Here is a 68,588-nt window from a genome sequence, read left to right as displayed (position 1 = left end):
TTTGTATTAATTTATTCTAAACTCTCTTTCATGATATATAAGAATCATTATAATTATTTATCAATTAATTTAGTAAAACTTCATAATACTCCTTAAATCGAGTAATAACCACTATACTATCGTTATTTTCTTGAAAAACGGAGACAACAAAGGCTGAAAACTTCTTTCAACATCATCATATGTTAGTGCAAGATGTAAATATGCAATAAAATCATATTTTTATATTTTTTGAAATTTTCTCAAAATCCATGTGTTAACTCCTACAAAAGTATTGAATTTTGGTAAATTCTCTATATACTGAAGCCTAAGATTTTTAGTGTTGTTTTAAAATTTCTGACCACATTCTACGTTTGTATTAATGTATGCTAAACTCTCTTTCATGGTATATGGGAACCATTATAATTTTTTATCAATTAATTTAGTAAAACTTCATAATACTCCTTAAATCGAGGAATAACCACTATAAAATCGTTATTTTATTGAAAAACAGAGACAATAAAGGCTGACAACCTCTTTCAACATCATCATATGTTAGTGCAGGATGCAACTATGCATTAAAACAATATTGTCATATTTTTAAAATTTTTCTCAAAATCTATGTGTTAACCCCTTCAAAAATATTGAATTTTGGTAAATGCTTTATATATTGAAGCCTATTATCTTTAGTGTTGTTTTAAAATTTCTAACCATATTCTACGTTTGTATTAATATATGCTAAACTCTCTTTCATGGTATATAAGAATCATTATATATTTTTATCAATTAATTTAGTAAAACTTCATAATACTCCCTAAATCGGTGGAATAACTACTATTAAATCGCTATTTTCTTGAAACATGAAGGCAACAATGGCTCCAAACTCTTTCAACATCATCATATGTTAGTGCAGGATGCAAATATGCATTAAAACAATACTTTCATATTTTTTGAAATTTTCTCAAAATCTATGTGTTAACCCCTACAAAAATATTTAATTTTGGTAAATTCTTTATATACTGAAACCTAAGATCTTTAGTGTTGTTTTAAAATTTCTGACCACATTCTACGTTTGTATTAATGTATGCTAAACTTTTTTTCATGGTATATGAGAACCATTATAATTTTTATCAATTAATTTAGTAAAACTTCATAATACTCCTTAAATCGAGGAATAACCACTATAAAATCGCTATTTTCTCGAAAAACGGAGACAACAAAGGCTGAAAACCTCTTTCAACATCATCATATGTTAGTGAAGGATGCAACTATGCATTAAATTTCTCAAAATCTATGTGTTAACCCCTAAAAAAATATTTAATTTTGGTATATGCTTTATATATTGAAGCCTATAATCTTTAGTGCTGTTTTAAAATTTCTAACCACATTCTACATTTGTATTAATGTATTCTAAACTCTCTTTCATGGTATGTGGGAATCATTATAATTTTTTATCAATTAATTTAGTAAAACTTCTTAATACTCCCTAAATCGATGGAATAAACACTATTAAATCGCTATTTTCTTGAAAAACGGAGGTAATAAAGGCTCAAAACCTCTTTCAACATCATCAAATGTTAGTGCAGGATGCAACTATGCATTAAAACAATATTGTCATATTTTTTGAAATTTTCTCAAAATCTATGTGTTAACCCCTTCAAAAATATAGAATTTTGGTAAATGATTTATATATTGAAGCCTATTATCTTTAGTGTTGTTTTAAAATTTCTAACCACATTCTATATTTGTATTAATGTATGCTAAACTCTCTTTCATGATATATAAGAATCATTATAATTTTTTATCAATTAATTTAGTAAAATTACATAATACTCCCTAAATCGGTGGAATAACTAATATTAAATCGCTATTTTCTCGAAAAACGGAGGCATCAATGGCTCCAAACCTCTTTCAACATCATCATATGTTAGTGCAGGATGCAACTATGCATTAAAACAATATTTTCATATTTTTTAAAATTTTCTCAAAATCTATGTGATAACCCCTACAAAAGTATTGAATTTTGGTAAATTCTTTATATACTGAAACCTAAGATCTTTAGTGTTGTTTAAAAATTTCTGACCACATTCTACGTTTGTATTAATGTATGCTAAACTCTCTTTCATGGTATATGAGAACCATTATAATTTTTTATCAATTAATTTAGTAAAACTTCATAATACTCCCAAAATCGGTGGAATAACTACTATTAAATCGTTATTTTCTTGAAAAAAAGAGGCAACAATGTCTCCAAACTCTTTCAACATCATCATATGTTAGTGCAGGATGCAACTATGCATTAAAACAATACTTTCATATTTTTGAAATTTTCTCAAAATCTATGTGTTAACCCCTACAAATGTATTGAATTTTGGTAAATTCTTAATATATTGAAGCCTAAGATCTTTAGTGTTGTTTTAAAATTTCTGACCACATTATACGTTTGTATTAATGTATGCTAAACTCTCTTTCATGGTATATGGGAACCTTTATAATTTTTTATCAATTAATTTAGTAAAACTTCGTAATATTCCTTAAATCGAGGAATAGCCACTATAAAATCGCCATTTTCTTGAAAAATGGAGACAACAAAGGCTGAAAACCTCTTTCAACATCATCATATGTTAGTGCATGATGCAACTATGCATTAAAACAATATTGTGATATTTTTTGAAAATTTCTCAAAATCTATGTGTTAACCCCTACAAAAATATTGAATTTTGGTAAATGCTTTATATATTGAAACCTATAACCTTTAGTATTGTTTTAAAATTTCTAACTACATTCTACATTTGTATTAATATATTCTAAACTCTCTTTCATGGTATGTGGAAATCATTATATTTTTTTATCAATTAATTTAGTAAAATTTCATAATACTCCCAAAATCGGTGGAATAAACACTATTAAATCGCTATTTTCTTGAAAAACGGAGGTAATAAAGGCTCAAAACCTCTTTCAACATCATCAGATGTTAGTGCATGATGCAACTATGCATTAAAATAATATTGTCATATTTTTTGAAATTTTCTCAAAATCTATGTGTCCCTACAAAAATATTGAATTTTGGTAAATGCTTTATATATTAAAGCCTATAATCTTTAGTGTTGTTTTAAAATTTCTAACCACATTCTACGTTTATATTAATGTATTCTAAACTCTCTTTCATGGTTGATAGGAATCATTATAATTATTTATCAATTAATTTAGTAAAACTTCAAAGTACTCCTTAAATCGAGTAATAACCACTATAAAATCGTTATTTTCTTGAAAAATGGAGACAACAAAGGCTGCAAACCTCTTTCAACATATGTTAGTGCAGGATGCAACTATGCATTAAAACAGTATTGTCATATTTTTTTGATATTTCTCAAAATCTATTTGTTAACCCTTCAAAAATATTGAATTTTGGTAAATGCTTTATATATTGAAGCCTATTATCTTTAGTGTTGTTTTATAATTTCTAACTACATTCTACATTTGTATTAATATATGCTAAACTCTCTTTCATGCTATATAAGAATCATTATAATTTTTTATCAATTAATTTAGTAAAACTTCATAATACTCCCTAAATCGGTGGAATAACTACTATTAAATCGCTATTTTCTTGAAAAACGGAGGCAGCAATGGCTCCAAACCTCGTTCAACATCATCATATGTTAGTGCAGGATGCAACTATGCATTAAAACAATATTTTTATATTTTTTGAAATTTTCTCAAAATCTATGTGTTAACCCCTACAAAAGTATTGAATTTTGGTAAATTCTTTATATACTGAAGCCTAAGATCTTTAGTGTTGTTTTAAAATTTCTGACCACATCCTACGTTTGTATTAATGTATGCTAAACTATCTTTCATGGTATATGGGAACCATTATAATTTTTTATCAATTAATTTAGTAAAACTTCATCATAATCCTTAAATCGAGGAATAACCACTAAAAAATCGCTATTTTCTTGAAAAATGGAGACAACAAAGGCTGACAACCTCTTTCAACATCATCATATGTTAGTGCAGGATGCAACTATGCATTAAAACAATATTTTCTTATTTTTTGAAATTTTCTCAAAATCTATGTGTTAACCCCTTCAAAAATATTGAATTTTGGTAAATGCTTTATATATTGAAGCCTATTATCTTTAGTGTTGTTTTAAAATTTCTAACCATATTCTACATTTGTATTAATGTATGCTAAACTCTCTTTCATGGTATATAAGAATCATTATAATTTTTTATCAATTAATTTATTAAAACTTCATAATACTCCCTAAATCGGTGGAATAACTACTATTAAATCGCAATTTTCTTGAAAAACGGAGGCAGCAATGGCTCCAAACCTCTTTCAACATCATCATATGTTAGTGCAGGATGCAACTATGCATTAAAACATTATTTTCATATTTTTGAAATTTTCTCAAAATCTATGTGTTAACCCCTACAAAAGTATTGAATTTTGGTAACTTCTTTATATACTGAAGCCTAAGATCTTTAGTGTTGTTTTAAAATTTCTGACCACATTCTACGTTTGTATTAATGTATGCTAAAATCTCTTTCATGGTATATGGGAACCATTATAATTTTTTATCAATTAATTTAGTAAAACTTCATAATGCTCCTTAAATCGAGGAATAACCACTATAAAATCACTATTTTCTTGAAAAACGGAGATAACAAAGGCTGAAAACCTCTTTCAACATCATCATATGTTAATTCAGGATGCAACTATGCATTAAAACAATATTTTCATATTTTTGAATTTTTCTCAAAATCTATATGTTAACGCCTATAAAAGTATTGAATTTTGGTAAATTCTTTATATATTGAAGCCTAAGATCTTTAGTGTTGTTTTAAATTTTCTGACCATATTTTACGTTTGTATTAATATATACTAAACTCTCTTTCATATTATATGAGAACCATTATAATTTTTTATCAATTAATTTAGTAAAACTTAATAATACTCCTTAAATCGAGGAATAACCACTATAAACCCGCTATTTCTTGAAAAAAGGAGACAACAAAGGCTGAAAACCTCTTTCAACATCATATTATGTTAGTGCAGGATGCAACTATGCATTAAAACAATATTTTCATATTTTTTGGAATTTTCTCAAAATCTATGTGTTAACGCCTACAAAAGTATTGAATTTTGGTAAATTCTTTATATATTGAAGCCTAAGATCTTTAGTGTTGTTTTAAAATTCCTGACCACATTTTACGTTTATATTAATGTATGCTACACTCTCTTTCATGGTATATGAGAACCATTATAATTTTTTATCAATTAATTTAGTAAAACTTCATAATACTCCTTAAATCGAGGAATAACAACTATAAAATCGCTATTTTCTTGAAAAACGGAGACAACAAAGGCCGAAAACCTCTTTCAACATCATCATATGTTAGTGCAGGATGCAACTATGCATTAAAACAGTATTGTCATATTTTTTTGAAATTTCTCAAAATCTATTTGTTAACCCTTCAAAAATATTGAATTTTGGTAAATGCTTTATATATTGAAGCCTATTATCTTTAGTGTTGTTTTATAATTTCTAACTACATTCTACATTTGTATTAATGTATACTAAACTCTCTTTCATGCTATATAAGAATCATTATAATTTTTTATCAATTAATTTAGTAAAACTTCATAATACTCCTTAAATCGGTGGCATAACTACTATTAAATCGCTATTTTCTTGAAAAACGGAGGCAGCAATGGCTCCAAACCTCATTCAACATCATCATATGTTAGTGCAGGATGCAACTATGCATTAAAACAATATTTTCATATTTTTTGAAATTTTCTCAAAATCTATGTGCTATAACCCCTACAAAAGTATTGCATTTTGGTAAATTCTTTATATACTGAAGCCTAAGATCTTTAGTGTTGTTTTAAAATTTCTGACCACATTCTACGTTTATATTAATGTATGCTAAACTATCTTTCATGGTATATGGGAACCATTATAATTTTTTATCAATTAATTTAGTAAAACGTCATCATACTCCTTAATTCGAGGAATAATCACTATAAAATCGCTATTTTCTTGAAAAACGGAGACAACAAAGGCTGACAACCTCTTTCAACATCATCATATGTTAGTGCAGGATGCAACTATGCATTAAAACAATATTGTCATATTTTTTGAAATTTTCTCAAAATCTATGTGTTAACCCTTTCAAAAATATTGCATTTTGGTAAATGCTTTATATATTGAAGCCTATTATCTTTAGTGTTGTTTTATAATTTCTAACCACATTCTACATTTGTATCAATGTATTCTAAACTCTCTTTCATGGTATATAAGAATCATTATAATTTTTTATCAATTAATTTATTAAAACTTCATAATACTCCCTATATCGGTGGAATAACTACTATTAAATCGCTATTTTCTTGAAAAACGGAGGCAGCAATGGCTCCAAACCTCTTTCAACATCATCATATGTTAGTGCATGATGCAACTATGTATTAAAACAATACTTTCATATTTTTTGAAATTTTCTCAAAATCTATGTGTTAACCCCTACAAAAGTATTGAATTTTGGTAACTTCTTTATATACTGAAGCCTAAGATCTTTAGTGTTGTTTTAAAATTTCTGACCACATTCTATGTTTGTATTAATGTATGCTAAACTTTCTTTCATGGTATATGGGAACCATTATAATTTTTTATCAATTAATTTAGTAAAACTTCATAATGCTCCTTAAATCGAGAAATAACCACTATAAAATCGCTATTTTCTTGAAAAACGGAGACAACAAAGGCTGAAAACCCCTTTCAACATCATCATATGTTAGCACAGGATGCAACTATGCATTAAAACAATAGTGCCATATTTTTTGAAATTTTCTCAAAATCTATGTGTTAACCCCTACAAAAATATTGAATTTTGGTAAATGCTTTATATATTGAAGCCTATAATTTTAGTGTTGTTTTAAAATTTCTAACCACATTCTACATTTGTATTAATGTATTCTAAACTCTCTTTCATGGTATGTGAGAATCATTATAATTTGTAATCAATTAATTTAGTAAAACTTTTTAATACTCCCTAAATCGGTGGAATAAACACTATTAAATCGCTATTTTCTTGAAAACGGAGGTAATAAAGGCTCAAAACCTCTTTCAACATCATAAAATGTTAGTGCAGGATGCAACTATGCATTAAAACAATATTGTCATATTTTTTGAAATTTTCTCAAAATCTATGTGTCCCTACAAAAATATTGAATTTTGGTAAATGCTTTATATATTAAAGCCTATAATCTTTAGTGTTGTTTTAAAAAATTTGACCACATTCTACGTTTGTATTAATGTATGCTAAACTCTCTTTCATGGTATATGGAAACCATTATAATTTTTTATCAATTAATTTATTAAAACTTCGTAATACTCCTTAAATCGAGAAATAACCACTATAAAATCGTTATTTTCTTGAAAAACGGAGACAACAAAGGCTGCAAAACCTCTTTCAACATCATCATATGTTAGTGCATGATGAAACTATGCAATAAAATAATATTTTCATATTTTTAAAAATTTTCTCAAAATCTATGTGTGCCCTACAAAAGTATTGAATTTTGGTAAATTCTTTATATAATGAAGCCTAAGATCTTTAGTGTTGTTTTAAAATTTCTGACCATATTCTACGTTTGTATTAATGTATGCTAAACTCTCTTTCATGGTATATGAGAACCAATATAATTTTTTATCAATTAATTTAGTAAAACTTCATAATACTCCTTAAATCGAGGAATAACCACTATAAAATCACTATTTTCTTGAAAAACGGAGGCAACAATGTCTCCAAACCTCTTTCAACATCATCATACGTTAGTGCAGGATGCAACTATGCAATAAAACAATATTTTCATATTTTTTGAAATTTTCTCAAAATCTATGTGTGCCATACAAAAGTATTGAATTTTGGTAAATTCTTTATATACTGAAGCCAAAGATCTTTAGTGTTGTTTTAAAATTTTTGACCACATTCTACGTTTGTATTAATGTATGCTAAACTCTCTTTCATGGTATATGGGAACCATTATAATTTTTTATAAAATAATTTTGTAAAACTTCGTAATATTCCTTAAATCGAGAAATAACCACTATAAAATCTATTTTCTTGAAAAACAGAGACAACAAAGGCTGAAAACCTCTTTCAACATCATCATATGTTAGTGCAGGATGCAACTATGCATTAAAATAATATTTTCATATTTTTTGAAATTTTCTCAAAATCTATGTGTTAACGCCTACAAAAGTATTGAATTTTGGTAAATTCTTTATATACTGAAGCCTAAGATCTTTAGTGTTGTTTTAAAATTTCTGACCACATTCTAAGTTTGTATTAATGTATGCTAAACTTTCTTTCATGGTATATGGGAAACATTATAATTTTTTATCAATTAATTTAGTAAAACTTCATAATACTCCTTAAATCGAGGAATAACCACTATAAAATCGCTATTTTCTTGAAAAACGGATGCAGCAATGGCTCCAAACCTCTTTCAACATCATCATATGTTAGTGCAGGATGCAACTATGCAATAAAACAATATTTTCATATTTTTGAAATTTTCTCAAAATCTATGTGTTAACCCCTACAAAAGTATTGAATTTTGGTAAATTCTTTATATACTGAAGCCTAAGATCTTTAGTGTTGTTTTAAAATTTCTGACCACATTCTACGTTTGTATTAATGTATGATAAACTCTCTTTCATGGTATATGGGAACCATTATAATTTTTTATCAATTAATTTAGTAAAACTTCATAATACTCCTTAAATCGAGGAATAACCACTATAAAATCGCTATTTTCTTGAAAAACGGAGACAACAAAGGCTGAAAACCTCTTTCAATATCATCATATATTAGTACATGATGCAACTATGCATTAAAACAATATTGCCATATTTTTTGAAATTTTCTCAAAATGTATGTGTAAATATTGAATTTTGGTAAATTCTTTATATATTGAAGCCTATAATCATTAGTGTTTTTTTAAATTTCTAACCACTAACTACATTTGTATTAATGTATTCTAAATTCTCTTTCATGGTATGTGAGAATCATTATAATTTTTTATCAATTAATTTAGTAAAACTTCTTAATACTCCCTAAATCGGTGGAATAAACACTAAGAAACACGTGAAATAAAGAAAGCGAACGGAGAAGAATAAAAGAGGCTCATGAGAAGGCAGAGAACGCAAGGAAGCTGAAAGAAGCACGTGAAATAGAGGAGAATAAGAAGAAGCTAAAGGAAGCTATTGAACTAGAAGAGAAAGAGAAAAGACTGATAGATGCTTTTGAGAGGGCGGGGACTGAGAGAAGACTAAAAGAGGATCTTGAAAACAAGAAGAGATGAGGCTGCAAGAGGCCAAGAAAAGAGAAGATAGAGAAAGAACACACAGAGAAAATCAAGAGCGCCAGGAAAAGAATAGAGACGAGAGACCATGAGACACATGTGAAACCACCAATGAGGCTCATGGAGATCAATGGTTGAAAGAGAATCCTAGTGGATGAAGAAGAGGAACCAAGCCAGAGAGTCTTTGTGTCCGAAGAAGCCTGTCACTGGAAGGTATTTGAAAAAAACCTTAAAGATGCAAGCGAAAAAGAAGGAACCAGTGAGCTGGATACTGAATCTGAGAAGTTAAATGGAGTACAATCAGGTGAAGAGTCCGCTTCTGTGACTGACAACGTCCAAGGAGGAAAGCTCAACCAGAAGAGCAAAACAGTTGAAGAAAGATCAGAAGACGAGAAAGTAGTCAAAAACGGAATTGTTGGCGGTGCCAAACTAGAAAGACCACTGCCATCGCGAGTATTCATGCAACGGGAGAAAGAAGCAGAGAGGCTAAAGCGAGAGCTAGACTCCAAGATGGAGAATCTAAGAAAGATAGAGGAAAAGTAACAAAATCAGCATACATGATGAACCAATCGTCAACGATGTACCTGATCGCCAACTATATGAAAATCTGGAAACTCTTATCAATCTGAATCAAAAGAATTAGACTTGGAAGCAGAATCAAAAGAGAGGGAGGAGCACGGAGGAGCCAGTGTTGGGGTAGTTCTGTTTGTTGCCGCCGTGAATCTCCGGAAACTCCTTGACGATTCGGTGATTGACGAATTCGAACAGGATCAATCTCCGGTTGGCGAAGATGAATAGATTTCCGTCGGGAAGAAGATGAAGAAACAGATAAAGATTGCTCTCGAGTTCGTAGAGAGAGAGAGAGAGAGAGAGAGAGAGAGAGAGAGAGAGAGAGAGAGAGAGAGAGAGAGAGAGAGAGAGAGAGAGAGAGAGAGAGAGAGAGAGAGAGAGAGAGAGAGAGAGAGAGATCTAGAGAGAGAGAGAGAGAGAGAGAGAGAGAGAGAGAGAGAGAGAGAGGATCCGTTGCTTAGCTTATTTGCCTTTTTTTTCTTTTTCTCTAATTACTAAATACACTAAAAAAACCTTAAGAGACATGCGTTAAATATACTCTTAAGAAGCTTAAGCACGAGGACAAGAAGCCGTCGTGGAGGCTACAAACGAGTGATGATTCAACAACATATGAAACGAATCATCAACAACATGAAACAATTTTCCCATGTGAAATCTGACATGTCTCTCTAATAAAATAAGATTACTAAGGATAATAAGATATTATATAAAATTACTATTTAGACCCAAATCATAAAACTTTACTAAAGACAGAGCAAACCTTATTTTATATTTATACTATTATTTATGAAGTGATTTAGCTTATTTCTCATGATTTCCATGATTTTAGGTAATTTTCCTTATTTGTCATGTTTTAATTAAGTTTAATCTGAGTCATTAATTTATTAATAGTTTTTAATTGAGTCCATAATTTATGAATTTAAATAATATAACTATAAAATATGTAATTAGATATATAATTATTTTGATTTTGCTTATTTGTCATGTTTTCCATGATTTTAGTCAATTTTGCTTATTTGACATGTTTTAATTAGGTTTTACCTTAGTCATTGATTTATTAATAATTTTTAGCTGAATCACTAATTTATTAATTTAAAAAAATATCCGTAATGAATTTTATATATAATTAAAAACGAATTTTGATTTAATAATATTTAAATCTATATGTTATATTAAAATTCTTATTTTCTTATTTGTCATATTTTATTAGATTTTAAGCTTTTATATAGGTCATTGATTTATTATTAGTTTTTAACTGAGTATTTATTAATTTTCACAAAACCCGTAATGAATTTTATATATAATAAAACACGAATTTATTTTAATAATATTAAACTTATATGTTATATTAAATAATTAATTATAAACTAATATAATAAAATTGTGAAAATATATTTAAAATTAAGAGAATTCTTATATATATTGTGTTGCTATCTGAAAACAATATTTTTATTAGAAAGTTAAAAAATTAAGATATAAAACAATTTATAATTAAATATTAGTCAAACAAAAATATTTATATAAAGATATATTCTAAACTATTCCTAATATATGAATGTTTTAAAACTTTTAACACAATAATAAGTACATAGTTTGATGAACCTTTTTTTGACATATATAAATAATTTGATTTTTGATTTAACTATTTAAAAACATAAATAATAACTTAACTTGTGACTGAGTTGAAAACAAATTTTTTTGCTTTTATTTTAAACCAATTTAAATTTAATCAGTGAAACACTATAGCTTCAGTTGGTGACAACTAGAAGAATGAAAAAAAAAGAACAAAATAAAAAAAATAAAATTTTCATTTGAGGAATTGAAAAATTAAAAAAAAAATATGAATTTTTGTTCAATTTGTTCCTTATCAAAATTGCATAGGGAAAGTTTTTTTTTTTTTTTTTTTTGTCATCAACAATACAGACTCATACTGACTATGTAAACCAAACCGGGTAATCTTCATCCATGTGAACGACGAAAGACGATTGTTTCTAGCACTGCGTGCTAGACTATCCGCCTTTGAATTGTGCGTTCGTGGTACATAGATAAGCTCTGATCGGGTGAAACTCTCTTTCAGGATCTTGATATCATCCAAATAATTTGCAAAAGCTGGTCATTCTTCTGGTTCCGAAACCATCTTCACCAATTGAGAACAATCTGTTGCAAACGTGACATGAAATTGACGTAAATTCCTCATACATTCCATTGCCCATAGTAGCGCTTCCATCTCCGCATGAAGAGGCGAAAGACTAGCCCGAACATTCCTCGCCCCCAACAATCCATTAAAACCTTCCAAAGTACTAAGCCAACCTTGCCCTGAAAAAGTAACCCCCTCTTTCCACGAGCCATCTGTGAAACACCATCTTCCTGGGATCGACGGCAATATCATATCTATTATTGGTGGTGGCATCCTCTGGTCATTCACAATTTGTGCCTCAGCCCACAATGTCGATTCTGTTTCCGCCAATTTAAGCGTATCCATAGGGTCCATATCCAAATTGCTGAAAACTTTATTATTCCTAGCTTTCCAGATGTACCATAGTATCCATACAAACTGGTGATCCTCCATCTGTGGTAAAACTCTCCAGAATAGATGATCCATGTTTGTGAAGAGAGAACTTGTTGGGAAAATAGTTGGATTTGATGGTATCTTCGAAAGAGCCCAAACTTGGAGAGCTGGAGGACATTCAAAAAACACATGATTTATTGATTCCTCAGGAGCTCCACATCTTGCACAACAAATATCCCCTTGAATCCCCCTTGCTTGTAAATTCTTCCGCACTGCTATACACCCTGTCACTAGTTGCCATAGGAAATGTTTTAGCTTTGGCGAACACCGTATTTTCCAGCAGAAAGCCTTCAATACATCCACTGTGGGACCAATCAGTATTGGTACTCTTTCTCTATCTGGATAAATCCGCTCTACCTGATATCCTGATTTGACCGTATATTTTCCATTTTTTGTAAAGTGCCATCCATCTCTATCAACCCGCTGAGTCCTGCTTAGGGGAATACTTTCTATAAGTTTCGCATCCTGAGGGTCCACCAAAGCCCGAATTGCGTCTGAATTCCAAGTACGCGAGGTAGAGTCAATGAGGGACTCTACTGTAAGGTCCGGGTATAAATTATGTTGATTTTTATTAGCTGGTCTCGGGCGAGTGGTTGGGAGCCAAGGGTCATTCCATACGGATATAGAAGACCCTGATCCCACCCTTTTGATTAGTCCTTTGCTAACCAGAGATCTAGCAGAAATAATACTCCGCCAGCCGTATGACGGAGAATATGAACGAATCGGTTCCAAGGGTGAAGCATTCCTAAAATACCGACCTTTGAAAACTCGAGAAAATAAGGTGTCTGGCTTCTCTATTAAACGCCATAACTGTTTACCAAGCATCGCTGTGTTGAAATCAGTGATATCTTTAAACCCCAGACCTCCATCCTCTTTGTCTACACATACCTTGTCCCATGATTTCCAGTGTATGCCTCTTGTACTTCCCCCTGGACTCCACCAAAATTATGATACCGCGCTTGTCAGTTTTTTCACCGTTGCTTTAGGCAATCGATAGCAGGACATCGTATGATTTGGTAATGCCGTAATCACTGTTTTAATGATCACTTCCTTTCCACCTTTTGTGAAAAACTTGAAAGTCCACCCATTGACTCTATTACTTAAACGATCTTGTATAAAGTTGAAAAAGGTTTTTCTTATAAATTCATTCTTCCATGAAGAATTTAGAAGAAAAAAGTGAGATCTACCTTTCAACAATTTAACTAAAATTTCAACATAACTGGTATAAATTTCGAGGAACAAAGAATTTACCATATTTTTTTTCTTTATTGTTCACCAATTAGAGTTTTATTATACCGATTTTTAGATTAATAAATCATAAAATAATAAGTATTTGTAAGATGATTATGTCCGCATGTACGGACAAAACACCTAGTAATAAGATATGCTACTCAATCCTCAATTTATATAAAATTGCTATTTAGACCCAAATGATAAAACTTTTGTCTGAAATCAAGAAACCTTGAACGTAACACCACTATCATCATCATATGATCAAAGTCAAAGGCGAGGTTTTAGTTAGTCCATAGTCTATACGATACACAGCACAATTACTGAAAAGTCGATGGGAATCCCAAACTCATTTACATGCAAAGACAAAAAGACAGTAAGAAAGTAGCACGAAGAAGCTCGTGTCATAACGTTGTTTAGTTCACCTTTTTGTATAAGAATTCAATGTTCCATGAACTGCGACGAAGGTGGACTTATTTTCGTCTTCTCCGTACCTGCGAGGATATTAAGAAACGATATTTGTTCATGCTTTAAGGCTAAAACCAAACGTTGTGTTAAGATGTATCTATCTATATAGTTCATACCATAAGCCCCACGAATCTCAACTTCTCGCAGTTCTTGGACAAGAGCACAGCAACAACACATCAAATGAGATAGAAAATCGTCAATGAACCCTCCCTGCCAAATCAGAAAACCTCAAGTATGTGACAAATGCGGATTTGAAGCTCTTGAGATGAAGTGTTTCAATCTCACCTATAATATTTACTAGAGTGTTAGAGGTGCCTACTTAATTTTTATTTTTTTAATCTATTGTTTTCTTGGAGCCATATATAGATGTTTGGAATCAAAAGATTATTGAGATGGATAAGGGGTTCAGGGGTTTTGAAGAGAGTGTACCGTAATGTTGAGTGTTTTCCGGAGTTTCCTCCTTACACAACAAGTGTAGCAGCAACAAGAAAGTATCAAAGAATATGCCATTAGCTCATTACATGCTTCAGCTGAAGCTGGAAGGACCAACAAAAACAAAGTCAACATCTTAGTTTTCACAAGTATTATTTATTAACAAATTGTAACATGATAAAGTTGACTAATTATATCCCACTTACAGATGTGTCTGTTAGTTGCTGCAGTGGCAATCTTTGCCAAAGTACCACACGGGAAAAAAAATGTCTTCAAGCCTGCGAGTTCCATCATTGCATCATTCACAATAACAAGAACGTATGGAACGTGAAACGCTAATCACCTTTCTTATATAACGGAGAAAACAAAGTGGAATCACAGTGGAAGCAAGAAGAGGGGAAGAACTCACAAAGAGAAGGTTCCGAGCAACAAGCTAGTAAATCAGTGTGCCATTCTTCATGGTGTAGTGATGCTCTTCGTGAAAGCATATCATGTCCTGATGTAACAGAAGAAGTGGATCTGCATGAAACAATTATATAGCCAGCGTTATTCAAACATTAGTCACATAAACTAATCACAAATTGCATTTTAATAAAGCACATGAAGTTATGCAACCTTGAAGCTGCACGACTAGTGCTTTTCATGGGAGGATCTTCCTCATACGAATACTCCATCTTATGGCTTACACTACGGTCAGCCTTTTTATTAGAAGCTTTCTTGGACAGCTCCTTCTCAGAGCCGCCATCAACCTCAGCAACAGTTTGAGTCACACCAATCAAACGCTGAATGACTTCACACTGAGCCACATCATAATGCTCCTGAGAACGCTGAAGCTCGAGCTGCAGCTTCTCGTTTTCGGTTTTGAGAGCATCACAGAAACGCAAGTTAGGGTACGAGCAAGAGAGAGTCTTCTTGAGCACGGAAGCCGCTTCTCTGGTGGATTCTTGTTTCAAAATAACATCTTGCACGTGTCTATCCTCTTCATCGAGAGTGTACTCGAACTGATCACGGTCAATGTACTCTAACCTCTCCTGCACAAAGAAAAACCATTACCCCCATCAACAACATTAAACATGGGCACATTTATCTGGAACTGGAGAACCTAACCAAACCTATTTATAAACCTAAATACCAAAATAGAATGTTTATCTAGGATATTTAAAATTATCCTAATTATCCAAATCCCGAAAAAATCTGATATTGGAACCGGATAAAATCTGAAATCAACTCAAATATTAGCCAGTTCCCAACTTTGTTATTTGTTATCTTAAACAGAAAAATATAATTTATAAACAAAAATACCAACAATCGGGTTTTATATCCAAAATGTTGAATCAAAAACACTAAAAAAATCTAATATTTAATCCAAAAACCCCCGAATTTTCTGACTTTTTAACCTAAATTAACCGAAAACCAGAACTGAACCCGAACCGAATAAAGATTCGAAATTACGTAAGATATTAGCCGACTTTGTTATCCTAACAAGACTGAAACCGAAATAACCGAATCAAATTTTCTAATTGCCCGAAACAATCCTAAATCTCTAGAACCGAACTGATTCAGGAACCAAATGTCTAGGGCTAAACAAGATTGTCTTATCTCTTTAGAATGAAAAACTCAGCTAAACTTACCCTAACACGAGCGTTATCAACCAAAGTGATGAGTGGTATGATCTTGAGAAAACGATCAATCTCGTCCTGAGCTTTCCTGAACTGATAAACAATGTTCCATCCCATAGCCAACAGGTAAAGATAGCTCCTGTCACGACAACTGTTAACCAAAATGTAAGACCTCCTCAGAGCATCCTCGAGCCCTTCGAGAGGCTCGCGAGTCTCTGGATACTTCTTCATCTCCGAGATCTTGAGCTGTTCGAGCAAGTTGCCGATGAGTTTGAGGTGCTGAGCGAACTGGCGGCAGTTCTTCTTGTGCATCCACGCGGTGTTCGCGGCTTTGACTATGAGGCCTATGAGCTTGACTGCGTCTAGGCCCGTGAGCTGAGCTACTGACGCTATCTCCCCGAGTCCATCCCATGAGTGTGACATTAACTCTCAAAATCAATTAACCGCGAGAAAGTTCCTGAAACATGTTAAAAACCCCAAACCATATTAAAATTAAGGATTCCTTTCAAGGGGAATCGAACACGTGACGTTTTATCCAAGCAAAGTTTTAAGATCTATAAGCTGAGATTGTTCGAGATTGTTACCTTCGAGTGAGGTAATATTACGGATCCGAGTTAATCCGACGACGACATTTTTGATTGAGATCGAGTACGACGTCGGATCAGAGGTCTGCTCAGTTCATGAGGAGGCTTGACTAAACAGGGAGCAGATTCTTCTTAGACTGTAAGAAAAAAAAAGAAGAAAAAAAAGTTGATAAGATACGAATCGAAGAGATTCTCCAGGTCGTTAGGCTTTTTGAACAGTCAAAGATCTTCAAAAAAGAAAATAAAAAACGGTTTCATCTTTGAACACTTGAAGCTGACGAAAGCAAAAGAGAAAAAAAGAAAAGCCAAAGACGATGTAAAGAGAAAGAGGGAAGACAATGAACAGTATAACCTCCGAGAGAATGCGCCGGCGAACAAACTGCTCCGGCGAGAATCAAGTCAAAATAGTTTTAAATTAAGAGAGAGAGAAAGAGGAAAGAGGATTGGATTGGAATGCTCACTTAATGCATTGAGGAAGGTAACAGTTATACTTTTACTCTTCACGCCTTCCTATAAACAAAAACGGATTTATAAAAAATTGAAAAATGTTAGAATATTGACTGAAGAACATTTAAAAAAAAAAAAAATAATTAAGTTTTCCGGGGAAATGCAAAATGCAAATGACCTTGGAGATTTGTTCGTCGTCTTCGAAATGAGAGAAGAGAGAAGATTCTCCTGTGTTAAGAGAAGAAGACTATGCAGAGAGATGAGTCATATCGAGAGAAGACGGTTTGTTTTTGTCGATTTCTAGCTTTCCCCCACACCTTCACCACTTGCCACTCGTCGGAGATGAAGTGCCCCCTCCTTTGCTCTGTAATTTACTAATACGCCCCTGCTCATCTCTCTTTATTTACCACTATTGCCCTCGGTGACTTTTCTTTTTCACTTCACCACCATCAATTTAATAAAACCTACCTTCTATTCTAATGTGCGTTTTTTTAATTGTTTTTTTTGGCGTTTTTAAATCGTTACACTAATAAGTTATTGACGTTTCTAATCAATTAAAATAGAATCTTATTTTTTTTATCCACTGTAACAAGTCATTTAGGACCATCTAAAAAATTACTTAATATGACATATATCATTATTTACATTAATAATAAAACAAATATAAATTTAAATTTATTTTTAAGTATATCAAATTCTGTTGAGAAAAAATCTAACAAAATCCTACCAACCTTCTAAGTATTTTTATAAAATAATACTTAATTAATTTCGTAAATACTAATATAACTTTATAATTCAAAGTTAATTAAAAATTTATTATAAAACAATAAAATAAAATTCTATACTATTTTTATATATATGTTAATTATATTATGTATTATAGTAAAATAGAAGTACTATATGAATTAAATATGGGTAAATTTATCTATTTTATTTTTGAAATAGTTTCATTTAAATAAATTATCACTCATCATTAAAATGTGTTAAAATTCGTAAAATATATTATATTTTTTTAGAAAATTAAATTTATAAACATAGGTTAAAATTTAATAACTACAACTACATATTATTTTATTTTTTATTTTGAAACTCTCAACAATATATTGTTTAAAAAAATTAATATACAAAAATATAATAGTTTATAACTAACATTTAGTTCATATACTATTTAAAAATATGTTATTAGAAAACTATCAAATTTTAATAATTCATTCAAAGTACTAATGACAAATCAAATTTTAATTATAAATTTAATATTTATATTAATTATAAAAATATTCTGAGAGATATATAAAAATCTTACCGAAATTAAAATTATTTATATAAAATAATGTATTAATTTAGTAACAAAAAAAAAATTCTAAAATCATATAATCTCCCACCTCAAATATAGTTGTGTAATTTTCCAAACAATTTTGACAAAATATAAAATTTTAAAAATAAGTATGCAAACTTAAATGATAATTTTAAAAAAAAATTCAAAAGGTATAATCATAGATAATAAAGAATAACTTCTTGAAATGTAACAAAAAAAATAAACTATGTTATAAAAATTAAAGTAATCTAATATTTTGAAGTTTTAATTTAATAACAAAAAAAAGTTTAATATCATAACATCAAAAAAAATTATATATCAATAAAATTTAATAAAATAATATGATGGATGCTACTATGTATATAATTTACTAATATAATAGGTTTATATTCACAATATATAACACTAAAATTAAAATTATATACTTAAAATATTTATAATAAATCAAAAGTATACATTCATAAAATGAAAAATATTCGTGCGAATGTGCGGATCAAAATCTAGTTGATCTTTTTTAAGACAGAACCATGTGTAGACTAGACTTACCTTAATTACATCTTAGTAATGTCTCGATATTTGAGTACTAAAACAACGTTGACGATTTTTTTTTACACCGTTGAAATATTACTTTCCGGTTAACAAATCAAATACTGAGATGTACGTATGACCTTGTTGTCGGCATAAATAGGGCCCTCGTCTGAAACGAATAATGTAATTCTTCGTAATATAAGGGCACAATAGACTTTGCTTATGATTTCTTCTTTTTTAAGCTGTTTACAAGAATTCAATCGTCAACCGAAACGAGACATATAGTTGAGTTACAGTCATCTTAGTAATGATGATGATGATTATAAGATACGAAGGGTAATCAGTAACCCATCACAAATTCCACTCTTTATTCCCTTTTCGGTTGAAATTTTTGTCTTTGAAACGCAGCTTTGGTATCATTACCTTTTTATTCTATAAACTTTCATTTTGATTAATTTCCCCCAGGTTGATCTTGGATTACCCGTGACTGTTTTCTATACAGCTGGCGAAACGGACGGTAAACCAATTTATCGGCGTCATCTAAGGACAAAGACATATTTTGGTTTTGAGACTCCAACCATGAAAAGGAACAAAGAACTTTACCAACAAATAAATATGCATTTGCTTTTTTCATATATTAACCAAAAATAGTTGATTAAAATCGCCAACTCACTCCATGACTATCCTACTATACACCACATTGCCCAAATCAAACTATGCAAATTCAGGATAAAACGCTACGAATATCCATGCACCGTAAGTTTTTTTTTTAAATATGTATAAACCTACGTTGGATGTATGTATATAACCTATCACTACAAGAGATCATAAATATTTTGGCACGTATACAATATGCATGAGTGGAAAGGTTGGACATTGGTGTTGGTGGTGGTGGTGGTCCTGGTGGAATACGACTGCTACTCCCTCTTCCTTTTTAGTAGTGCCTATATACCATGCGTTTACTCTACATATATAAATTACTAGTGTAATCAACTTTCCCCAAAAGTATACTAATGAGACTTTAGCATTAAAATAGTAGTTCCCGTTTAAATGTTAATATTACAGTTGCTCCATGACAATGACCAAGGTATTGGAAAATAAATATATCTTGTAAATGTCCTGCTATTTCTTCTTTCTAGTCGGCTCATCACACATCGCACCCAAAACTTCAAATGAAACACCAATGACAATTAAGACGATGCCCGAAACAAAATAAACTATTAGTTATGTAGTTTTGTGGCATTTTAACGCAAGGATGCGTGTGTGTGCAGGTCTAAGCGATTTTAATATATAGAATGTGTTTTCGCAGCCAGCAAATTAAGGTTACGGAAATGTTTTTGAACAAGAGTTTTAGAGGAAGTAATACGAACTAATTTATATTAGTATATCAAAATCATAAAAGTAATACTACAGGAAACTTCTTATTGGATGTAATAAAGATTGAGAAACTGTTGTTTTAATTGTTTGGTGGATTGTCTCCATGTGGTTTAGTTGGGAATAATCGTGCATCATACTTTATTTTAAAACAAATGTTCTGAAAATGTCCTTATCTGTAACAATAAATGGGCCAGCTAAAATTTCCATTCACATGATAAAATAATTACTCCTACATAACAAAAAGTATATGTTCAGTACTTATAACTAATGTTTAGGGTTATATTAGTGTAAATGGTCATCGAATGTCTAACACTTTGTCGGAATCGAACTTATAAAAATGGCACAGTACCTCTCAAAATCTGCATTTTTCTGACCCAAATAAAATTATTAAACTATAAACATCACCAACACACTCTTTTTAGGTCGAACAAGCATCAATACACTTTGCATAAAAATTTGAAGCTCAAAAATTTAGGATGAGAGTTTTAAATGTATAAGTCGTTTCCAAATTTTAATACAATTTCTATTTGTCTTTTTATTTGCAGCATGAACTCTATAGAGGCATACGAGACAGGTTAATCTGATCTTAGGCTAGTTAACCACAGATTAGCACTCAATCCTCAAGATGAATTAATTTTCGACTCTACATGGAATACACGAGGAGTATTCTGAAAGCCTAACCATTTCTTTTTATTTAAACACTCATGGATCAATCCTCGTATTACGAAAACTTAATTTGGTGAAGTTAGCTACATTCGCAAAATAAATATAAATACATTTATCTTTACTGATATGCCCAAAATATAACATATTTAAAATGGTTAGATATCATAAAACATGTATAAAACACTCAAGTCTAATCAAGCCGAAGAAAAATCACACATGAAAATCTTAGATGCAATATATAAACACACACATAAAACAAACTCATGTGCTAATCAACGAAACGTAACATGGTAGCTTAAAGAGCCCGTGAACCAAGAGTTTGTAACTTGCAAGTAATCATAGCCCACGATTTGTTGAATCTATATCAATATTTATAGTCTGACACGATAGTAAATTCTCCATATCAATTGACTAACAGCCAATGAGGTTCAGGATTTTTGAATTATAATTTATTTTCGTTATGTTTTAATTGGTTACAGATGGATTATATGAACATAAACATATTTCATCATCACACAGATGGGCTGAATAGTTGATTAGTAAAGCCTATCATATTAACATTGGCTGAAGGGAAAATAGGACAAAGTCTATTAAACAGAATACATTCTAGTGTGTTTTTTTTACCATGATATAAACCTCTCTAGTTACTACATTAAACATATTCACTAAGGGAATTAACTTATTTTCTTAAAAGCATATTAAAGAGATCGAAGGTCTCGTATATGAATATGAAATCACTCCGGCTTTGCAACGTACTTTAGAGCAGGAAAACCACACTGCCTCGCCAAACTCTGCCACCATATTAGTAGGTTCACAATCTACTCCCATTACAGCACCTATTATGAAGTATTCTTCATCAACAATTATCAACACTAAGGTTTGTAAAATTTTAGTTGCTGATCCCTTAACCACGTCACATATTCCTTATGCATTTGAGAGTCTTTCTCGGTTCAAAGTGGTAGGAGATGTAGATGATTTTGAGACAGAGCCATCTAGCTCGCTCAACTTGACAAGAGGTGGGAGGAAGACAAAAACCCCAATCAAATACCAAGATATGGAACGGAAGACTATTCGAGGGAGAGGAAAACGTGGTCGTCATGGTCATGGTTCTTATCACTAGATATGTCTTTTATTGTTTTGTTGGTTTCTAGCCTTTACCTTTGTCGCTCATAGGTTGGGATTCAATAATTCATGAAACTTGCTTCATGCAAACTTTATCCAACTATAAGTGGTGTTTAGAGAGAAAAAAAAATTGTTTCAAAATAATTGATGTTCTCATTATTTTAGATAGAATTTAATATCATTTAAATTTTGTGACCAATTGCAAAATACTGATTTTTTTTATTGGTTGAATTAATTTCATTTAATGATATTTTTATGTAATCAAGATAAATTATATAGAAGTTTGTATTTTATTAATCCAAATGCAAAAACCTTAAAAATCACTTAAAGTGGTAGCGAGGTAGACTAGTTTATGTTTTAATTTGGAAGACTTTATTCAAAAAAAAAAAAAAAAAAGCCTCAGATATATTTGGGCCTACGCATACACTATTATGGGCCTAAAACTTCTTTCGCTAAGCAGCCGCCACGAAAGCGTGTTGTTATTATATAAAAGGAGAAAGAAGAAAAAGTCTATAAACAAGGCTTTTTGGCCCATGTAGGGTCTTTCCTTTTTTTTTCTTTTTCTCCGTGGCTATAAGTAGACCTTATATGCGTTGAGAGGCGACACTTTTTTTGTTTCATCGGAGAGCTTCCGAAGGGATTTCGAGATCTCGCGGCTCCCCCTTCTCTCTTCTCCGATCAATCCAATTCCGATACCGTTGATATGATTTTGGCGCGTTATTAGAAAGCCCCCGATTATATCTCACTGTAACCCCCACTCTCGTAGTCTCTCGTGATCGATCTAGGGTTTCGGCTGGTCTCCGCGAGATCTGAGATTTGATTGTTGTCCCTAATCGAAAGAGATGTCTCGGTGTTTCCCGTTCCCGCCACCTGGCTATGTACTGAACGGAAGCGAGGCTCTGATCGAATCGATCAAGGTTTGTTTTGAGCATTTAACCACACGTCGGTTTTGGTTAATTGGGGGATTTCGAATGCTCAAGCTTTCCTTGTGTGTTGCCGCCATGAATGAAAAAAGATGTATTTTTTCTATTGAAAACGATGATACAATGTGAATATATTAAAAAAAAAAGACCGATTCAATGTACAAATAAGTGTAACAAAATATTTACACAGTCCCTTGTTGAGTACATGTTGTGGGTTTAAGGGTTGCCTCTATATGATATGAGTTCTTGTTTCTGCTTGGCAAGTACTGTGAGCTGATCATTGATCTTTTGCTTTAGAGGGCAGAGGAGAAAGCTAAGAAAGAACTAACAAAGAAGGAGAGAAAAAGAGAAAAGAAGGATAAAAAGAGGAAGGAGAGGGAAAGCGAGAAACACTCTCATAAGAGAAGGCGCAAAGAAGAAGTAGTTGCTAAAGATGGCAAGAACAACCAGAAAGTTCCCAAACTAAAAGCAAGTGAGAATGGCTGTTTGGAGAAGAGTAGTCTTACTGTAGAACGTGACTTGGTTCAGTCCACGTCTCAGAACTCTTGTGATAGCACTCTTAACAGCAATGAGCTGCCTAAGCAGCACAAGGAGAAGCTGCCACATAATAACAACAACAACGACTCTGGTGAGTTTGTTTGTGTTCTTGTTGGGTCTATTTACCTTTTCAGGACATTGTTGACCTTCTTTCTTCAAATATGTTTTATCATATGAATTTGAAGAAAGCATCTTCCGGATTCGGTTGCCTATCCGAAGGCAGAATGATGATCCTGAGGTGATGGTGACGACCACCAACAAGGATCAAGAAAGACCTTGTCCCTCCCGGGAGATAAAGTTAGATACCGTGAAGAGTGTAACTAGAGAGCAGCCGCAAGAACAACATCCTTGTTCCACTTCAAAGCCACATGAAGAGAAAAAAAAAGACCAAATTTACAGAACGAGAGTAGGCAAAGAGAGGAAATTGTCATCCACTACTTCAAGCGGCTTATGCAGGTTGTGCCCTCCATCAATGGCGGTGCAATTCTTGGATGTAGTTGAGAACTGGGTCCCTAACAGAGTAGAGCTAACTAGCTCGGAAGATGATGAATGTTGGTGGTTCATGAAGAAGCCAAGTTGCCACAAGTTTGGCTCAGAAAGATGCAAACAACTTAACAGAAATAACGAGAGCAAGCAAGCCATAAGCAGTTCAATGGCGTGGCCATGTGCTCGCCTTTTACCAGAAGCTGATGTCCACGCCTTACCTTACACCGTCCCTTTCTGATAAGAGCAGGAAGAAGATTTTTTAACAAGGAACCTATGTGCTGGAGTCGGACCAAACATTTTTTTTTATTTAGCCTTAAAAAGGTTGAATAAGAACACTGTTTGTTATAGTTCCGCGGTTGCTTAATATAGTAAAAGATTAGTACTCCGACCCAATCCTCTCTTGCTGACTCTCTTTTCAAGATGGAATCTGGTTGCATATGCATCATCATCACGTTGAACAAAATATTTAAGAGTGGAGAAGAGAGTAGTACAGCAATATTAGCTCTCTCGACTATCAATTGAAACATAAAGTTGAATTAAACTCAACCCAAATCGTTTTAAAAGGAACTAAGAGACAGCATTCACAATGAACACTGGAAAGAAAACAAAAATTGAAAATGGAACAAGCCTTTTGGCATGAAAATGCTTCTTGGTCTCCATGAAAGCTATTACAAAATGGAACAAGCCTTTTGTGCTTTGTTCTTCTTTTTCTTCTGCTTTGGAGGTTGAAGGACCACTCTGATCGCTGCATCAAAGACTCCCTTCACATTCTGCAGTTTATATCCACATGGTTTTTCATCTGAAAGATGGGAGCCAACATTGAAAAAAAAATGGTTCATAAGATTTCTTTACTTTACTTACCTCTTGTGATTTTGAACTGCACTCGATGTAAGCAGGCGCTTCGATTAGGTTCTTGAGCTCCTCTCCCTATTATGCAGAGCAGAACAGGCAAATGATTTAACGGGTTTTTGTAAAACTGGGAAAAATGCACCGAGGAAATGAAAAGTATTCATACCTGAGCAGTGGTAATAGGGACGGCACCAGGATGGTCGACAAAAAACTGTTTGTCATCCCGAAGATCTGATTAAAAAAAACAAGGTTAAATAACCAAAAGGGGCAAGACCAAGTATCCGAGTTGCAGATACCAAAGATTCAGATGCAGCCAAAGAGGAATCTATAGTCGAAACTCTTGCAAGTGACTTTTCTGGAGGTACAGTACATACATGCTATACGTTAGCTATTTGATTGGAGGATTTGCCTCTCTAAATGTAGCTAACTAAAAGGTTTAAGAGGTGATCGTCACTAGAGAAGGTTATATAGCACATGGTTCACAAGAAATGGAAGATACAAGAAGAAACATGTTGACCAATGTATGCTATGAAACTAGCCTCCGTTTCACCTAAATGATTCATTTTGGAAAATGTGAAGTCACATCCACGCATGTCATACAAATCAGAGCAGCTTACGCAAAGTCGAAGGAAAATAGCTATAAGTAAAGGTGCTGATTGTCAGAAATAAATAAAATGCATTAAAAGCAAATGCAAGAGTAAGTTACCAAGTTTGGTTCCAACAAGGACGATGGGGACACCAGGAGCATAGTGCTTCAGCTCTGGGATCCACTTCTTGGAAACATTTTCGTAACTAGCCTTACTAATGAGAGAGAAGGCTAGAATGAATACATCAGCACCGCGGTAACTCAAAGGTCTTAGTCTGTTATAGTCCTCCTGCCCTGTAAACACAATGATAAAAACATAATTTGTGATTGATATATATTAATAGCTGCAACTCGGTGATTAAATGGGTGGTCATCATCAATTCATATTTACCTGCAGTATCCCACAATCCAAGATTGACCGTGGCTCCATTAACAACCACATTGGCACTAAAGTTGTCGAAAACAGTGGGGACATAGTCCTGTTCCACGGAAAATGCTTTCAATCAGACAAAAGATATTTAAAAAAAAATGACAAAATTAAAAGATCTCATCAGATTGCAAGAAGAAATGTATGATACCGTGGGAAAGGTGTTGCTGGTGTAAGAAATGAGCAAACATGTTTTACCGACAGCTCCATCACCAACCGTGACGCACTTTATGAACCTTGACGCGCTCATTGCCGAAGCCCAAAACGTGATGACGAATGACACAATACAGAAAAACGTAAATGCAACCTCAGATCTAAGCCTGAGGAAGAGGAACCACCCCACAATACGAATCCTATTCCTCCGAATAGTCTACCATTTACATTCAATTAAACATCTCTCCCGCACAAACAAAAACTCAAGTAAATGTGGAAACCCAAACTAAGAAAGAAAAAATGTAAAGAGGAAAACACAAAGACGTGATTGATCAAAGGAGGAGGAAGAAGATGCTGTTTGTTGGGTTGTTAACAAAAACGTGAGGAAGATGATTTGGATCGACAGAGAGAAAGAGAAGTAAGTGATTTGCCGCGAAATATTGCCATTGAAGCGTTCGTTAAATGGAGGAAGACTAATCTCTGCCATCCCGATTCTTTTGCCTCCTTTTTCTTTTCTCCTCCAAACTATTTAAAAAATATTATATGGAAAAATAAATTTATATTCTTGATTGAATTAATATTTTGGTTTTCACACAATTTTTTTAACTTTTTGTTAATTACATAATTTGTTTACTGATGAGATGATCTCATTTTTTTTTTTTAAAGTCAAAAAGTCACTTATCGTATAAGAACTTAACGTTTAGTTCGAAAAATCTTGGGTCTATTTGATTAGAAACTATGTCACTTCGGTGTTATATCATGATTTAGTAATTTAAAAATTAATTATGGTTATGAGAAGTTTACGTTCACGTGCAAATCCTATATATCTTCAATATTTTTTTCTTTTTCATTTTGGTTATTGTTGAATATAAATATTGATTTTGAAATTTATTCTCATTTGTTTGTTTGTTTTGACCTGAGATTTATAAAATACTTATGATTTAAAATAATTAAAGAAATACATACTTAGACTAAGATCTGTACCTTTTGCAGAATAAATATTTTATATTTATTATTTATTTTATGTTTTTCTGCATATTATGAAATAATAAAATAATAAGAATATATATTAAATAACTAAGAAATCAGTTACTATTATATAATAAATTGGCGTGTGCATATAAATCAAACTATCACTCTTGTTTATTCGCAATCATTTTAGGGTAAATAAATCAAAACAATCAATCTTAACTATTGTATATGATATATAATTAAATTTAAATGATATTAACATATATATATAGATAGTACACTTTTAATATGGATTAAATGAAGTTTCTACTCATATGATTTTATGATTATTTGCATATTTATGTAACAAAAGTTTACACCATCAAATTTTTTTTTAAAGTGGAATAATTTCAATAATTTATAATCATTTAAAAAACAATGAAAATTTCAAGATTAAAATATTAACTTTTCAATATATGTTCAATGCAAATATCAAAATATAAGTATACATTTTCATACAATGTATAGTTTAATTTAAACGATATAAAAAATATATATATATATATATATATATTAACATAAAAACCTATTAAAATAAAATTATTTCTTCATATTGTCTTATAATCATTATATCTTAATATAAAAAAAAATTTAAACTTTGATCATAAAAGTTTATGTGAGACTTTTAACAGTTTTAGTAATTTATACTCGTTTTGAAAAATTCAAAATACAACATATACAAAAAAATCTAGATTTTTATTATATGATTAATGTAATTATGTAATTTATTTTAATAATAAAGAAATAAACAAAAATGATAAAAAAATATACAAATTGTTATCAAATCTTTATTGTTTAAAATCATTAATTGCTATATATATATTTTAATCACATTAGGTAATTCCGTAGGTTTTATTTAAGGAAAGCATGCGAAACAATAAAGATTTGATATATGCGACCAACTATAGCCTGCAAAATATTATTTTGCTAGAGAGTATAATATTTAGACTATAGTTTATATAAAATACTCTAAAATTCTTTGAAATATGATTTAGAAAACATAGACAAGTGCCACTTAGAATGTAATTTTTTTAATTTTTATAAAATTTTGGTTATAACTTTTGAAAAGATCTATTGTCGGAAAAAAAGCCCATTTCTCAGACTTTATTCTTAAGCCCAATAATCCAAAAGGCCCAAATACAAATACTAAACCCAACAAATATAACGCAGGAGACTCGCATCTTCGATCGGAACCAAACCATTTCTCTTACGGAAGATCATCATGTATCTGGCTTAGTACTCAAAATGCCTAATCTGTATCGTGATGTTATTTTTTTTATACAATATTTATAAACAAATAGTATAAATTACATAACATACGTAGGATATATTTGCATAAATGAAAGAACATATGCGAAGATTAGCACAAGGGTTCTCCCCAAAACATACTTTGCTTTCTCCAGCTGACCAAAACATTCTTCTCCTCATAGACTCCTCTCTCTTGAATTTTGATATTATAAATATATATATTGATCAGTCTTGTTCCTCGTTCAGAGTCAATCTTTAATCCTATTCTTCCCTTCTCTTTCAAGGTCTGACAAATGGCAGTGGTGAATGTCGATGCAGAGTACCTCAAAGAGATTGAGAAGACTCGTAGGGACCTTCGAGCTCTCATCTCTTCCCGAAACTGTGCTCCCATTATGCTCCGTCTCGCGTAACCTCTCTTCCTTTCTCTCTAATCATTATTCTCACATTTGTCTTTCTTGTATTTTAAATGTTTCCCAACACAATATAGATGGCATGACGCGGGAACATATGATGCCACAAAGAAAAGTGGAGGTCCCAATGGTTCTATCAGGTTCAAAGACGAGCTAAACCGCCCCCATAACAAAGGTCTCGAGAAAGCGGTCGCCTTCTGCGGTTAGTTCACATGAAATTTATTGGACCATATGCGATTTATTAAAGATTTCAATTAATTTTTTTTTTTTTAACAAATTTGGATGCATATAAAGTCAATGTTTCATTCGGCTTTGCCCAATACGGGCCATGATCACTTAACTTCATCTTTGGTTTGGCTGTTTCTTTTTTTGATGTAATGAACACTTTGGTTTATGGTTTCCAGAGGAAGTAAAAGCTAAGCATCCACGAGTCTCTTACGCAGACCTTTACCAAGTAAAACTCATCAAAAGCTTTTTCATCCTTTTATCGAGGGGATGTGTTTGAACAGAGATTCTTTGTTTTTGAACTCTCAGCTCGCAGGAGTTGTTGCAGTTGAAGTTACAGGTGGCCCTGCAATCCATTTTACTCCAGGCCGTAAGGTAATAACACTTAATTACACTCTTATCCTCTAAAGGATATAGAATCATATTGTAATATAGATCCATTTGATTTTCCAGGATGCTGAGTCAGCAGATGATGGAGATCTTCCAGATCCGAATCAAGGTGCCTCACATCTAAGAACTCTCTTCTCTCGTATGGGTCTAACGGATAAAGACATTGTAGCTCTCTCTGGCGGCCACACTTTGGTACTAACTCTCCTTTAAAGTCACTAAAGATGCTACAATGAACCAACTTGGTTTGCTGCTTTTTGTATACAGGGGCGTGCACATAAGGAGAGATCAGATTTCGAAGGTCCTTGGACACGAGATCCTCTCAAGTTTGACAACTCTTATTTTGTGTAAGCCAACAAACACCAAAATTAGAGCGAGAAAGAGTGTTCTGAAACTTACATTTGTCTTAATGCCTTGATGTTATCAGAGAGCTTCTAAATGGGGAAACTCCAGAACTGCTGCAACTGAAAACCGACAAGGCTCTACTCGGTGACCCCAAGTTCGAACCTTATGTGAAGCTGTATGCAAAGGTAGATTAGAATACAGTACAATTAGTTTGGATGGTTGTTTGGTTTTCAGCAACAAAATAAAATGTATAATGATAATGCGTATGTCATATGTCAGGACGAGGATGCGTTCTTCAGAGATTACGCAATCTCACACAAGAAACTCTCAGAACTAGGATGCAATCTGCCAAGAAAAACTCTTCCAACAGTAACGCAACAGGCGGTTGGAATCGCTGTTGCTGCAGCTGCTGTCATCTTTACCATATGCTATGAAGTAAGGAGACTAGGCAAGTGATGAAGTTTCACAGATGCGCAAAAAAAGGCTAACAGAGAATACTTTACAAAATGTTAAATTGAATGAAATGCAATAAATAAAAAAATGATTCATGACATACAGCCTCCTAACATTAGTAAGTCAGCATAATCTCTCCATAACAAACAATCTGACTAGAGAAACCATCATGTATATATCCATTGTATAAGAAAATCATACCAATCTAGATGAATATATGGCCAATAATATCTAAGGAGATTATATGAACAGGATAATAGTTAAAAGTAGTAGCATAACATTTATTTTTCGGAGTTCGCACAATGAGAATAGATTACAGCATAACACTATCACTGGGCAAAACCAAGAGTGGAGATTAATGTAAAACTTAGTATCAAAGAGCTCTGAAGCTATCAACTTTATCAAGCCTGGCGGTGCCGGAGCTGGAAGATTCGCCGAGTGGATCAGGAGAAGTTGCAGCTCTGGAAGCTTCTCTTCTTTTCAGAGAAGTTGGCAATCCCGAGATCTCCTTCATGAGATGCAGCCTCATGTCGGTAGGACGAGTCTGGTTACCGATGCAGGCCATAGCAAACTTGGAGTAACTAAACAATACATCTGCAGCTGCTTGTTTCTTCTCATCAACCTATATATAACAAGAAGAAGACTTTCATCATCTCATCTCAAATAAACGGTTATAACCAAAAGTCAAGAACTTTGCAATCTAACAACCCTAAAGCTCGGATTTTTATGTAAAGAGAGAGGATTAAATAGGCAAAGCGAGGAAACTATTAGCTCAAATTTAATGACGCAGCTTTTAATAATCTGAAAATCGAAATCCCAAATTCAGATCAAAGGCGCACCTCGTAATCATCTTTCATGGTGTAAAAAGAAGAGCGGATTGCTCTGTTTCGCGTTCCTGCTGCTCAGATCTTCTGCTCAAGGAGAACGACAACGAGGTGACCTACTTCTCTAGCTATGGTTTGATCAGAGCTCACAGAGCTCTCGGAGGCTCATTGTCAAATTGTATGATAAAGGAGTAAAGGACAAACTTGTCGGGGATAAAAATTAAAAATTAAACATCACGCTGTTTTCCTCACCCCAAAAACGACCGGTGCATAAAAACGGCAGAGCATGTGAAACACTTCTGTTACACACACTTAACGGAAACAGTTGTCGTCTTGTTTGCTGATTAGTTCTGTAATAAAAATTTGCCGGCGGAGGAAGCGATAACGATTCTTTCCATGGATCCCACTTCTTCTTCTTCTTCTTCTTCTTCTTCTTCTTCATCTCTTAGATGGAGAATCCTTCGCCAAGCTCTTATCCACAGATCTGGTGAATGACTCCCTTCCCCCCTTCATCCAATTTCTCGATTTCACGTTCTCATAGCTAACGAATCAATCATCTCTCAAAACTTTTCGCTCAGATTCTCGATCTCAAGCTGAGATCAAGCGTGTTTCAAGGAAGGCAACTCAAGGATTCAACTTGATTCCTTGTCAGGTGGTTGATTCTTCTTCGGAAGACTCTCGGGAAGCATCCCTTTGCTACTCAATTCCCATCGCTGCTTCTCCCAAACTCTATCTAACGTTAGTACTTCAAAAGTTTCGATCCAATGAAACAATCTTCTTTAGATTTTCCACTCTTAAAGATTTTTTTTCTGTGAGTTTATTGCAGACAAAGAGTGGATAATTGCAGCGATCTCAATGACTTCGAGATATCTAATCGACACAACATTGATAACACAGGACTTGTCTGTAAGCTCTTCATCCCCACTTGTGTTATTATGCTCACATAAACATTATTAATTGTGAGTTTTTCATTTTAATCTTAGGTTTGATTAGGTAGAAACTTTTATGTGAAACAATGTCTCTGCTCTGTTCTGTTTAATATATGTTAGATTTTAGTTAAGTTACTGTCATTCTTATATAGGTCAGTGGCCTTCAGAAGAAGTTCTAGCTTACTTCTGCATGTCTCAGCCAGATCGCTTCAGGTTTCTCTCTTCAGTTTTAAGATTGTGTTCTCATACCTTCTTCTTCTTCTCACATTTTATTTGGGATGGTGCAGAGGTAAGAGAGTCATTGAGCTTGGATCCGGGTATGGATTAGCCGGTTTAGTTATTGCTGCTGCCACCGAAGCATCACAAGTGGTCATCTCAGATGGAAATCCCCAAGTAGTCAATTGTATCCTTCATTATCATTATTATTATACTGTCTCCTTAAGAGTTGTCTTCTTGGATTCATTGTTGTACTTAAGCATACAGATATAAAGCGTAACATAGAGTCCAACTCCATGGCGTTTAGCAACAACACAAGCGTAAAAGCCATGGAGTTGCATTGGAACCAGCATGAACTCTCAGAGTTGACCAACGCGTTTGACATCATAGTTGCGAGCGATTGGTAGCTTCCCTCGCTTTTTTCATTCCTCTTGATTTCAGTTTTCTATTTTTCATCTATTGTCTCCTTTTTTTATCCGCCAGTACTTTTTTCAAGGAGTTTCATAAGGACCTTGCCAGTATCATCAAGGTGCTGCTCAAAGCCAACGAACCCTCTGAAGCACTATTCTTCAGTCCTAAGAGAGGTGACTCTTTAGACGAGTTCCTTAAGGAGATTGAAGACGTTGGTTTACATTATGTCTTAACTGAAAAATATGATGACCAAGTTTGGAAGCGCCATGAGACGCTTGTGAAGGGAGACGATGAATCTTGGCCTAGTTATGACAAGAACCACTGTTACCCTTTACTTATTCAAATTACTAATTATCATAGATAGTCAAAAGACTGTTTCATCTTTGCGGCGAATAAACGCAGATTATAATCCAATCTTTCAAGCTTTTTTGTTTAACATTATGTGTGTGTTTGCTTTAATGAATATTAATTAAGTGGGTGGATTTGAAAGTTGAAACCTTTTCTGACTCTCTGCAAGATGCTCTCTTATCTTCCTTTTCAATCGTATAGAGAGGTCCTCACTTCCCACAAGTATACACGAGTTAGGCATAGCCGTTAATCTAAAGGGAAGATATATATATATAACAAATATAAATAATACAAAGCTAAAGATTCTAGACCAAGTGTACTCGAGAATCTCAGTGAAAATGAGCTAAACTTAGATAAAGAAAACAGAGAAATCACTCACCAGCACGGAGTAAGAAGACGATATTATCCAAGAACAGAGGCGTAAGGTGTGAGATGGAGATGGAGATGGAGATGGAACAGAGCCATGGAGAAGAAGAATACAAGACGAGTGAGAGAGATTCTTTTTAATTCTGCCTCACTATGGAATTGTAAGTTTAATAGTATTTGTATATTGCTGATATATTATTGGCTAAAAACTGTGATTACCCGCCAAATTTGCATGATTATTCAACGTACATTTTCAGACGGCGTCTACTACTACAGAACACCGTAATCCGTAAAGACAACATCTTGTCTTAAAAAACACTAGTAAGAGATGAGAGTCCTAATGAATAACTACTACTACTACTACAACTAATCAGTCTAAAAACAAATCCATCCTTAGCAACTTTGGAATCCCACACAAATCAAACTCTTTCTTCTGGTCGTCTTTTAGTTGATGATCTTTTCTTTCTCTTAAGATAAAAACCTCGAATGATGTTGTTGTTATCAAAGCTCTAACGCATACGTTACAGCTATATCATCAAACGCGTTGTAGTGCGGACCCACACCCCAACAGCTAAAACACCAACCGAAAACACGGTGGATAGAGTTGGCGACGCGGACGAGTAGCTTACGGCTTCAGGCTCAAGTACTCCTTCCTTCTTTGCACTCTTCACACTGAGACAAATCACAAAAGTTTTGTTAATTATTGTATGAACAAAAGAGCCGTGTCGGACCACACATGGGCACAGTTCACCGACGTTTGAATGAGAAGAAAAAAATCTATGCATACAACAGAGAACATTAGATATTTTATTTATTATGCTGATGTCATTATTGCAACGGGTGAAAATGAAAATGTCGTCTTGTCTCATCATTTCACAAATTGACAAAACAACACGGTGCATTATGACAAACACGTCTCATGATTTTTATACGGTGATTTGACCTCACCCTTCTCTTCAAATTAAACGTTACAAACAAAAAGTGAATTATTTCTCTCCAACATTCAAAAAAGTATTGGAATATTTCATGTGATTAAAAAATCGAAACCGGAATTCTTCAAAAAGAATCCAAACCAAACTTTTTTTTTTAAATTTGATTTCAACGACAATTGGAGCAAAACCTTTAATTATAAAAAAATAACAATTTGTTTGTAAAATATTCTTATTCGTGTTTCCACTTGAAAACAACCATAGCTTTTATTTACTTGCAGTAAATAATGAAATATATTACCTTGGGTTAGGAGAAGGACAGAAAGTGATGAGGTAATCAGCTCCGGCGCAAGTAAACGTACTTGTTCCGTCGTCGTAAGCATAGCTATAAGCTCTAGGACACGCGTTTTTGAAAAACAGCGAGTACTCGCTCGGCTTACACGTGTCCGGCGTTCCAAACGCGCCGCTACAGCAATACTCCGGCGTCCCAAACGCCTCGCAAGCGCTTTTGCAAGCCACTCCATCTCCAGTCCCCGTCGTCGTCGCCACTTTCAGCTGAGCAGGACAAGGGCCGTTGAGCTCCTTAACGCATCCAGTGATGGTGCAGTTCCCGGCGACGCCGCTAGCATCTCCGCCGCCTTGCGGCACGATCGCCATAGGGATGTTGTAACCGTCGACGAGGCTGACGTCGTAGAAGTCGAGACCGCCGGCTCCGTTCAAGGTGAACTCGGCTAGCGTCGCCGGAGGTGCGGCGCCGGATCCGGAGCACTCGACGGCGGAGGAACCGCAGTCTCCGGTGACGCAAGTGAATTTACCGGTGGTTGCGTCTTGTGTGCAGAGAGTACGGCCCCAGATACGGCCGGACCAAGCGGCGGGGATCTGTATGACACGTGTTTCTGTAGGGTTTAAGGAGAATCCGGTGGTGGGTAAAGGAGCGGTTCCTGCTCCGGAGAGAAGGCCGGGCCAGACGGTGTAGCTGCACTGGTTAACGACGGTGAAGGTGGTGGAGGAAACGCCATAGACTAGAACAAGCAGTAGAAAAACAAAGAGAGAATTTTGAGAGTAACCCATTAGAGCAGAGAGTCACCAGAATCTAAATATATAAACTTTTGTTTGTTTGTGTGTCGCCGCCGAAGATGAGACTTCTCCGGTGACTCTGTGTTCTGCTCTGGTGAGAGATGTTTGAAGAGTGTAAATGTGTAGGCTTGGTGTATATATATTTCGGGAAATAGAATTTTGAACCTATAGTGAGAAAGAGAATGGAGAGATATTAATCTTTTAAAGGACTTGAGATATTTTTTAGAAAGGTCGGCTTTCACGTGACTCCGTGCCCCCTTTGTCTATGTTAGTCGGCCAATGTGCCGTACATGTTCACGTTATTAGTAATATCTTATACGTAAAATATGCAAGAAACAATTCTACTTTAAATCACAGGAAACATTTTTTATATTGTTTGTAATTTCTTTTATATGGTTCGTGCAATATATGCCAATATGGGTTGCATATGGCTGTGATCAGTCTTATTGATGTCGGTGATCTACGTAGAGCTTGTCCCTCTTGATTATTAATATAAAATTTTTGATTGTGATAGAGCATAGCATACCCATAACTTTGTTTGTTCGGTAGGTTACCCATCAGTAGACTAATCACCTTACATGTACATGAGCAGACATCGTTTATATGACGCTGGTGAATAATTTACGAAAATGTTTAATTTACGAAAATGTTTATAAGATATATAGCTATTTTTCACAAAAGAATTCAATAGTATCTAAATATAAATGTATTGAACAAAAGAGGCGGTGAACAGAAAAGACGTAGGGGTGTGATGATGCATCCTTTAGATTCTTCCGCCCTCTTCTCTCTTCCAAGGGACACGGTCTTAAGAGTATCTATCTACTCTTCCAAGGGACACGGTCTTAAGAGTATCTATCTACTAGCCACCCAAATTGTGCTGTGTCACTGTAATAATTAATGATTATTACAAGATGACAAAAAAAATGATGTTTGATATTTCGCGTCTTTCTCAATTTTAGTATTCAAACTGGAATATAGAATAAAAGGTTCAGGAGAGGACTACAATTACTATTTTATTTTTGAGTTATTATGGGAAAAAAAGACATAATGGCTAATGTTAGATAATACTTTTTGCAAGATTGTTTTTAAAAAGAGAAGGTGTTGGGTCAACGACATTCGAAAGCTTTAGTTGTGTGATGTGGAGATATCAACTTGGTTGGTTCATGCTTCTTTCGTTGTTACGAGTTACTTATGCTCGTATATGTTTAACAAATAGTACAACAACTTGGGTTAGGTGTCATGTGTGTTTCTTACTATAAAAATTCATTAAATTCCTGAGAACTCGATATGATCTTCTCTAAAATCCAATCACAATTAGCCGGCTAATTATGGCATCGATTGTTGTTTGCGTCTGCACTTACGTTTACGTTTAGTATGAAAATTGTGCTTTAGATGAACCACCTACAAACTTTTAGCATCCTAAACAAAACTTGTGCTGATTCTACGCAAGTTGTGGACTATAAAAGTGTTCCATAAGTCCATTAGGATTTCATGTCAAGTGTGATGGTTCCCGTTTTTGTGAAAACTACCCAAATCTATCATCAACACTTGATCCAGAACCCTTTATTGTCCTGTCATAAAAAACACAATTAAATTCCAGAGAGACATGGTACTGGACACTTCCTGAATAACTGATCAACGCGATGTGAATGAATGAGTGGGTTTGGTTTTAATTGATCCAAACCTCCAACGATTTGAACACAATTCGGCATGGCTGATGTTAACCTACTTAGAGTTTTATACATGAGTGTACTACAAGCTAAACAATGATAATTAGATTGTGTGGGACATCATGAAAAGGCGACCAAACCAAACTTGGGTTTCACTTTCAGTTCATCCCGTACAAAGAAAGCAATAAACTGAAACAAAAAGGACAAAACACTTAAAAACTCAAAAGTGACATAAGCAAAATCAACCAAAGTCATATAAAAAAAAAAAGGACAACAGAAACCAAATCTAGCTAAAGATTGTATAATAATAATAGTAGTACCAAAAACACAACAGAGGACCAGGCGAATTCATCATTCCCATCAGCAAAAGATAATAAAACGAAAACGAAGAGTAATTAATTACTCAAATCCATCTTCATCTTATTGTTTGTTGAATAGGGAAGCAATCAAGCAACAGAACACTCCCTTGCAAAGTGACCTCCTTCACCACACTTGTAGCACTTGCCACCACTTCCACCAGAGCTTCTCCCACCTCCACCACTTCCTCTCTTGTCACAATCACGTGCCATATGACCAGCACCACCACACTCATAGCAACCACCAGAGCTTCTCCCTCCTCCTCCTCCACCTCTCTTGTCACAATCCCTAGCTAAGTGACCAGCGCCACCACACTCGTAACAACCACCACCACCAGTCTGTCTCTTACTCGGACATTCCCTAGCCATGTGGCCAGATCCACCACACGTATAGCAAGCTCCTCCTCCCACACGCTCACCACCAGACTTCTTAACGCAATCCCTAGCCAAGTGACCAGCGTCACCACAAGTGTAGCACCCATCTCCACGTCCTCCTCCACGTTCACCGCTAGGTTTCTGAACACAATCCCTAGCCAAGTGACCAGTGTCACCACACGTGTAACACGCTCCTCGCTCCCCGCCGTCGCGGCAATCCTTCGCGAGATGCCCAGCGTCGCCGCAGTTGTAACAACTTCCGCCGCGACCGCTTCTCCCGCGTGAGCCGGCCTCCTTCTTTTTCAAAGGAGCGCCGCCGGGAGCGGTGACCTCGACGGCCTTGGTCTTCCCGTCGGTTCCCTGCGCGATCTCGAACTCGACCAGATCGTCGACGGCGAGGCTCCTGTATCCCTCGGAGACGATGGAGGATTGGTGGACGAAAAGCTCCTCGGTGGTGCCATCGTCGGGGGTGATGAAACCGAATCCCTTTGAGTCGTTGAACCAATTCACCTTTCCGGTGAATCTAGTAGCCGCCGATTGATTCTCTAGCGCCATCGGATTGAGTTGATTTAGGGTTTGTGGGATGATAAGAGATTCGTCGGCGTGTTTCGTTAATTTATAGAGAGGTGAGACTGTTTTAAAGAGCCGACAATTAAACAAAAAAAAAAGGTTAATTAGAGAGGAAACCCTAATTACTCTATCGGTGTGCACGCGTCCACCTTTGATCTTAATCGTGACCCTTCGTTTTTAAAACTAATCATTTTATAAGATTAGGGACTGTACTTAAATTATATTGGGCCCAAGAGTTTCGCTTAGATGGGCCTAATATGGATATGTGTGTGTTTGTTAAAGTCTTTAAAGATTGACTAAATAGGTTATATTGGCCCCTCTAAAGAGATGCATTAATTGGGTAAGCCAAAGTTGGAAGTTTGTGTGTGTGTGGCTTCTTCGTCAATTGTTATTAACTTATAACCAACTCTATTACATGTTCCGTATTTATATTCTTGAGTTTTATTTAAAGGATGAACTGCAGAGAAAGTCAATAAAATTTCATATAAGGTTGATTGACGATAATTTTTCTTCTTCATTTTATCCTATAGCTATAGGCTTATTGACAAGAAAAAAACACTTCATTTATTTGATTCGGATAAATTTTATTAAATAATGTACTCATCACTTCGTTTTAGCAGTATAACAGATGTTACAAGTTTACAACACATGTGGTTGTGTTATCTGTAATTATGTATACACACATGTAGAGCTTAACTTAATAAAAAAAAATATTTCATTTAAGAACTGACTGCTGAGTGTTGTGCGGGGTTTTGCCTCGTTTGATTTATATTTATTCATAAAAACTAAATAGACAAATAAAATACAACTTTATATTTCAAATGAAGACATCGTGGTTACAATGAATATGAACATATGATACACTGGAGCACGTCTTTCAGTTAAAAACATTTATACATAAAAGACGCTGAATCAAATTCTACCAACAGTAACACAAACTAATGACACACTATCCTTTGGTTTCTAGAAGGAATATCATCATACTATTAAATCCCGACAAATTAGGATAAAATACGATCTAACCACTTGGCAACATGTACTTTTCCAGTTTCCACAATCTTGCGGGCCCTCGCTTTTGTCGCCTCTAGGCCCCAATGAACCTAATGATGATGTGGATGTTATTATGGTTATTACTTATTTATCAACAATTTCGTGCAAATTTTTTTTGAGTCAACTTAAGAAACTTATGCATCGGCTTATGTCCCAATATACTTCCAAGTTACATCTCACAATGTCTAGGGTTCAAACTTATCATTCTTCCTGTAACAGTAGTTCAAGATATTACAGTTTGAGCATATCAGTAGAATGATATTTGATCGCACCAATTACGCGGTACTACCGTATATAGACAAAACTAGCTTATATCTTCTTCTTTTTAAAGAAAACTAGCTTATATCGTGTCTATCCCAATTTTGATTTCCGTTTTGTTTTTATCTGTCGGTGGTCACACGGCTTTGAACACGCAGACAGATAACATTGTAGTAATATTATTTCTTCTGATCACATGGGGAAATAAACTGATTGCATTGCCCATGTTCACCTGTTCTAGAAGACTAGAACATCAACTCGGTTTGTGGGCCAAGCTAATATAATTACGTATGGATTTATCGTAACAAAAATTTGTTGGATGCGTTCTCCCAGTCGACGAGATTCCTAATTTCGATATCCAGAGAACTGAGACAAAGCCAAAATGATAGGAAAATGCAAATAGTGACTTAACTAACATACATGATGAACCTGGACAAAATTTGATTGTTTGAAATTTTGCTCAAAGAATATTCATATTAATTAGATTTGTTTTATTGGTTACTTGGACATTTTGCATCCAAACCAGGTATATTCGAACCAATATGTTAAACAAATCAGCACTAGATAATCAAAAGAACTGAAAGTAAATAAAATTTATTTTGTTTATGACTACTATTATAGATCCTAGATCCCACGTAACACGAACCAAACGGCGTCGCATAGCATATGTTATCACACTAATCCTCTCGTTCGTATTAGCTAAAATGACTAGTATTAATTACAACGTCAAGCTCCACATTTATCGTTTCCTACTTGCACAACCGATTCGAATTAACGCGAGCCAACTCGGACACCGAGTCAACTCACTACCAGCACTGATCGGTTTCCCAGTTCCGGCCGACGTAACTGCCCATCCCCGAGTTACCGACGGTCAAGGGACGGCTCCGGCGAAGCATCCTCCGATCGTAGACAGATCGTTTCTCGGGATCGGAAAGCGTACAGTACGCCGCGTGGATCTTCATGAACTCATCAGCCGACGTCGTCCGATCGGTTCCCGCCACGTCTGGATGGCAGATCCGGGCCAGTCTCCGGTACGCCGATTTGATGTCCTGGCTCGTCGCGCCGAGAGGAACCTCCAGAATCTCGTAGAGCGAGGCGGTCGCCGCCGTCGTCGATCGAAGCGGGATCTGGTGTAATCGCGGGGTGTCTTCCGTGCAGGTGTATGAGCAAGAGGCGGAGACGAGAGGAGGCGGGAGACGAGGTGAGCGAGATGGTGGAGATACGGGGGAGAGAGGCGGAGAAGAAGAGGAGAGGAAGGGATGAGCGAAGGAAGTTGGAGAAGAAGAAGAAAGCATCTTTGCTGTTAAAACGATGTCGTTTGCGGAGTTTTGATTGATTTTGGTTTGAGAGAGGGAAAGAAATGGAGAGATTTATTTATAGGGGCAGATGCGATTAGTCATTAACTTCTTGATTAGTTTTAAATTACATACTACAATAAGGTTAGAAGACCTAAATGACTTAAAAAGTATGATTAAAAGACGGGTCGGGTTTAGTAGAGTAAAAGCGGGTCCGATCCTGTGGAGCTGAGTCAGATGAAAGAGCTTATCCAGTTGGAATTATTGCAGTAGAGATAAGAATGCAAGTAAGATTTTCTTCATAGTGGCCAAATTGTGCTGTGGATGTAATTGTCATATTAAAACAAATTATATCAAAGTAACTCATTGCAAAAAAAATAGAAATCAAGCTGTGGTTTTTTAGTTATTTATTTTGATTTAAAAGATTATTTTTTTTTATTTTTTTTAATGGAAATTTGATATTGGATTTTAATTACAGAGGAGATATCTTTATGTTCATTATTGTTATATACTTCCATGGAGGCGCTATTTCGACCATTCAATTCATTCTTTGTTGGACACTGAGAAGACAGAAATAGATTTTTTAGAAGATAGATACGAAGTTTCTTCTACTGCTCCTCACACCACACAAACATATATTTGAATATCTGTGATCTTTTCCTTATAGAAATGGAGATCTAGCATATATAATTCGTGACGAAGTTAATTTCTTCTCTTACATGAATTAAATAATATATCAAAAACACACATATTTTCATATTTATCTTCTTACGATTGAGAGATTACGGTTTTCTTGGATCAATTCTAGTGGGACACCAAAACACCAAATTTAGTATAATTTCATTTTCAACGAAACACTAAAAGTGACACTTTTTTCAGCAAATTTGGTGTAATAATATCCATTACACCAAATATTTAATATACATATTTATTGTGTTTGAATTAATAACATAGTTTAATTATTATTATTAATTAGTTCAAATTTGTAACTAAACATAAATATACTAAATGATACTTTTTAGTTATTATATTTTTAATTATTTTTCATAATTAAAATATTTTTAGTTTCTTTTCAAGTAAGATATCACTAAATGATACTTTATATCGTAAAAGAAATATCATAGAATTTTATATTTTATTTTAATAATATAAAAAATTTAATTAGTATTTTATAAAATATAAAAATTAATAATATAAGCTAGATAAGATTAAAATGCATCTTAAATTTGAAACAAGCCCTCAAAATATAAAATAAATATATTATTTTGTTATGTGCTTTTCATAATTAATATTTAGTAGTTTCTTAATATAGCATTTTATATAAAATAAATACATATAAGTATAGTATTATTAAATCAAAAATTTTAATGTAAATAAATTTTATAAACATAAAATTATAGAAATTTAACAAACATAATATATAAATGTGGTAAAATAGTTATTTGTCAATTACAAAAATATAAAATTTTATTAAAACTGAAAACATCAAATAATATATGATGTTATTTTTGGTGTAATTTTAGTTTATGTTGTAGATGACTAAAAAAATATGACACCAAAACACTAAATTTGGTAATATATTTTAACACGAAATTTGGTGCCATGGTTAGAGATATCTTTGATCATTGAAAATCATGCTTTTAATGGCTTCTAAATATTCGTAAAAGAAAAGTCGTCTAAATTATTACTCCATCTGTTCCTAAATATAAGATGTTTACGTAAAAATACGCATATTAATAAAATCATTGTTTTGTCTAGAAAATATCACTAGAACTATAAATTAATGTTATTCAACTAATTACAAAATAGATTATCAAATATGATTGGTTGCACAATTTTTTAATAAAGTAAAAAATTACCTAGAAAAATGAAAACATCTTATATATTGGAACATCAATTTTTTTTAAAATCCTACATTTAGGAACATAGTAGTATTATTTTGTCTATTTTGTGTATTTTTTTGGAGGACGAGGTACTAATCAAAAGAACCGGAATCACGGGATGGAGATCAGTAACCACATTTTATGTGTCCCTTATTGAATTTTGACTTTATAAAACATTTGACATTTGATTTTTTTTAATTAATAAACTAGCAGGTACACATGGTAACTTTTTTGAATGAACAACCTTTTTTCACGTGAGGTTATCCAAAAATAAGTGCTTTCAAATTTGACAATTTCAAAGATAAATCTCGCAAGGTTTAAGCTCTCGTCAAAACTATTACGTTGACATGTCCTAAACGGGACCAACTTTGAAAATAACTCGTGGCCATTACAATCCATTTCGACTGATCTCACTTAATCCTTATGCAAGCCGATCACGTATAAACTAACAGACCATACATACTTCCGGTTCTAGAAGATAGTGATCGAGTGAGCTTTTGTAAGCAAACAATTGTAATCATATATAGAATCTACTTCTTCTCCAACCACGTGTTTGCTCATCTTTGATACGCGGCCACCAAAAATAACTGCTATCAAAATTCGATTGGTGTGTGGTTAGTGCCGGTCGATTCAATTGTTTTTTTAGATAAAAACTTATCTAAACCTTGTGGATCATACTAATCTTATCTTTTCCTTTTATCGCTGACCTTAAATGTGAAAGGCATTGATCAATGCGCTCAAAGGAAGATAGAAAATAAAACCAGATTATTTTTTTTCTTGACAAAAATAAAAACAGAGTGTTACCATTTTAGAATTTATCAAAGTAAAAGAAAAAAAGTAATTCAAGACTTTTGACGTCTTCAAAAGGCAAGCAACATACATTTTTTACTTGTATAATCAAAAATTGAATAAAACAATGGCGACTGATGTCGAAGATCGACGCCACAAATTCGTGGGTGACACATTCCATTACATAAGCATTTTTGTGCTGATATGCGTACTGCACATGGGTTGATAAGTTGATTAACCCCTGTACCCAGAAAAAATCTACGAACCAATTGTCTATAAGTTGTGTTTTCTTTTCCAAAGCTGTGGTTTTATTTAAATACGGAAACTCAAAATTGGATTCTTCTTCTAGAGGGGATATTTATTTTATTATGTTCGTTATTGTTATGGAGACTTTATTTCAACCATTCATTGTTTGTTGGATAATGAGAAGACAGGAATAGATTTTTAGATGATATATGAAAAGTCTCTAGTCTCTACTGCTACGTATTTAGGATTGCCTGAGACCACACAAACATCTATTTAAATATATATGTGAATTTTTCTTTTTCTTTTTCCCTTATTCTAGATGAAAATTTATAATATATAATTTGTGGTGGAATTTTATTTCCCCTCTCACAGAAATTAAATGATATCAACACACCCTTTATTTACTAGATTACGATCAGATAATGAAGTCGACTGGATTACTCTTTTCAAAAATATTGTGTATTTTTTGAGGAAGTAATTTAAAAGAACCGGAATCACGGGATGGTGATTATTAACCACATTTGAGTAAGTGTCCCTCACTGAATTTTGACTTTTATAAAGCTTTTGAAATTTGTATGTATTTTTATTAATGCAACTAGCCGATGTGCATGGTAACTTTTTTGAATGAACAAACCTTATCACGTGGAAGTTTTACGGAAGATTATCCAAAACAAGTGTTTTCAGATTGACAATTTCAAAGATAAATCTCACACGTTTTAAGCTCTTGTCAAAACCATTACGTAGATATGTCAGGACCGAGTATGAAAAGAGTCCGTGCCCATTACAATTCAGTTCGACTGATCTCTCTTACTTATTATGGAAGTCGATCATCACGTAGAGACTAATAGACCATACTTCGGTTCTAGAAGATTGTGACTGAGTAAGCTTTTTTAAAGCAAACTAGTGTAGTCGTGGATAGTCTCTACTTCTTCTCCAAGACTCCAACCACGTGTTTGCTAATCTTTTGATACGCCCAACAAAAAAAGAAACTGCTATCAAAATTCAATTGGCGTGGTTAGTACCAGTCGATTCAATAGTTTTTAGATAAAACTTATCTAAACCTTGTTGATCATACTTATCTAATCGTTTTTTGTTCACTTTTAACCTTAAGTGTGAATGATAATGACAAATACATTCAAAAAGGAAGGTTTTGTTACATTTTTTTCTGGAAAAAACAATTGCTCCCGATTATAGAATTTATAAAAAGTATCAAGTACTTTTGACGTCTTCAAAAGGCAAGCATCATACATTTTTACTTGTATAATAAAAAACTGAATAGAACAATAGCAAGTGATGCACCACAAATTCGTGGGTGACACATTCCCTTACATAAGCATTTTTGCGTTTTCTCATCATCGTCCATTTAATAAAATATCATTCCACAACACATACGTATACGTATCCATCATGTGAATTAACATTAATACCTTATAATCAATATTTCTGCCAAACTTAAGTCTATCAAGTACCATATAGATATTTAGCTGCGTTACGAAGCTAAATATCTAAATCACATTAAAAGTGGGATACATTGATAACGAAGCTAAATATCTAAATCACATTAAAAGAGGGATACATTGATAGAGACAGGAACGTCGAAAGACGCCAAATCTAGAGCAACTCTCTACAAATCGGTACAAGACTCAAGAGACAGATAACATTAACTACTATATACCGACATTGTTGAGGTTCTACGGTGTACCTGAGCTCACTAGATTAAATCCCTCGTTCCTGAATATTTAACCATTCACATGAAACATCATTAATACTACTTGTCTCTGAATTTGGATGAAGCCCATTTGAAATAACCACAGTTTGCTTCTGGATTAGAGGAAGGTCCCTGCAAAGACATGTATAGAGATTAGAGTATTGTTTTCACTTTTAGAGAGTAACTTAGTTATGTTTTTGTTTTCAAACCTCAGCTCGAGAGCAGACGTAGAATCTGCGTCCAAAAGTGGGACCTGGTTTCTTTACAACTCGAGCGACACAAGCTTCTTTGTGTCCTTTGCATAGAGGTATGCTGTTTTGCATTAGGTTCTGTATTCTCTGCCACTCCATTAATGCTGCATCGTTCTTTTGTTTAGCCGAAGAACCGCTTTGGTCTTGCTCCTGTGATGAAGTAGTAGTAAGTTCATCGTCTTCTTTGCTGGAAACAGTCGGTTCTGCGATGCTCTCGACTTGGGAGGAGCTCTGACTTGAGGAAGCATATGAAGCAGCAGATTTGGAAGTGAAAAAGGACTTTAAAGAAAGCTGCTGAGAAGATTGGATCCTCCTCACTTTCTTCTTGTTTCCATCACTCGAGCCTCCAGATGTTGTGTTCACCCTCTTAGTGGATTCTTTCTCTAAAGAACAAGAGTCCTCATGTGAAATACCCACCATACTGCAGTTTCTGAGTGGTCCTATTGAGATCTCTCCACAACTTGGTGTAGTGCTACTTTGACTCAATGATGAACATGAAACCTCAATGGACTTGGCTTGCTCATTAGCTTGCCTTTTCGTTAACACTGACGCTGGTCCAGTTTTTAAAAGAGTGAAATAAGTTGATAACTCTCTCATCAAATCCAACACAGAGGAATGAACAAACAATAAGTTTCTCGTACCAAGAGTTTGCTGGAAACCGAAAATCATGGGAAGATATCTTGAAGCTAAAGGAGGTGTGCTGTGTTGGGGGATGTCAGGCAAATCATCAAAACTTGTGAAGACAGGTACATGGTCTGATCCCTTTAGTTTTATACCCAATCCACCTTTCCACCTGTATTGTTTCACAAACTAAATTTGAGATAATCAAAGTAAAAAGTGAGATCAATGAGTAAACTACTATAATAGACTTTACCTTGTTGGCATGTTTTCATTCTTAAACCGCTTATATTCTGTTAATATGTCGCATTCCTTGACATGGCAAGCTAAAAAACTATGGCCTTCCTGATCTCGATCTCCTTCATGGAAGCATGGTCCAGAAACTAAGATATGATCGATTCTGGAACCGTAGTTAAATTGTTCTGCTCCACTACTTGAAGACCAACAGGTGAATGCATCTTTCCTGTTACAAATACAGAAAGAAGCTATCAGTGACAGTCAAATAGCTCAACATGGATGGCTTGATCACAACATTTTCAACCTTTCAGGATGTTTAGATCTGAAAACGTCAGAGAAGGAGCCTCCATGTTCAACTAGCAGAGATCTAAACCATTTTCTGAACCTGCACTTTTTTTAATTGCCAATGAAAATGAGACGTATTGAGTAAAGCAAAATGATATAAGAAGATGATGAGTATCAGTATATATACATACTCGTTTTTCTCGAAGTCAGGGCCAGCTTCACACCGATCCATAGCAAAAGGAGCAATGTTGAGATCCCCAACAACAAATACCCTTCTTCCTCGACGCAGAAGACACTCCCACCTTCTCTACAATAAAACAAACAAGTTAGAGGTACCTCACTGCTAAATTCAGAAAAGGACAAGACTTTTTACCTCTAAAACATCATAGAACCGATGCTTAAACTCGACCCTCTCAGCATCATCAGCTACAGCTCTTGGTCCATAAACATTAAAAACAACTAAACAAAACACACACACACACAATTAACAAAAACAAACATTCCATTTCAACCTAAAAGAAACTAAAACATCAAGTTAGAGCAAATACCAAAATGTCCATGATCAGTTATAACGCAACGCCCCTCTTGATCAACCCTAAGAAGCTCTTCTTTCTCACACTCCTCAAGACCTTCAGCTACAACAGAACTATCACTCCTCCCACCTCGTAAGCCACTGTTAACAAGACCAGTGAAGCCTTCTTCAGCAGCAACAGGCAAAGCAGCTTCACAGCTTGAAGACGCTGACTTTACCTTGCAGAACGTCGCTACACCTGCCAAAATTTCACTCAACAAACATTAAAAAAAAAAAAAAACTCCAAACTTTTTTTTTTTTTTTAAACTCAAAGTTACACTGAAGAGAGAGAGAGAGAGTGATTGTCTGATGTGATGCGTACCGGAGTAACCAGTACGACCTTTCTCGCACGTGCGAGTGCACGAGAAGAACGATTCGTAACCATCTGCTATCGTTAGATCCGATGTTAGTTCTTGCCTCCTGAGCTTCGTTTCCTAGATTCAAAAACCCCGAAATTGTAACAAAGAGGATTGAGAAACTTTGAGGATCGAATGTTTGAGAACCTGGAAGCAGATGATGTCGGCGTCGAAGGAATCGAGGAGTTTGAGGAGGGAATCGAACTGGGAAACTCGTTGCTTAAGGCCATTCACGTTGTAAGTCACTATCTTCATCCTCTTCGTCTCCACAACCCGAGGTGGTTCGACAAAAAAAATGTATATTGTGAGGTTTTGGACGGTTGAGATCTGAGAATACAAAAGTGTTTGAATCTACGGTTGAGAGGATGGACACGTGGATTATTAACACTGGAACTGGATGTAGAGGATTGTATCTCTTTTTGAAATGGTGGCGCGTGGTTGGGGGGGGGGGGAGCATAAGTTAGTTATTGATTTGCCGCGTCGGCGTCCACCACAACCATTATATCTTATTTTTTTATTTTTATTTTTATATATTCATGATTCATGAAGAAGTTGAAACCAACTAACTAGTCTTTGGTCTCTCTCTCTCTGTATCTTTCTCTGAGTGGTTATTGCTTTACTTTGCAATGGAGCAATTGAAGAAGCTGAAGACTTCCTCTGATGAATCCTCATCTTCTTCTTCTTCTTCTTGGGGACATAACATCAGGTTCTTGAGGCTTCAAAATGAATTTGGACATGTAAAGTTCATGTTTTTTTTTCATAGTTTCATTTTTGTTTTCTTGTCTTGGTCTAGTTTCAAGCGTGAGAAAATGGTGGATGTGAAGGAGGAACCAGTTTCTTGGCAGAAAGAGAGAAGATACGTAGAGATAAGCTCAAGAAACATTTTTTTGAGCTCGGTGATGCACTTGGTATACTATTTTTTTTCAAATTCATTAACTTTCTTCTCTTGGATTGAGACTAATGGTTTGTTGCAGATCCTAACAGGCCTAAGAGTGACAAAGCTTCGATTCTCATTGACACAAAACAAATTCTTAAAGACTTAATGACACAAGTAGATAGACTAAAGGCTGAGTATGTCACACTCTCTCAAGAGTCTCGTGAGGTTGATGACTGATTGATTTAACTTCTCAATTTCTCTTATTATTATATTCTACTTGTTTTCATCATCTTCTCCTTTGTTATGAACTATTTCTAAGCAGCTAATACAAGAGAAGAGCGAGCTGAGAGAAGAAACATCATCTCTTAAATCCGATATCAAGATTCTTAGTGCTTAGAGGCATGGTCCCATGGATGCCACACTACACTTATCCTCTCCCTGTAGTAGCAATAACTCAGGGTCCAGTCTCCACTCTGCCTTTTCCACTCAATGGCACTCAAACTCCTGCACCTTTACCTAACTAACCCATGCACCACCTTTATGCCATATTCAACAGCCTCACTCAGTCCTAAAACCGAACAAAATGATGATTTTGGTTTAGAGCTTGAGCTTAAAAATCCATGCCTCTTCTTTAGGGAAACAAGTGAGTGATAGTTTTGATCCAACATGCTCTGTTAACATGTGTTTTCAGGACTTACCAATGTTGCTTCCGTGCAGGATGTTTCTGGAAAAGAGAAGAAAGGAAACTCTACAATCACTGCAAGCTCATCGAATAGTTGCTACTTATCATCTCAGGCTGTTCAAGATGGTTCCCCATAGAATTATCAACAACTATTGGAAAATGATTTGGGAGTCATTAGTACTGATTATCTTCTTCAGTTTGCCTTTCATTTCAATCGCTGATGATAAAACTATAATATGCAATTACCATTTAAGCTTTCCGAACTTCCATCATTTTTTACATAAGATGGGAATGTTCCACGACAAAAATCCAAATAAAAAGAAAAGCCTGATGAGTTTGAGCACATAAATTAACTATTTACAGACCTATCCACTTCAAACTCAAATCCTACCCCAAAATAAGGTTAAATATTTCCTCCAAAGCAAAAGTTAGAACCAAGGATGCCATGTTGGATCCATCATACATAGGTTGCGAGGCGACAAAGCTGCTTCCACCAATTCATTCACACCTCTTTGCACAGACTGTGGCGGCTCAATAGAGTTCTCATCCTGGAATAAAAATCAGGAAATATATCATCAGATTCATCTGTTCAGAAAATCGACAAACCCCTCTTTACGAGTTTTATGAGAATGCTAGTAGCATAAAAAACCAAGAGGTGGAGTTGTCAAATGATGATTGTACCTCTTCGGAGTAATACTGTGGAGCTATTCCTCGGAGACGCCTAATTACATCGTCTACGTTTGAGTCAACTTTGTGCTTTAGCTCTGCCGAGCTCAAAGTAGCAACCCCTGTAACAGGAGGAATAGGCATTCCGAGAGGCCTTCTTCCAAACCAAGACAGAAGCTCATCGCGGAAGAACATGGCTAACTGATATCGAATATGTTCTTTTTGCTGTAATATTTCAAAAAAAGAGGTTTAGAGGCCAAATCATCACTCAAGCTTTGGTAATATTCTTATTTACCTTGGAGGAGAAAACGGCCTGAGATGCGGCACACATGTTTGACATAAGAGGGCCTTCAACACCAAAATGAGAGAGAAACGACTGCATGTTCCTTGTGAGGCGGAAAGGCACCGGCTCATTGAGCTCGAGCATCCCATTGGGGTCATAAGTTGGATGAAAGTCTGTCTGCAATATCTTTCCACTGTCTTTGGCGAATAAGATCTTGTTTGGGGATCTCCCACCGATTTGTAAAAGGAAAGACATGAAATTGGAGACAGCTAGCTGGACGGCGAACTGCTTCTTGAAAGCCCAATGATGGCTTCCGCTCATCGATATCTTGTACATGTACTGAGAGAATATACTGTCACTGACTATGTTCTTTGTGATTTCACCATAAGCCTGTAGCCGAAGATCTCCAATTGCCTCTGGTGATATTTGCCCTGAGATGGCTTGATTGAGTTTCTCCTTGAAGTAGGTAATAGGAAGATCTGACTCTCGACCATTCCTTTCACAGTGATACTCATACACCTCAAGAAAAGTGTTGTACATGAGATCATCCTCAACCATTCGGACCTGAAAACTAAAATTTGTTAGCATGCCTAGACAACCAAAAGGAGAACTAGAGTGAAAGCATATAAAATGAACCGCACATATATACTCATTGAATGAAAAATGAGCTGAATCAAGAACTAAAAGGGGAACTAGGCTGATTTTTTTTTTCCGAGGCATACCTGAGACCACACAGGAATTATGATCGGTGTATGAATTCCTAAATGGCGTTTTCTTGACTCCTTATGCTTATCAAACATTTGGTTCATCACACGGAAAAGCTGCAACATTCGTTCATCACTCCTCGCATTAGGAGTCAATGATGTCTGAACAATGAAATGCTTTTGCGAGCCATCAGAGCCAATAAGAGTTAAACGTCTGCAGCTGCTTCCATGCCTTCGTACAATTTGTATGTCTGCTGCAACCCTATCCAACTTTACTGTATGATCAGGTGCTACTTCCTGGTCAGCGAAGTACTGTCCCGGTATCTCCACATCAACAACATTGAAGTCACGCAGCACCTTGCTCTCGTCTTCCAATCTCAACACAGCGGGAAACCTGTCTTCAACATTGCTCTGAAGAATGCTTTTCCACTCTTTCAGTTTTATTGTCAAATCTGCGAGTGTGGCAGGGAATGAACTACTTTCTGGATCCAGGTCTTGCTCGAAATCCTGTTTGTATTCTCTCACAAATTCAGCATGCTTGGTGACGGCATCGGCAGAAAAGCAAGCTTTGCATACACCGGAGAGTTCTTTCTTGAGCGGTTGGGGAACTTCCGCATTGGTGGCAGTTGGATATTTGTAACATCGATGTAACAAAGCATTCACGACCGCAAGAAGCCTTTCTTCTGGCAAAGTAACAAACCTCGAACCTATTTCTGTGAGAAGAATCTACGAGGAAAAAATAATCTATTAGACTATTGAAGTAAAGAAGCAGGGAATGTGCAATTGAGTCGAAATCTGAATGAAAGCTATTTGTACCAGACAGTATTATGTCTATCCTTTTCCCCCATTTTAGTTAATCTTAACGGTGAAAATGTATTGAGAGAATTTACAGATTTCACAAACAAAATATTACCTCAAGTTCACTGGCCAAGTTGGTATGTTTACTCCTAAGAGTTTCCATAATATCCTTTGCCGCATCAAAAGCACCAGCAGCCGCGATTGCCAACGAAGCACTATTCCGTATGGCTGCGTTTTGACTATTCTCACTAATAGTTGAACTGTTATCCAAAGTGGAACGTTCATTTTCTTGGGAATGTGGGTTACCATTGTCATGGGTTCCAAGAGCCCCACTACTTTGAGCACCATGATGGATTTGGGTTTCTGATGATAAATTACCCACACTAACACCCGGAACATTCTGCTGCATTCTTTGAGCCATAATCACTCTGCTAAGTTCAGTTTTATTTGCCGCATCACGACGCTCCAGTAAGTATGTGCGGAGCCAGTAATAGAGAGCCTGAGATGAGAAACAGTCTCATACTCAATTGAAATGATCAAAAAGGAGTTCATCTAATATACCAAAGGGAACTTACCTGCGGGAATACTGCAGCAATTTTCAGTAGAACCAATTTGCAATGGGGTGCTTCTGTTCGCTGCAGGGAAAGCAACAGCTGCGGGATCCAAGAAAGCCACACCCAGTGAGGTACTTGGTCCAAGTGTTTATCAAATATCCTACCCGCAGGCTCGTTTGTCGTATCGAAACTGAGAAGATAAAGAACACGAGCCATGTGACTTCTGGAATGGGAAACTCCAAATCTTATACCCTGAAGAAAGCAGCTGACAGCATATTCTAGCCAGATTTCATCTCCTGTTTCTTGGTATGCCTGCGAAACGAAAGAAAAATACATTATCTAATACGAGAAGAGGGGGAATATTAATAGCCCGAGAAAAGAAACAGCATCTAATCATAAGAAATACCATGTCAGAGTAAGTTCCCCAGCTTATCCATCCTTTGGATAAATTATTGAATACGCTGATTGCATTGGAATATGCAAGATTGGCACCATCAGTGTCATTTAACTTCAAATGAAAATCCCCCTTTAGACGAAATATCTCTGCCTTATTCTTAGCTAGAAAGAACTCCAAATTTGTGCTATTAACCAGATTAATACCAGTAGCAAGCTCTCCTTTTGTTTCCAGATAGGCCTTTGCCTGCTCTTTAATTTTAACAAAGGCTTCCTGCATACACGGATGAGGCGATTAGACACCTTAAAAAACGTTATTTCAATCCCCAAAAGAAAAATACGCAGGGAAAGAAAACAGATTCTATAGGATCAGGGAAAGGATAAGGTTGCATACATGCTTCAAATATCACATAAGTTAATGGGACGATTTACAGCTATGCCAGGAAAATAATTAACAAACTACGTAAAGATGAAAAGGCAAAAACGAAAAATAATGTGAACTACATGCCGAATCCAAAGAGGAGGTTCTTCTATAGAATTATGCAACTGAATGAACTCTGCTCAAATTATAGAAAGGTTAAAGATATCAGAACTGTACCTGTACTTCCATTTGTGAGTGTCCATACATTTTGTCAAGTATCTGAACACAAACGTCAGACAGCCCTTGTTTCCGAGCTATCCTAGCAAGCTTATTAACGTTCCATGCTTTGTCACGGTAACCAAGGTGATGAAGCTGAGTATTTGAAGTTATGAAGTCCTTAAATGCATCAATGACAATGTTATACATTTCATTCCTCCACTGCAGCATATCATACCAGTTAGTCATGTTGTCCCATTCATTTGGAGTCCTCAGTCTCCAAGTCTCAAGAATATCCTTCAGATCTGCATATTGATATCCCTGTCCACCAACAGCAGTATTTCCTGAAACTTTACTCCCATTTGCGATGTCAACATAGATTCTAAAAGACTCTTGCACCTCCACTAGTTGTTGGAATTGCTGCAGTAGAGGCACTCTAGCCTCGAGAGATATTTCAGGTAACTGCCACCACTGGTCCAAGGCAAGATCAACGCCTTTCCCAACTATGCTTTCAGCATCTCCGACACCGTTAGCATTTTTATCATGAAGGGCAAAATAAGCTTGAACCAAACGAAGCTTCGGCGTCTCTTCCACTTGTGCCTTTGGTATTACATGATCCTTCAAATATGCCCAATCGGGTACTTTCCAAAGACTATCAAGCAAAATTTCATAATTATCAGTGGTTTTTCCAAAATCTACCAGGGCATCCCACTGACCAAGTTGAGTGGCACAATGGAGCCATTGCTCTTCCCACAAGCACATTTCAGCCTTCGGTACTGTGTTATTGTAGGTGCCTTGGGTTGCCTTGATCATCGCCTGATAAAAAAGGCTCTGAGCACGCTGCCAAAAACCATGTTGAACCATTGAAAGCCCAGCTCTCGATTCGGCAGTGATGGACCTATTCTTCCACAATCCAAATCTCCTGTCTTCTTCATTTAACAAACGATAAAGTTCAGCAAGAGACTCGGCACATTTTGAGTCATCCATGAACAGCATAACATGGGTCTCTAGCATAGCCAATGCGAGATGCCAGGCATTGTATGTTTTTCCGATATATTTTATAAGCTCACTAGGCATCCTAGGTTGAGGCTGGCTCAACTGAAGACCTTCTAGAAGTGCTTGCACTACATTTGGCCTCTGACCTTGCTGCTTCTTGTGGTAGTCCTTCGAAAGAAGAGAAATCATAGGTTTAGCCAAAGCCCTCTGCTCTTCCTTGCGTAGGGTCGCCCACACAATTGGAAATACTAGCACCCACAAATGATAAGCAACATTGGCATCTGTGTGAGCCAGCTCCCTTAGAGGGATAACAACATCAGCCACCTAAAGCGCAAAAAGAGTACATATAGTTTATTTAGATCAATCCAGCTTCCAAAATGGATAAAAAAGAAAGAACTTAAAATCCAATGAAGTAATTATGGTTTAACATGGCATAAGAAAGAACCACAAAGACTGAGCAACTTTTTCAAAATAATTTGCAAGCACCTGAAGTTTGCTTGCTTCGCTAAGAAATTGTGCGTGCTTCCGAACTATGCCATCAAACATTGAAGCAACTTCTTCAGGTCCCTCCGGTATGGCAGGTGGTTGGTGGTGTATTTCAGGGTTATCTGATGCCAAAAATGATCCTATACTGGCAGAATTGGGTGCTAGAATAATTTTCTTATCCTCGATTAAGATGGCTAGAAGGAGATCAAGACCTTGTTTCAGCCAAAAGACATCACTCATAGCTTCCCAGTCTTGGTTTTGAAGAATGTACTGCAATCGTGCGAATAAATTTTTCCCGAGAAACTCGTGGTATAACAAGAAGAACTTCCTTCGCATATCAGGATCCCTTGCCCTTAAACCAGGCATGGAATGTCTTTCAACTTTCAGAGAGATCTCTTGTCGGAGGCCCGGCGGATACCTATTAGTGAAACGTATAATATCATCCTTTGACATAACTCAAGGTTCAACATAAGACTAGAAAGCAAAAAAACTTACTTCGTTGAATCGGCACAAAGTCCATATAAAAGCTGAAGATACGCCTTATCCCACTCCTCCAAAGAAACAGACGAGAAGTGCTGCTTATCAACTTGTGAAAGCTTCTGAAGAAAAGAAATTATATCCTTCTGGTTAAAGAAGGCACCAGAGAACCCAGATGAACCTATCTTTCCGAAACCATCCTCAGTCCACCTCTTTAGCATGTCCAGCACGCAGAGAAGCACGCTAGAATCAATACCTTTTTCTGAAAGAAATGTGCTCAATATTTGAGTCACGGGTCTTTTGCAATCCGGCAAAAGCATAACCCTTTCGTCAATAAGTTCCAAGACTGACTTTATATTAGATATAACTGCCCCAACGTCAGCAGCTTGACGAGAAGAAGTTACTGCAGAATCTGAATCTGTCCGCTGGCTCTGGAAAGGGCAAATGATATAACGGCAGATGAGTAAGAGCCAAGGTGATGAAAGAGAGAAATATTTATAAAAGCTAAAATCTTACAAACATGAACGAAAGTGCTACATAGTTATTCCAATAGTCAACCAATGAGATGTGGTAAATACCATGTAAAAGGTCCAGTGAAGGTCAAATGAGAAAGAAAACAAGCATATAATTTTATCTCTTACAGAAAGTAGCTATTAATAAAGAATAACTTACTTGTGTAGGATGAGCACCCGTTGCCAATCCCAGATCCCGTGCCAGACGCTGAAGGATACGCACCAGTACATATGGATCAACAAAGTTTTTCTGTACCTCTGCCAAGGTTTTGAGGATATTAAGTACAAAGCTGAATGAACCGAGAGAGTTATCGTCTCCTGAAGCTTGTGAAGCAGTATGTACATGTTTCTGTACCAGCTCACTGACTTTCTGATACAATAGCTTTATGTCAGGAGGTGTACTAGCTCCATCCTGTGGGAAGGTGATGATGACCATCTTCAACAAAGAGCATAACGATTTACCAGCATCCAACATCTTGTGTTTGAAAGACAGCTCAAGAAACTGGTAAAGGAAAAAATAGTCAATACGAGGCAGAAACAGAGATGTTTAACATATTAGGGTGCAGCTTACTGCAGCAAGTTTACCTGTGCTATTTGGCTGATGTTGTTCTTAATGAAAAGATGCGGCTGCTTCTCCAGAACTTTGTTCATGACATCCAAGCCCTGAGCAAGTGCTGCGGACGGATCTGACTGAGACGGTAGCATGCTGCCTAACAGCTTTTCTAAATAGTTAAACTTGACGTTCGCATTTGGCCAAACTTCCAAAGCTTGTGAAAGAAAATCTAAAGCTTGTTTGTACATAGTGTTGGCTTCCCTGTCCTTAAGCTCAATGACCACTGCTACCTGTTGAAGGAAGAGGAAAGGAAGTTTTAAGTACAGTAATAAACAGAACTCAACTAATAAAAGAGTTCTATAGCTAGAACAATGTCACGTACAACTAACATGTCGAAATTATTACAGGTCTAGAACTTAACCAGATCCAAAACTTAGAAAACCTACGTTCCTCACAACCGCTTATATAATTCTATACAGAATAAATACTGCTGTAGGACTGCTACTGCCAAACGCCACCTCTATAGATACAAAATTGCTCAGAGAAGAATGGGCTCTGAAATTTCAGAACATCACCCCTCCCTAAATAAATAAAAAAGAATGAACGGGAAAGTTATAAACACGCTCATTGGTAGAAGGTGGGAGCCTTACTCTTATAAGAAAATTGATTATTAGTTCTTCCATAGCAGCATTTGGCTTGAATTCCTCATCAGGCTGGGTAGCAGATCCAGGAGTTTCTATACTGGGCAGTGATGATGCACCGCCAGGTGACATAACACACAATGACTGGATACCACCTTCAATTTTAATTCGTCTAGTTGGGTCTTCAGATATGGAAGATCCATCTGACGGAAGCTTAGAAACAGCTAAGGATGAAGGATGTAACCCATCACCAACCTCACTGGTTGCATTGCCATCAATAACCACTTTGATTTCAGTCTGTCTTTGCCTTTCCCAGCTAACAACCAGTCCAGCAAGATCGATTGCGAGCCGCCTATTTTCTGCTGTAGTGTTAGATGGTAAACCTAGGCGACTCAAGGAATTCACCATCTGAGGTACAAACTGTGCTCTACAACTGTAAAACAGATCCGAGTGCCGAACAATGAGTTGGAAGATGTGGATCAAATTTGGAATTGAGTGACCCTCCTCCACCAAAATTTTTTTGGTATATCTTATCCAAATAGGCACTCTTGAATCTCCAAACGCAAGCCTTTTAGGTAATGCTGGCATTAGAATATCCAGGGCTTGCTTAACTAGCATCTTATTCTCCGGCTGGTATGTCCTGAGAAGCGCAACAAAAACCTATATCCAATTGACAAAAGCATGTTTATATCACTGGATTAGATGGAGGAGAATTGTTAGGCACATGCTTACTTTCAGGTTTATTATGGATCAAATTATATACACTGATATAAGAAGTTACGTATTTTTCCTTTTGCACCTTTCCATAGAAACAATAAAAAAAATTGCAGTAACAACTGAAATGATACCTGCAGAATGATTTTCTCCGGAGCCTGATACGCATCCAAGAAGTGGCAAACATTAACAAATGCCCACTGTTTACTGGGACTATCTTCCCGTTTGAGATGATTCCATCCAAACTTGATAAGCTCTTTTCGATGATGAACCAGCTCACCCTGAAGATATTTCAGAAGCAAAGTAGCTAACTGCAAAAGTTCGATCCTCAAAGGTTCGTCATACTCAGCAGAAACCTACAAAATTTGAGATGTGATTAACAACAAAAACCCTAGTGAAATATAAATCAGAAAATCTACAATAAGACCATATCAGAAATAACAATAATTTATGTATTATCCGAAAGTTTTAGTTGTTTAGCAGAGAAAAGAAACGTACCTCTTCAGGTGGATCAAGAAGCTTCTCAACAATGGTCTTCACTATATTAGGGTCAATAACTTCCCAAGTTTGGCCGTTTTGGAAGGCATATGTAAGCATTGGAAGAATGAGCATTTGCATTGCCTGAACTAGATGGTCATTGCCGAGTTTTTTCGAATGAAAAAGGTTTAAAAAATGCAAAACAAGTGCTCTTTTCAGGTTGGACGGATATTCTTCTGCAACCTGATGAAAGGACCCAGTTATTCTACTAGAGCTGCAAAATATGAAAATTAAGAATATAGACAAACTTGTAACTAAAAATTCTGGAGAAAGATACCTCAATTATGTAAAACTCCCTCAAAAAGTCGTAGTCAATACGACTACGCAACAAGAAAATAGAGAGAACATCGAAAAGAATTTTCATTTCAGATTTTTCATATCGTAGATAATTGAGGAAGCACTTGACAAGCCATTTGCTCTCTTTAACCTGCGAGTTGAGGAAATAATACATTTGAGATAGCCTACTTTTCTGAATACATTTAATCTTTTGAAGGAGGATTATTTAGAGGTCGACGTCTTAGATATGTTCATTAGAAATAGTATCGAGTAGTGAAGTAAAAATGAAAGTTTTTAAAAGGCAAACTTAATTTCCACAACAACATCAGGTAACTAGGAACTCAAGTAACCCCAAAACAAGATCGTTCAGAAATAAGCCAGGAGGATGCCCACACCAGCCTTAGATAAGGAACAATGTATGCATTTATTTTACAACACAAAGCTATTGCATAAATTATAAAGTCAGAAATAGATACCTGAACTAAATTCAGCTCTTGCTCATTCTGCAGACGAGCTGTCCTTCCATGTGATTTCCAAAGGAGAGCCAAGGCATCAAAAACAGTACGGTTACTCTGCAGCCAGCTGGGTATCAGTTTTACCATCGTCTTGATAAGATATAGACCCTGAAAATACGCATCTGATGCTATATCGGATTTTGTTGATGTCCTGTTAGAACTTTCTGACTGCGTAGAGACAAGATTTTCATCTCCAGATGATGCAGCTGGAGGAACTGAAGCTGCCACACTCAGTAAAGCATCAGATTTTGGTAAAATTTCAGGAAAGGCACACGAAAGTATCTTCTGGGGAGATTTTGCTAGTTCTTCCCTTAATGGTTGGCCAGCTTCTGACCGGATTATATACATAAACCTGAGGTTATAATGAAATGAAGAAAACAGTCATTACCCCATGCTCACACTCAACCTACCATGCAATGTAAAAATCAAATTTACTTTTACCTTCGGAAATATTTTGGTTCGCTTAATCTGGAAAGAAAATAATCAACAGCTAGGGTTGCATATCGATTCAAGAACTTGGTAAGTGGGAGGCGGTATGGGCTGTTAATCTCACTGTACACTTGCCCTTGAGGAAGAACTGCTTCTAAGTCAATAGTTAATGTTACAAGCTCATCCAGAAATTTTGATGCAGCAGGTGGAAGTAAGTGGAAGAGCTCGATAATAGCTGCCACAGACAAAAAAAACATCTATTCATATAAACTCACATGACCAGACATCTATTTTTATATATTTCAGAGAACAAGGTTTACCAGCTGCAATTTTAGGCTCTTCGCCAGTTTTCCATGATTTCTGGGACTGTGCAAGTTTCTCTGGCTCTAACCATTTTCTAAGGTGCTCCAGCAACTTACCTCCTAATGTCACATTGAACCAATTTGACAGTAGTTCGAGAAGACGTGCCAGACCTTGCAGTAAAGGCATATTGAGATTCTTTGTGTGTGCCAAATTAACTAGTATAGGTCTGAGGCTACTCTGAAGAAGCTCTTTGGGCATCCGTTGTTGATTGATAACCTAGAGCAGAAAACAGAATTTCAGAACAGTAAAATAATCCTCCATGAATTTCTTCAAAATCCTATATAATGAATGTGTGCACACGAATTGGAAATAAAAGACAGATAACTAAGAACCTGTCTTAAACCCTCCTTGGCAACGGTCACAATTTCTGGTGCTCGACAGGTTAACGACTTGAAAAACATGGAAATTATCTTTGCACGTAGTTCATTGTGACTTGGAGTTCGAAAGTCAGCCCATGCCATAGCTGTGCACAGAATCTCAATACAAGCTGTTCGAAGTTTGTTCAGTGATGTAAGTACTTTGGGACTCATTAACTTCACAGCCCATACACCTTCATCAGCCTCAGCTATTTGTAACGCTTCTTGCAAGAAGCTAACCAACTCTGGAGTCAATTTTAGAAGGGGGGGCCTCAGTGCTAAACAAAAATTCAGAGCTGTCACACTTCCAACCTATAAGACATATTGAAGAAGGTCAAAAGAAGTATGGAAAGAGATACAACAACCAAAAAATAGCAGACTACCTGTTGATCAATTGTCCTCGATCGAAGTGGGCGTATTATAAGTGGCTGCAGCAAAGGTTGGTATAACGTCTCAAGCAGTTCAGATACCTCACTACCAGTCCGGCTAGCCAAAAGTGCAAGACAGTTCTGAACATTTTTTCTCACTGTGATAGATGCATTAGGATTGAACAGTTCAGTAGCGAGATATCCTACAACACCTTGAAAGCTTTGTCTCCGGACGTCACTGTTTGCTTCGTCAACATTATTAACCACTCTTAGAATTTGCATAAGAACCTGAGTTGTCTCTTCTTGCTCTTTCCTAGCATAAACCGGAAGTCTCTTTTGAACGTAGAACAGACCGCGTACAATTTTTACTTGGAAAACGCATAATATGTCAACATTCACTTTCCCTACCAATGCACCTAACCCCAACACACCTCCCATTTGTGCTTGCCATTTACTCCCATAACAGCAATGTAACAACCGAGGCAAAAGTTGTTCAAACACTGGTATTCGCACACTTGGATGGGGTGAATATACCGGATTTGTAGAAGGACTGGAGACAATCATAGAGGCACTGTGACCACCCCTGGCCACCAGCACATCAGCATGTTTGACACGAGCAAGGAACAGCAGAGTTTCAGCAAATATATTTAATGCAGTCAGAGCAGCTTTTGCGTGAAGCCTGTTTTCATCTGCAAGCACATCAACAAGTGCATCTAAAAATATCAAAGGATCCAGCTGTTTTAAGTTAGAAGACCAATTATTCTTGGCCCTGGAACTTGCTGAAATCACAGAACCCCCAGGTCGACCAGTACTAGTTGAAGCATACGACGAGGTACAGTCCCCATGCAAAATAATTGCAAAATGCCGACATATGTTTACAACAAAGTCATTATCTGCATCCCTGAGATCTGGATCAGAACTAGCAGAAATTATAGTGATCAATAGCATCTTGAAAATTGACTTCTCAGCGATAAACTGTGTCTTTGTTTTAACCCCTAACTCAGCCTGCAGCAACAAAAAGACCTCTTAATAAACAAGCCATTTTACACCAAGTAGTACAGAAAATTTAAGGAGAAAAATAGGTCACTCGCGGGAGAGATAACATGAAACAGTCCTAGCTCGTTTTTCGGGAAGGACATACCCATGGAAACAAATAAACAAGTACAAAATCTCATCATGACTCATGTTCAATCGATATTTTAGGATGTGCCAGGACTACCAGTAGACGGAACGCAATGCTTTACGTAAACGTCAGCCAACTTAGTAGCAACTTTAACATACGACCAGACAGCTACATAGTATAACGACAAGGTATAAAAATCACAAGAGTAATACAAAAAACCAACCTTCACTTCTGTTGATTCACTCCTGCGCCAAGATGACTCAGCAGAGGAAAGTAACAAAACTGATAATTGTTTACGCGTCTGATCCTCGTCAATGACATTCCCAGTCAAATGAAGCTGAGACAACAAGCAAACGTGGAGGAATTTCAGAGCTTGCTTTCTGTAGTTGACATCTGTGGTCGGGGTTTTCTGCATAATAGCTGCTACAGCAAGATTAATGAATTTGTCCATTGGCACAAGAAATGGAGTGGACGGCTCAAATGTCAGAATTAACCGAAGCCCATACTCTGGATTATCTCTGCATTCTAGTGTAAGTGGTTCTTTCAGAAATCGCCTGTTGCGACCACCCAATTTTCCCACGATTTGTAACGCTTTTCCACCCCAAGGATATGGTACCGGCCTCAAGTGAGACCATAATGCTAAGATCACTTCAGATATTACATTTGCCATACTTGGCTCCAAAAAGTCAGGATTCAGACTATCCACCCAGAATTCCAGGGTGCGTAACCCCAAGCTCACAAGTTCATCACTTCCTCTCAAACAGAATACAAGAGGCTTCATGAGGCGGGGAAGATATGGCAATAAAGAGCTTAAGCGTGCAGGAAGCGTCAAAGAAAGCTCCATCAAAAGATCTCTCATGTCTTCCGCAGCTGGACCCTCGAGCATTGTCAGAAGCATATTAAGACAAGGTAGCAGCATGGGGATTAGATCTCTAAGAAGAAGCTCGAATTTACATCCAGCAAGTCCTCTGAAAACAGTTCGGAGCAACTGCATATAACCAAGAGGCTTTTCAACTTCAGTCGCATTCTTCACGCAGACTTCCATAATAACAGGCACTTGAGGTTGCAATATTCGTTCAAAATCAGCTGGTGCTTTAGACACAGCACCAAAGAGGCACCGGAACAGATGCAAAACTAATTTTGTTGCAGCTGAATCTGGATCCTTCAGAACACCAAGTTTGCTGCTTACTAGGAAATTAATCAGAACATCTGCCAATGGCTTGTACACTTTGGGAGCTTGCAGAAGAGTAGCAAATATTTGAACCAGCTGAGTATTGTCAATCATGCACTCAAAAAGTTCAGGCATACATAAAGAGAGCATATCCATTAGATCTCGAGGTTCCATAATAGCCAAAATTTGGGAGAAAAGATTTAACATTTCCTTCTCCTCGTCCTTCTCTTTGAAGAGAGCTAAGCAATGGACACCATTCTTTAAAACACCACTGGCTTTCCGCACCTACTTAAAGGTAGAGATTACTAGAGGTTTATCAGCCACAAAATATTATTGCCTACACTAAACAATCTGACATGCAATACCTCATCTTCTCGCATTCCTTTAAAAGCCTGAGTAACTGATGAGTGTAAAGCAAGAGCTTGTGGGTGCATTCCCTGAGGTCGGGGCAAATGTGCATGGGTTATACTCCATATGATTGTCTTCATTCCTGAACACAAATCAGGAAAAGTCCTTAACATGTAGAAACATAATCAATATGTATAATAACTGATCCACCAAGGTGAAATGTCAGGATTCAATACCCATCACCAGCGTCTTGACCAGATTCTTACAATCATTCACTTCTTTGGAATGTTCGGCAGGAACCTGCATATTTAAAACTGCCTGCAACCAGCGTGGTCAAAAGTAAATACCAGACATTATCTATCAAGAAAATAATGCTTCAGGATAAATAATAACGGCTTAGATTATATATTTTTCCGGCTAAAATATAATCCAAATTAGAAAAGAAAGAAGAGTCCCTATTTAAGAGAATAATAGAACGCTGTGAACTAGCAAGTTTGAATATACACAGTGAAACACAATCTCACATTGCCTGAGAATTTGGCTACTTGTTAAGACAAAACAGACATCATTGAAAGTATGGACTTTACCTGGACAGGAAGTTCAAGCTTCGACCTCAAAGTGATAAGATTCTTTCCCTCACCCTCATCTAAAAGCTATGAAGCAGAAAGTAAGACTAAGTAACACATCAGCGAATTAAAAGAATTGACAATCGGGATAGCTAATTCAAGATATCTCAAACTATAACATAACGGGAAAATTTGAAAGGAGTTTGGGAATATAAAAACTCTTTTCTCAAATAATTACATAATCGTGTTACCTGAGGAATAAAACGCTTGAAGGTATTAAATTTCTCAACAAAGGCATCCAGGATACGTCCCTATAATAAACAGATGAGTAAAGTAAGTTAATTTTAGACCAGCAACCAATGCTAGAATGAGCTGTCGGGGGTAAAGCTATACCAACAAAATCCGCGCCTCATCCATTAACTGCTGATCAACACCTTTCTCAAATATTGGTTCCACCTGAACCCAACATAAAGTTATACCAAAATCTCGATTCCAGCATAGTAGATAGATTACGCCACATAAATATTAAGTAATATATCAAATTTAAATAAGGCAAAGAAGATGGAATATAAAGCTTTACCAGATTTAACATCAGTCGTGCACAAGTGGTTTGGATGTTAAGAGAGAGGATCGAGTCATGCATGTTCCTTGAAAATAAATAGATGATCCGCGATAACTGCACATTGTTTACAGTCAAATAAAAAGAATTGTAAGAGAAAGATCGTCCACAGAGCAGACAATGGACCCGCAAAAAATCTAAAAAAATGGGATTCCTGAGGTTGGCAAGCCCGAGCACTTTCTTATCACAGTTGATAAATAATTCTAGTTTATACCCAACCGAAAATCTACATATTCAAAGCAATAACTGTGTACTGGAACACATCAGCATCACTTACTATATAATCCAGTGTCAATTATTGCATAGGTGCAAGAATTAAAAATCTCGTAGCTAAGCAAATAATCAAAAAAGAAAAGCAGAAGCAAACAAATTGCAAAGAAACAACGGGAAGAACCTGAGAAATGGACAGATCTGCTCGAACATGGTGAACAATCTCGGCCAGCAGGCTGTAAGCCAGAGGTCTCAAGGACTCGAAGCATGCTCGCCCCGTTCCTACTAGAACCCTGACACAAAAAATCGCGAAGAGATAATACAAGTCATGATTTGTTGATAGATAGCATGGACGGTGGGCAGTTAAAGGTTTACTTGATACCAAAAAAGCTTCCTGAAAGGTGTGAAATTTTAAATTTCAGAAAGGCGAAAATGTTTTATACCTTTCTTCCATAAGAGTGTCAAGAAGGGGAAATAAACCCCTCTTAAAATCCGTCCCAAGTACATGCTTTAGTGAGACTAATAGTTCCTGCGTTTCATAGACCAAAAGACATATCTATAGTTGCGAGCCAATGATTGGGTCACAAGGTGAAAACATACTGAAGAGACAGGAACAAAACGGTTCTTTACCTTTCTGATAGATGCAGAATCCGAACAGGTGACAAGCAAATTCACAATGCTCTTACATATGCTTTCTTCATGCGGCTTGATATATTCGGCATAACTTTTTAACAAGTAAGTTAAAAAAGAAACCGTCTGCATATAAACAAAAGAGGAAGACAAACGCTAAAAGTCAATATGACATTCCATAATTAAGGCGGAACAAGAAGGCAATGCAGGCACTACTGAAATTTTCTTTTCGAAGTTCAAATAAGTTACGGTTTAGTTCCTACGAGAGAACCATCGTCTCACCTTAATCTGAGCGCCCTTCAGTTCAATCAACTGATGCTTCATACGTGAAGGCACTTTCTCAGGTCCAGGGACAGAGATAGCAGCAACCATCAGGGGCAACAAAGTAGGAATATTGGTCTGGACAAGCCTGCTATAGAGCTGGAAAAGAAACATACCAACGAGAGGGCTCTCCGTGACTATTTTAAACGAACGCGTACTCGGGTTAATCTTCCCATTCCTGAAATGCGTTGTAAGAGACAGCGACTGATCAGACGGCGCAGCAGATAACTCCACAGGCTTCGCCTCCTCCGTTTTAACCTCCTCCAAAAAATCACTGACGGTCAATCTAAAATTCTGGTAAATCTTACGAACAAAATCCAAGAACGGCTGAACCTCATTCTCTAACGAGGGCCTAAAGTTCCTAAGAAGGTCGAAGATTATGCGGATGCATATAAGCCCGTTCTCCTCGTTATCCGTCGTGAGCACCTGCATCGCAACTTTCAAGATGTCTTGAACATAGGGACGGAGGACCTCGCTGTGAGGTATACGGTTGAGGATCTCGAGAACCACGTTGCGCAGCTTGTGGTCGAGATTGTCAACGAACTGAGGCTTTGTGATCTTGAGAAGAATCAGTGAAGACGCCTTGAAGTAGCATTTGAGAAAACTCGAGTAATCAGCCGTGTGTGTGATCTCTAGGCTGTCTCTGACCTCCACCACCATCTCAAGCCTCGTTTGAGTAGCTGCGGAATACAAATTCAACAAACGATTAAGTGTCACGAACGCGATTCGAAGTTATTAAACTGAGAGAGGAGAGAGTGAGAGAGATGTTTACGAAGGTCAGGCTCGACGAGACGAGCCGAGTGTTGCTCGAAATTCTGAATCGGACTCATGGCTGAAGCAAAGAGGAGCGAGACGGTTTGTTAGGGTTCCGTCGCGGTGGAGATTTGTGTTGCGTCGTCTCAGCCTGGGGCTTTTTTGTTCGGCAAGCTCAAGGTGGCCGACGACGACGACGACTAGGTCAGAAAGTTAGGGTTCGTTGATTCTCTCGACGAAAACGATTGGGGAGACGGTTTATGATTCGCTTATTCGCAATTTTCCCTCTCTTTTTTTTTTGTTGTTGTCTCTGTGCGAGACGAGTCTCTCCCTTGTAGAAGAGAGAAGCTTTAAGAACACGAGCGTTACAGTGAAAACGAAATTGATGGTCAAGCCCGAGTTTGTTTATATAAGGTCTCGTTTTTTATTATTAATCCAAATGATAAAATTTCATTAGTGCAGAAAAGAGAAGAAAATATTCTAAGAAGGATACTAAAGATATTTTGTTGACTAAAATTAATGAAATGTTGAATGTCTGATCAATCCAGATTTTGGTGCGAGATATTCTCGTTTCTGATTAGTTCTTCAGAGAATATTAGATTCAGCCATTTCGTTGATTTTATGGTCTAAATTATAGGCGTTTAATCTGGATTTCGATTCAGTTTTTTCGGTTTTTTGGTATTTCAGTTTATAAAATATAGCTATCATATTAAAACCCGGATCGCATAGATTTATATATACCGAAAATTGGTTTATTTGGTTTTCTACCAAAACCCATAAATATGTTTATTTTTTATAACATTTTGTGAATTTTAATTATATATCGGATTTAATAAAACATAAAGATATTTCAATTTTTAAATAGACCATTATTCTTTTTTTTTACTATTTATTATTAGTAGATATATTAAATTATTAATAATAATAATTTATATAAAATAAAAATAAGAAAAATTAGTAATCCATAATATCTTAAATAACTAAATATTAACACGTATTTGTCAACGAAAAAGAAAAAAAATTGTATTTTGTTTAATTTGATAAAAATGAAAAAAAAATAACTTAAAACAAAATATTAAATTACTAAAATCAACATTTTAATAATGAAGATCATATCAATAAAAATAAATTTAAGATATATTATTAGTTATGCTATATAATTTACATATAAATATACTACTATATTTAAATTAACTAGTTTATTCGGTTTAATCGGTTTATATACTAAAATCATATCCATACACTGTAGTTTCTTAAAAATTGTATCCATTCGGTATTACCAAATCTAAACAATTTTATCTATTTCGGTTCGGTTTGGTCTTAATTGGTTTGGTTTTATCGTATTGAATGATTCTAAATCTAGAATCTTATTATATAAAATTTGGTTCTTCAAAGTTGCTAATTAACATGATCGCAACACATAGCAATTATATATTTAAGATTGTGACATGTGTTAATCTATCTCATAGTTAAAATATATATTATTTAATAGTAATTTTTTTTTAAATCCTAATCAAAAGATAATTGTAAAATATTATTTGAAAATAATTTTTTTTCTAATATTGTGACATGTGTTTAAATATATAATGATTAAAAATATATATAATAAATTAATAAAAACGAATTAAAAAAAAACTACTTTTAAAAATTATTTAATAGTAAACATGATTTTGAAAAAACATATTTAGTAGTAATTTTTTAGAAATTTTCCTTTTTTAAAATCCTAACAAATAGATTTGAAAACAATTTATTTAATATAATTTTTATTTTCTAAAATTTTAATGAAAATATAATTATAAAAGATTATATTGAGCTTGGTTCTTCAAAATTGTTAATTAACATGATTGTGGCACATGGTAGTTATATATTTAAAATTTTGATATGTGTTAAACTATATCATAATCAAAAATATATATACTAAAATAACAAAAATGATTTTTCTTAAAAATTAATTATAAATATTATTTAATAGTCTTATTATTATTATTGTTGTTATTATTATTTTCATTATAATGTTTGTTTTAAAAGATACTAAAAATAGAAAATTATAAAAGATAAACATTAACTTTTAATAAAAAATGTTAAACAAAAACGAATTGTAAAATCTTTCAAATACAATAAATTATTTAATTAAAACATGAAGAAAACTA

At 35.4% G+C, this 68,588-nt stretch overlaps 11 protein-coding genes and 1 pseudogene across 13 annotated transcripts; 4 read left to right on the top strand and 8 right to left on the bottom strand.

Annotated features, from left to right (window-relative positions):
• Window positions 1-13,956: 13,956 nt before the first annotated feature.
• LOC106445815 (protein MID1-COMPLEMENTING ACTIVITY 1) lies at window positions 13,957-17,650 on the bottom strand. 2 transcript variants are annotated; one of them, XM_048745086.1, is made up of 11 exons: window positions 17,453-17,612; window positions 17,289-17,337; window positions 17,180-17,206; window positions 16,828-16,964; window positions 16,256-16,700; window positions 15,240-15,655; window positions 15,034-15,143; window positions 14,831-14,902; window positions 14,622-14,728; window positions 14,309-14,402; window positions 13,957-14,218 (listed from the first exon to the last, which is right to left on the bottom strand). In XM_048745086.1, the coding sequence occupies exons 5-11, from the start codon at window positions 16,664-16,666 to the stop codon at window positions 14,166-14,168; spliced, it is 1,263 nt and encodes a 420-aa protein (XP_048601043.1). In that variant the 5' UTR covers window positions 16,667-16,700; window positions 16,828-16,964; window positions 17,180-17,206; window positions 17,289-17,337; window positions 17,453-17,612; the 3' UTR covers window positions 13,957-14,165. The 2 variants fall into 2 exon arrangements, with proteins under 2 accessions (XP_048601043.1, XP_048601042.1); XM_048745085.1 differs by lacking the exon at window positions 17,180-17,206 and having other exon boundaries at window positions 17,453-17,650.
• A 5,219-nt stretch (window positions 17,651-22,869) lies between these two features.
• On the top strand, window positions 22,870-24,613 carry LOC106445958 (DNA ligase 1-like). Its single transcript, XM_013887658.3, has 3 exons — window positions 22,870-23,199; window positions 23,503-23,833; window positions 23,928-24,613. The coding sequence occupies exons 1-3, from the start codon at window positions 23,125-23,127 to the stop codon at window positions 24,464-24,466; spliced, it is 945 nt and encodes a 314-aa protein (XP_013743112.1). The 5' UTR covers window positions 22,870-23,124; the 3' UTR covers window positions 24,467-24,613.
• Window positions 24,614-24,674: 61 nt separating this feature from the next.
• Window positions 24,675-26,855, bottom strand: LOC106370000 (rac-like GTP-binding protein ARAC6). The gene is made up of 6 exons (XM_013810087.3): window positions 26,242-26,855; window positions 26,055-26,142; window positions 25,784-25,957; window positions 25,244-25,308; window positions 25,090-25,155; window positions 24,675-24,998 (listed from the first exon to the last, which is right to left on the bottom strand). The coding sequence occupies exons 1-6, from the start codon at window positions 26,338-26,340 to the stop codon at window positions 24,897-24,899; spliced, it is 594 nt and encodes a 197-aa protein (XP_013665541.1). The 5' UTR covers window positions 26,341-26,855; the 3' UTR covers window positions 24,675-24,896.
• Window positions 26,856-28,657: 1,802 nt separating this feature from the next.
• LOC125580535 (L-ascorbate peroxidase 5, peroxisomal) lies at window positions 28,658-30,560 on the top strand. The gene is made up of 8 exons (XM_048745081.1): window positions 28,658-28,908; window positions 28,990-29,114; window positions 29,317-29,366; window positions 29,447-29,512; window positions 29,591-29,719; window positions 29,792-29,871; window positions 29,952-30,054; window positions 30,149-30,560. The coding sequence occupies exons 1-8, from the start codon at window positions 28,796-28,798 to the stop codon at window positions 30,323-30,325; spliced, it is 843 nt and encodes a 280-aa protein (XP_048601038.1). The 5' UTR covers window positions 28,658-28,795; the 3' UTR covers window positions 30,326-30,560.
• Window positions 30,561-30,579: 19 nt separating this feature from the next.
• LOC125580537 lies at window positions 30,580-31,369 on the bottom strand. Its single transcript, XM_048745083.1, has 2 exons — window positions 31,162-31,369; window positions 30,580-30,944 (listed from the first exon to the last, which is right to left on the bottom strand). Exons 1-2 carry the CDS (start codon window positions 31,177-31,179, stop codon window positions 30,696-30,698), a joined length of 267 nt encoding a protein of 88 aa, XP_048601040.1. The 5' UTR covers window positions 31,180-31,369; the 3' UTR covers window positions 30,580-30,695.
• A 56-nt stretch (window positions 31,370-31,425) lies between these two features.
• Window positions 31,426-33,198, top strand: LOC106446057 (calmodulin-lysine N-methyltransferase-like). The gene is made up of 7 exons (XM_013887767.3): window positions 31,426-31,633; window positions 31,725-31,884; window positions 31,973-32,052; window positions 32,228-32,288; window positions 32,363-32,478; window positions 32,559-32,694; window positions 32,775-33,198. Exons 1-7 carry the CDS (start codon window positions 31,543-31,545, stop codon window positions 33,064-33,066), a joined length of 936 nt encoding a protein of 311 aa, XP_013743221.1. The 5' UTR covers window positions 31,426-31,542; the 3' UTR covers window positions 33,067-33,198.
• Window positions 33,199-33,631: 433 nt separating this feature from the next.
• Window positions 33,632-35,625, bottom strand: LOC125580534 (thaumatin-like protein 1). The gene is made up of 2 exons (XM_048745080.1): window positions 34,647-35,625; window positions 33,632-34,088 (listed from the first exon to the last, which is right to left on the bottom strand). Exons 1-2 carry the CDS (start codon window positions 35,414-35,416, stop codon window positions 33,944-33,946), a joined length of 915 nt encoding a protein of 304 aa, XP_048601037.1. The 5' UTR covers window positions 35,417-35,625; the 3' UTR covers window positions 33,632-33,943.
• A 1,595-nt stretch (window positions 35,626-37,220) lies between these two features.
• LOC125580536 (cold shock domain-containing protein 3-like) lies at window positions 37,221-38,535 on the bottom strand. The gene has a single exon (XM_048745082.1). The coding sequence runs from the start codon at window positions 38,376-38,378 to the stop codon at window positions 37,539-37,541; it is 840 nt and encodes a 279-aa protein (XP_048601039.1). The 5' UTR covers window positions 38,379-38,535; the 3' UTR covers window positions 37,221-37,538.
• A 1,744-nt stretch (window positions 38,536-40,279) lies between these two features.
• On the bottom strand, window positions 40,280-41,063 carry LOC106348502 (chaperone protein dnaJ 11, chloroplastic-like). The gene has a single exon (XM_013788288.3). The coding sequence runs from the start codon at window positions 40,994-40,996 to the stop codon at window positions 40,508-40,510; it is 489 nt and encodes a 162-aa protein (XP_013643742.2). The 5' UTR covers window positions 40,997-41,063; the 3' UTR covers window positions 40,280-40,507.
• A 4,386-nt stretch (window positions 41,064-45,449) lies between these two features.
• LOC106446391 (DNA-(apurinic or apyrimidinic site) endonuclease 2) lies at window positions 45,450-48,244 on the bottom strand. Of its 2 annotated transcripts, XM_013888142.3 has the most exons (10): window positions 48,088-48,244; window positions 47,907-48,018; window positions 47,562-47,783; window positions 47,387-47,472; window positions 47,205-47,320; window positions 47,033-47,113; window positions 46,748-46,954; window positions 46,515-46,666; window positions 45,832-46,424; window positions 45,450-45,754 (listed from the first exon to the last, which is right to left on the bottom strand). In XM_013888142.3, the coding sequence occupies exons 1-10, from the start codon at window positions 48,193-48,195 to the stop codon at window positions 45,683-45,685; spliced, it is 1,749 nt and encodes a 582-aa protein (XP_013743596.1). In that variant the 5' UTR covers window positions 48,196-48,244; the 3' UTR covers window positions 45,450-45,682. The 2 variants fall into 2 exon arrangements, with proteins under 2 accessions (XP_013743596.1, XP_013743672.1); XM_013888218.3 differs by lacking the exons at window positions 47,907-48,018; window positions 48,088-48,244 and having other exon boundaries at window positions 47,205-47,315; window positions 47,562-47,718.
• A 144-nt stretch (window positions 48,245-48,388) lies between these two features.
• LOC106446531 lies at window positions 48,389-49,762 on the top strand (annotated as a pseudogene).
• Window positions 49,721-66,826, bottom strand: LOC106353942 (transformation/transcription domain-associated protein). Its single transcript, XM_048745079.1, has 33 exons — window positions 66,458-66,826; window positions 65,647-66,365; window positions 65,365-65,490; window positions 65,178-65,263; window positions 64,919-65,027; window positions 64,486-64,581; window positions 64,299-64,361; window positions 64,157-64,216; window positions 63,927-63,992; window positions 63,576-63,657; window positions 63,357-63,481; window positions 62,044-63,276; window positions 60,713-61,702; window positions 60,306-60,641; window positions 59,931-60,189; window positions 59,623-59,845; window positions 59,143-59,533; window positions 58,668-58,817; window positions 58,352-58,573; window positions 57,988-58,209; window positions 57,149-57,799; window positions 56,531-56,788; window positions 56,106-56,447; window positions 55,452-55,864; window positions 54,957-55,374; window positions 53,496-54,794; window positions 52,911-53,171; window positions 52,526-52,816; window positions 52,066-52,449; window positions 51,171-51,878; window positions 50,461-51,012; window positions 50,181-50,390; window positions 49,721-50,047 (listed from the first exon to the last, which is right to left on the bottom strand). Exons 1-33 carry the CDS (start codon window positions 66,513-66,515, stop codon window positions 49,928-49,930), a joined length of 11,523 nt encoding a protein of 3,840 aa, XP_048601036.1. The 5' UTR covers window positions 66,516-66,826; the 3' UTR covers window positions 49,721-49,927.
• Between the last annotated feature and the right edge of the window lie 1,762 nt (window positions 66,827-68,588).

The sequence above is a fragment of the Brassica napus genome, chromosome C1 (assembly GCF_020379485.1).
Source record: "Brassica napus cultivar Da-Ae chromosome C1, Da-Ae, whole genome shotgun sequence".
Taxonomy (NCBI): domain Eukaryota; kingdom Viridiplantae; phylum Streptophyta; class Magnoliopsida; order Brassicales; family Brassicaceae; genus Brassica; species Brassica napus.
The sequence above is the reverse complement of the archived record's forward strand: the minus strand, read 5'-3'. Positions and strand labels throughout refer to the sequence as shown.

Coding starts and splice junctions, on each gene's coding strand:
- LOC106348502 (XM_013788288.3), bottom strand. CDS start 40,996: ATGCTTTCTTCTTCTTCTCCAACTTCCTTCGCTCATCCCTTCCTCTCC.
- LOC125580536 (XM_048745082.1), bottom strand. CDS start 38,378: ATGGCGCTAGAGAATCAATCGGCGGCTACTAGATTCACCGGAAAGGTG.
- LOC125580534 (XM_048745080.1), bottom strand. CDS start 35,416: ATGGGTTACTCTCAAAATTCTCTCTTTGTTTTTCTACTGCTTGTTCTA. Junction 34,089..34,646: donor TGTCCTTCTCCTAACCCAAG/GTAATATATTTC, acceptor GATTTGTCTCAG/TGTGAAGAGTGCAAAGAAGG.
- LOC106445958 (XM_013887658.3), top strand. CDS start 23,125: ATGTCTCGGTGTTTCCCGTTCCCGCCACCTGGCTATGTACTGAACGGA. Junction 23,200..23,502: donor CTCTGATCGAATCGATCAAG/GTTTGTTTTGAG, acceptor CTTTTGCTTTAG/AGGGCAGAGGAGAAAGCTAA. Junction 23,834..23,927: donor TAACAACAACAACGACTCTG/GTGAGTTTGTTT, acceptor ATGAATTTGAAG/AAAGCATCTTCCGGATTCGG.
- LOC106370000 (XM_013810087.3), bottom strand. CDS start 26,340: ATGAGCGCGTCAAGGTTCATAAAGTGCGTCACGGTTGGTGATGGAGCT. Junction 25,309..25,783: donor CCTTGTTGGAACCAAACTTG/GTAACTTACTCT, acceptor TTTTTTAATCAG/ATCTTCGGGATGACAAACAG. Junction 24,999..25,089: donor GCAGTTCAAAATCACAAGAG/GTAAGTAAAGTA, acceptor TATAAACTGCAG/AATGTGAAGGGAGTCTTTGA.
- LOC106446391 (XM_013888142.3), bottom strand. CDS start 48,195: ATGAAGATAGTGACTTACAACGTGAATGGCCTTAAGCAACGAGTTTCC. Junction 47,784..47,906: donor AGGTCGTACTGGTTACTCCG/GTACGCATCACA, acceptor AAATTTTGGCAG/GTGTAGCGACGTTCTGCAAG. Junction 47,321..47,386: donor GGTTCTATGATGTTTTAGAG/GTAAAAAGTCTT, acceptor GTTTTATTGTAG/AGAAGGTGGGAGTGTCTTCT.
- LOC106353942 (XM_048745079.1), bottom strand. CDS start 66,515: ATGAGTCCGATTCAGAATTTCGAGCAACACTCGGCTCGTCTCGTCGAG. Junction 66,366..66,457: donor TCTCGTCGAGCCTGACCTTC/GTAAACATCTCT, acceptor TGTATTCCGCAG/CTACTCAAACGAGGCTTGAG. Junction 60,642..60,712: donor CGAGGACAATTGATCAACAG/GTAGTCTGCTAT, acceptor TATGTCTTATAG/GTTGGAAGTGTGACAGCTCT.
- LOC106445815 (XM_048745085.1), bottom strand. CDS start 16,666: ATGTCACACTCATGGGATGGACTCGGGGAGATAGCGTCAGTAGCTCAG. Junction 15,656..16,255: donor TTGATAACGCTCGTGTTAGG/GTAAGTTTAGCT, acceptor TTCTTTGTGCAG/GAGAGGTTAGAGTACATTGA. Junction 14,903..15,033: donor TTGCTCGGAACCTTCTCTTT/GTGAGTTCTTCC, acceptor TGGAACTCGCAG/GCTTGAAGACATTTTTTTTC.
- LOC106446057 (XM_013887767.3), top strand. CDS start 31,543: ATGGATCCCACTTCTTCTTCTTCTTCTTCTTCTTCTTCTTCTTCATCT. Junction 31,634..31,724: donor AGCTCTTATCCACAGATCTG/GTGAATGACTCC, acceptor CTTTTCGCTCAG/ATTCTCGATCTCAAGCTGAG. Junction 32,695..32,774: donor ATCATAGTTGCGAGCGATTG/GTAGCTTCCCTC, acceptor TTTATCCGCCAG/TACTTTTTTCAAGGAGTTTC.
- LOC125580535 (XM_048745081.1), top strand. CDS start 28,796: ATGGCAGTGGTGAATGTCGATGCAGAGTACCTCAAAGAGATTGAGAAG. Junction 29,115..29,316: donor GAAAGCGGTCGCCTTCTGCG/GTTAGTTCACAT, acceptor TATGGTTTCCAG/AGGAAGTAAAAGCTAAGCAT. Junction 29,367..29,446: donor CTTACGCAGACCTTTACCAA/GTAAAACTCATC, acceptor TTGAACTCTCAG/CTCGCAGGAGTTGTTGCAGT.